General features: G+C 42.9%; 6 protein-coding genes across 6 annotated transcripts in view; all 6 read right to left on the minus strand.

The window, feature by feature from the left end:
* Positions 1-1,220: 1,220 nt before the first annotated feature.
* Positions 1,221-4,427, minus strand: LOC149982686 (L-rhamnose-binding lectin CSL3-like). The gene is made up of 9 exons (XM_090242340.1): positions 4,344-4,427; positions 4,016-4,051; positions 3,894-3,938; positions 3,631-3,766; positions 3,396-3,514; positions 2,124-2,168; positions 1,888-2,023; positions 1,703-1,810; positions 1,221-1,454 (listed from the first exon to the last, which is right to left on the minus strand). The coding sequence occupies exons 1-8, from the start codon at positions 4,372-4,374 to the stop codon at positions 1,705-1,707; spliced, it is 654 nt and encodes a 217-aa protein (XP_090098466.1). The 5' UTR covers positions 4,375-4,427; the 3' UTR covers positions 1,221-1,454; positions 1,703-1,704.
* A 10,341-nt stretch (positions 4,428-14,768) lies between these two features.
* stl3 (rhamnose binding lectin STL3) lies at positions 14,769-17,945 on the minus strand. The gene is given in 9 exon segments (NM_001124197.1): positions 14,769-15,001; positions 15,235-15,342; positions 15,420-15,555; positions 15,656-15,700; positions 16,941-17,059; positions 17,186-17,321; positions 17,462-17,506; positions 17,587-17,622; positions 17,915-17,945. Coding segments are annotated over 8 exon segments (654 nt in total). The 3' UTR covers positions 14,769-15,001; positions 15,235-15,236.
* A 10,121-nt stretch (positions 17,946-28,066) lies between these two features.
* Positions 28,067-31,264, minus strand: LOC149982687 (L-rhamnose-binding lectin CSL3-like). The gene is made up of 9 exons (XM_090242339.1): positions 31,181-31,264; positions 30,853-30,888; positions 30,731-30,775; positions 30,468-30,603; positions 30,233-30,351; positions 28,970-29,014; positions 28,734-28,869; positions 28,549-28,656; positions 28,067-28,300 (listed from the first exon to the last, which is right to left on the minus strand). The coding sequence occupies exons 1-8, from the start codon at positions 31,209-31,211 to the stop codon at positions 28,551-28,553; spliced, it is 654 nt and encodes a 217-aa protein (XP_090098465.1). The 5' UTR covers positions 31,212-31,264; the 3' UTR covers positions 28,067-28,300; positions 28,549-28,550.
* A 10,351-nt stretch (positions 31,265-41,615) lies between these two features.
* On the minus strand, positions 41,616-49,901 carry LOC149982688 (L-rhamnose-binding lectin CSL3-like). The gene is made up of 7 exons (XM_090242238.1): positions 49,870-49,901; positions 44,038-44,187; positions 43,796-43,914; positions 42,511-42,555; positions 42,275-42,410; positions 42,090-42,197; positions 41,616-41,856 (listed from the first exon to the last, which is right to left on the minus strand). Exons 1-6 carry the CDS (start codon positions 49,899-49,901, stop codon positions 42,092-42,094), a joined length of 588 nt encoding a protein of 195 aa, XP_090098364.1. The 3' UTR covers positions 41,616-41,856; positions 42,090-42,091.
* Positions 49,902-54,286: 4,385 nt separating this feature from the next.
* Positions 54,287-58,345, minus strand: LOC149982689 (L-rhamnose-binding lectin CSL3-like). Its single transcript, XM_090242343.1, has 9 exons — positions 58,270-58,345; positions 57,948-57,983; positions 57,823-57,867; positions 57,547-57,682; positions 57,363-57,481; positions 55,100-55,144; positions 54,864-54,999; positions 54,681-54,788; positions 54,287-54,439 (listed from the first exon to the last, which is right to left on the minus strand). The coding sequence occupies exons 1-8, from the start codon at positions 58,298-58,300 to the stop codon at positions 54,683-54,685; spliced, it is 654 nt and encodes a 217-aa protein (XP_090098469.1). The 5' UTR covers positions 58,301-58,345; the 3' UTR covers positions 54,287-54,439; positions 54,681-54,682.
* A 12,422-nt stretch (positions 58,346-70,767) lies between these two features.
* LOC110528627 (rhamnose-binding lectin) overlaps positions 70,768-71,267 on the minus strand; it is a 16,629-nt gene continuing 16,129 nt past the window's right edge. Inside the window, 2 exon segments of the mRNA XM_090242239.1 lie at positions 70,768-70,875; positions 71,117-71,224. Of these exon segments, the coding sequence (XP_090098365.1) occupies positions 71,119-71,224 (106 nt within the window). The 3' untranslated portion in view covers positions 70,768-70,875; positions 71,117-71,118.

Below are 71,267 nucleotides of genomic sequence, written 5' to 3' on the forward strand. Positions count from 1 at the left end.
TTGACTTGTCTTTCATGGAGTTATCAGAATTATTTGGAAAGGTCTACTCAGTCCAAGATTATAACCAATTGATTACAGCATTACCCCAAAAATGGAGGCAGGTGGTAGCAGGAGGTAGGGAAGTGGTCTGTCTGCCCAATATAGATTATCAGAACTTGCAGAGGAATAACAATAGCATAAGTAGGAAAGTATACCAGTTTCATTTGAGGACTAGGATGTTGATATGTGTCATTTAGATTGCAAAATAGTTGGGAAGCGATATTTGATGTACCGATGGCATGCTTCCATGGGACAGGGTGTATGAGTTGATTCAAGACTTGTGCTTTTCAGCTAATGCATATTTTGTGAGAATACAGAACCAATTGACCATTTATTTTAGTATTGCCCTCAAGTAGCTTCAGGAATGGTTGAAAATGCAAAACATTGATCTAAAATGGACACTAAACATCCTTGGAGATCTGGAGACCAGGTCAATTACTAATATACTTGTTTCTCATCTCAATATGTGTCTATTCAATAGAAATTGTATGTTAATCACAGCATAGTTTAAATATATATGCTGCGTAGAAATCCAAAGTGTGTGGCCAGCAGAGACAGGTGGGATGGGCTAAGGGAAGCTGAGGTTTGGGATGTGGAATTGGAGATAAGGGGGAGTGGAGTTGCTGGGCAAAGGATAGAATGACAGATGTAAAATTAATTCCAACAGAAACTTTTGATTGACACCGAGGGTCTTTGTTGATACAGTTGAGGCTGATGCCATGCAGGTGTTTAACAAATGCACATGATTCCAAACATTGTTGGCCTGGATGTTTTTCTTGTTCATTGGTGGTGCATGGGGCAGGGATTGGAATTCAATGTATTTCTCAGGGTGGAATCTGATGCTTGAGGGGCAGCTCTTGGAGGTCTGTATTGGTCAGGTCCCCATTTGACAGTGGGAGATCTGTCGACGTGCCGTTGACCCTTTGTCTCTGGCTAAGAGGCTGTTAGATGACTAATGTGATTGGGCAGCTTCCCTGCAAGTATGTTTATTACCAGATGAAAGAGTCAAACTGAATCTACACAGCAAGGGAACATTTGGTTTATGAGCCAACCACTTAACGATCAAGGTTTGTAGGGTCTACACATTGTATTAAAATGTTTACCCATCCAGGCCTGCTTTGTGACCAGATTAGCTGTTGATGCATAACAATTAGTACCAGTTAGAGAGAAAAGGACACATGTTCAGTAATATTGGTGTGACATTTATTAATGTACAAGAGGCAACTAGTATCGTCTTCCTGCCGCTTCGTTTAATTCAGACCAACAACCACAGTTCAGAAATGGTTTATGAAATGCTTCAGCACAAAGTACACAGGTTTACAGAGGTCATTGAAGTTGATTTAGAGGAAAACAGCACGACCTGATGAAGATTTCCCAGAAGCATTGCACATCTTCAGGTTCCCCAGGAAGATATCCTGCAAGACAAAATCGTCAGCAGGGTAGCCTAGTGGTTAGAGAGTTGGACTAGTAACCGAAAGGTTGCAAGTACAAATCACGAGCTGACAATGTACAAATATTTTGTTCTGCCCCTGAACAGGCAGTCAACCCACTGTTCCTAGGCAGTCATTGAAAATAAGAATTTGTTCTTAACTGCCTTGCTAAATAAAGGTAAAATAAAATACAAATTCTAGTTCCCAGTCATGTGCACATATACAAAACTCACATTCAGTCACAGGTGTAAGCCACATCCAAGTACTTATAGGTTCCGACACAGGGGTCACCGAACACAGAGTTGGATACCTTGACGATACACTGGCGCTTTCCATCACACCTGTGTGTCAACAGGTAGAGGTTAACACCACAGCCAATGACTTCCTACAGCTAAATGCACACTGAAGGTTTCAGTACCTTTCTGCCATTTTGCTGGTGGTGGATTGGCTGAGGCAGTTGGTGTTTTTGAGTTGTTGATGTGGGCGCCCAATGGAACACACATCGTGTTGACGACGACCATAGTTGGCAAGCCGAATACGGATCTCACCTCGATCTGAGGAAGAGAAAGGACAAACCTGGGTGTTGGTGTGGGCTAGTAACTAATATACACGTCACCACATGATTAAACTGTACAGTAGCGTTTACCAGCTTACCACATAGTAGTTGAGAATCAGAGCCTTCACATATGATGCTGCTTACTGCAAAGACACAGGAGTTACACCACTGGTCAGACAAGACATACATTAGCCTGGTGAAGGTGATGGGCACTAACAGGGAATGTTGATTTCAGGTGCATTTTTTAAAAGTCATTATAAACTCGTTAGCATGAACTAAACAACAAGTTAGGCACGTCATCTGCCACCGTTACCTTTTAGTTTCACTTCCTTATGAGCAGTTCTCAAAATGCTAACATGTTAAGCAAACTGGCTGGCTAGACCTGAACTGGTGAAAAAATAAAGTTGACCTGCTACACCTAATCTGTCAGATTGGCTATAAACCCTACAAAACTGTGGGAGTTGCACTAGCTAGTTACCGTTCACTGAAATATGGTAAACCAGATTAAGTGCACAAGCATCAAATAAACTTGAGACACTTCCCTTCCATGTTCTTGCTGGCTAATTGAGCTAGATATGTAAATATAACAAGGAACAGCAGCAGCATATGAGACAAGTCAAAAAAGTAACTGCATAAAGGTTCAATGCAGATAGTCAGGTAGTCATTCAGCAGTTATGGCTTGGGGAAGTAGAAGCCGTTCAGGGTCCTGTTGGTTCCAGACTTGGTGCATCCGTACCATTTGTTATGGGGTAGCAGAGACCAGTATAACTTGGGTGGCGCGAGTCAATGACAATGTAGGGCCTGCCGACACACGTGGTGTCGAAATCCTGATGCAGGGAGCGCGGCCTCTGATGTACTGGGCCGTACGCGATACCCTCTGTAGCACCTTGTGGTCAGATGCCATACCTAGTGGTGATGCAGCCAGTCAAAAAGCGCTCAATGGTGTAGAATTCATGATCGGAGGGCTGATACCAATCCTTTTAGCCTCCTGGCAGGGAAGGGCTCGGCCCTCCGTTTCCTGTAGTCCACTACCAGTTCCTTTGGCATCTTGGCACCACACTGCCAGGTCTCTGACCTCCCTATAGGCTACTCAAACTAAACAAGCTGCATATCCACAGCTTGCTAGGGTTAGTTAGCAGGTGAGGGTGGTTTACACTTGGAGAAACAAAAGCAAACAAGTTGGTACCATAGGGGAACCAACCCATTAAATTCCTTTTCTAGCAATCAGCTGAGCTTACTTTTTTACAAGATTAAAAGTGGGTAGGATTATTAAACAGTATCCCAACATGCCACAGTCATAGCGACAATAAATCGAATCCAAATATCGGTGCCCACCACTAAATATTATTAGCACACATTCAGAGACTGACTTGTTTCATGCTGTTGGACACAGGAGTATTTGGTGTCCAGGTACTTATAAGTCCCGACACAGGGGTCTCCAAAAACGAAATTGGATGCAGGGACAATACACTCGCTCTTCCCACCGCATCTGTGTGTTTCAAAGACAGGTTGAGGTCATGAGTTCATACAGGTAAACACAACAAGTTCCAGCCATCTTGCTGGTGGTTGTTTACACTACAGCCAAGGAGTTACAGGTTCTAGTACCTTTCTGCCATCTTGCTGGTGGAGGATTGGCTGAGGCAGTTGGTGTCGGTGAGTTGGTGATCAGGGCGCCCAATAGAACACACATCGTGTTGACGACGACCGTAGTTCGCACGCTTGATATGGATCTTACCTCCATCTGAGGGAGATGGAGAACAGTGAGGCACGAAGGAGAGCCAAGTATGGGTCTCTATGATGTGGGCTAGTGACGCTAATCTACAGTATAAACGATCATAGGTGGTCGGTGAGTATACTGTTCAGCTTACCACATTGCAGTAAAGCATCAGAGCCTTCACACGTGATGCTGATTGCTGCCAGGACAAATAAACAGGAATTACACACCACTCACATTAACTTGGTTACGTAGTATCATTATTACATACAGTACCTCCATCTGTTAGTGTGCAGCAAGCTGTAGCCAGCACTGAAACAACATCACACAGCTAGTTCAGCAACATTCAACATCATATGCACTTGGACCATGAAGCTAAAACTCAGCATTGGTCTCCATACTTGTGTATTTCAGTTATACTAAGTGTATTATAGTCAAGTTCAGCATTTGGTCTCATATTCCATGCTTTGAATACCTTTTTGCCCAAAAGGAACTGAATGTCCCTCAAATCATACTACATGTACTTCTTTTTACTCACAAATACAAACATTGTAATATATATTTAAATTCTAATCTGCATCAGATACAGATTTTGTATACTCACATGTGACCACCGTCAGTCTCAAAATGCACATGATGCCAGGTACAGGAGTGGTACTGACAGAGAAAATGCAACTGATGATAACAAGATCCAATACACCCGGTATTTATGTTATGTGACATGTCTTAATTTACCCAGGTGTATCTATTTGTCTCCAGGTGCACCTCATTCAAATTAGGGGCCAGCGTTTGCCGGTCAAAACCTGGCTATTGAGTCAGTCTCATGGAGTTAGATAGAGGACTCTATATGGATGGAATCCATGTAGGCATGAACATTGCCACTGAGGGCTTCCAGCAAAGTAGCCATCTAGGTGGAGCTGCATCATTAAGGAAGAATTACACGGCCACGTTCAGTCGCAAAACCTTTGAGCATTGCAGATATACATTTCATGAATAGAGACAACGTATTTCCTTAATAATCTCCATGTCGGGGAGACATATTTGTTCAATATAGCATATTTTTATCTGAACCTTCCATAAGGTTGCATCCTGGCTAACGCTCCCCATTATTCAATCCGAGTAATCAGGAGGGATCAGCCAATTAATTATACTCTTGAGCAAACACTGCATAACTGTAGGTGGCATTAAATTGCCAACTTTGGCTTCATACAGTACCTTTTCAAACAACACACTCTGTGATGGTGTGCAGCCTTCAAATTTGTTTACCAACTCATAGAAATTATAGAAGACAATGGACTACTTTAATAACATGTAATTACATTTGTTATTTGATTTGAATGGAGCTGCCCTTGCGCTCACGTACTCCATAATGGGACACATATAAAGATGATATACTGTGACTATCATTCTCTATGGTCCGATCCCTACGATGTGTTGTTCTGGTGGCTGAGTGTGTGTCCGTCCTCTTCCTCTCAACCGTCCATTCTCAGGGCTGCTGGACAGGTGCCTTGCCCGTCAACGTTGCAGCCCTTTGGGTGTTGCACTTGTCAGGCTTCACCGCCATGGACCAGAAAGGCTGGTCCTAGTCATTTTGTGCATTTATATGTTCCCAGTTGCCACTCCTGTGAAGGGAGACCGCTGCGCTTGAAGGCAGTTTGGTGACCACAGAACCCAGTACAGGTACTCTATTGTAAACATTATTAAAGTGAACCGTGTTGAATGACTATGTACATATGGCAGCAGTCTCTATGGTACAGGGTAGAGTACCAAGTGGTATCAACCCTGTACCCTGCTTTTATTAGTGACTAAGTTTGGGCAGGGTGCTTGGAGGAGGTCGGCTAGAGGAGACGATTTTAACGTTCGATGGACTGGAGTAAGAAACTTCTATCTCTTGGTCACAGCTTTGATGCTCCTGTACTATCACCTCCTTCTGGATGGTAGCAGGGTGAACAGGCCATGGCTCGAGTGGCTGAGGTCCTTGATGATCTTCTTGGCCTATCTGTGACACCGAGCGCTGTAGGTGTCCTGGAGGGCAGGCAGTGTGCTCCCGGTGATGCGTTGGGCTGACCGCACCACCATTTGGGGAGCCCTTTGGTTGCAATTGCCGTACTAGGCGTTGACACAGCCCTACAGCAACCTCTCAATGGTGCACCTGTAGAAGTTCATGAGGTTCTTACAGGACAAGCCAACTTTCTTCAGCCTCCTGATGTTGAGTAGGCGCTGTTGCGCCTTCATCACATTGTCTCTGTGAATGCATAATTTCAGGTTGATTGTGATGTGCACGCCGAGTAACTTGAAGCTTTTCGTCCTCTCCAGTGCGACCCTGTAGAATTTGATGGGGACTAGCTCTCTCTGCTGTCTACTGTAATCCACAATCATCTCCATTGTTTTGTTGACATTGAGGGAGAGGTTATTTTCCTGGCACCATTCCGTCAGGGTCCTCACATCCTCCCTGTATGCCGTCTTGTCGTTGTTGGATATCAGGCCTACCACTGTTGTCAGCAAACTTGATGATTGAGTTGCCACTCAGTCATGGGTGAACAGGGAGTACAAGAGGAGGTTGAGCACACACCCTTTTTGTTCCACAGTCTTGAGGATCAGCAGGTGTTGTTGCCTACCTTCACACCCGAGGTCAGTATGTCTGCCCAGCTGCAAAGGGCGGGGTTGAGACCAATTGTCCAAGCTTGGTGATGTGGTATGATTCTGCTATTTTCTTTACATTTGATCCGGAACCCCTAACAGAAGCTAGCCAGCTAACTAGCTACTAGCTAGTAGTCAGCTTGCCACTGCTAGTGGTCATCAGCTACCTTTAGCCAAGGACATCTCTCGCCAGTCTGCACAGCCCGACTCAAACCAGAGCTAATCGGGCTTCTTTTTCTCCATATCTCTGGATTCTTACCTCAAGCTCAGAACCTTTTCAACTATGTCATCGTAGCTAGCTAGCTGCTATCCGATTGGCTTCTCCTGGCTAACGTCTCTGTCCCGAAGCAACCACCAATTAGCCTGGAGCTAGCCTATGCTAGGCCCATCTCCCAGCTAGCTGAAGAGGTCAATCAGCCACTCCTTAAGCTACAATACCTATTTTGCCAATTGGCCTGGACCCCTTTAATTGCCGATATGGAGCCCTGCCGATCCATCACGACTGGACAACTGACGTATTCCGCCCGAGGGGGTTTCAACTGGCTCCCCCGTCGCGACGTCCCCTGAATGCCCATCTGCTAGCCTGCAATCCGCGGCTCGCTAGCTGTCCAGAGCACACCGGACTGTCAGCTGAAGAAGTCCATCAGACAAGTTTTGGGGGGCTACTGTACATATTTTGAAAATTGGCCTGGACCCTTTTACTGCACAGAGTCCTGCTGATCCATGTCTCAATTGTCTCAAGGCTTAAAAATCCTTGTTTAACCAATCACCTACCCTTCATGTACACTGATTGAAGTGGATTTTACAAGGGACATCAATAAGGGATCAAAGCTTCCACCTGGATTCACCTGGTCAGTCTATGTAATGTTTTGTATACTCAGTGTATATATATATACTGTATATATATTTATTTTTCATTCATATTTTTGTTTACCCTGACATTGCTCATTCTGATATTTCTTAATTGCTTTATTAACATTTTTGGGGATTTGTGTTAATTGTTTTGTAATGTTAGGTATTACTGCACTTTAACTAAAGCTTGTAACATGCACATTTTGCTGCACCTGCAATAACATGTGCAAAATATCTGTAGTCAGTAGTCTGATGGATTGTAGAAAGAAACGGTCTCTAAGCCAGTTGGAATCAGATTGCATGCACCAATATAGGTCTGCCCGACGATAAGGGAGAGAAGAATTTGTGGTTGATTTGTGTGGGGTCCTTGATAATGCTGCATGCCTTCCTCAGGCAGATGTCCTGGATGGGTGAGGGCACGGTCCCAGTGATGTACTTCACAACCCGCTGGAGTGCCTTGCAGTTGTGGACGGAGGAATTGCCATTCCAGGCCATGATGCATCCCCTCAGGACGGTGGTGCAGTAGTAGTATTTAGAGAGGAGGCAGCATGCCAAATTTCGTCAGCCACCTTAGGAAGTAGAGACGCTGTTGTCATGTTGGTCCATGACGAGTCCGCAGTGATGTGGATCAGGGTATGTTCCATCCTCTGCTTCCAGAAGTCAACAATCAAATCCTTTGAAGCACCTGGTCATTCAGAGCAGCAAGAGTTCTCCTTGATGACTTGGTATTGTCTACCTCGGAGCGAACATAGAATAAGTTAAGCTCGTCTGAGAGGGAGGTTTTGGTGGGCATCGCACAGCAGGATTGCCTTTTTCAGTCTGTGATAGTCTGAAGTTCTTGCCACGCGACGCAAGTTTGAGTTGTCGGACATCAATTAAAGTTTCAGTCTTGTCTTTTTGTATCCTAATTTATTTTTGGAGCTCGTACCTGCTAGGCATTGCACACCACCAGGTCATCATGTTCGTTCTGCTGACATCGAATGCTACAGTATGGAATATCTCCGTTCATCCAGGGTTTTTGGTTTAGACCTGTAGGGATTTTTATTGTGGGCACATCATCATCAACACATTTCCTAATAAGGACTGTGACTGATGATGTAGGTTCTTCAATGTTGATGAATGAGTCCTGGGTGGACTGTCTTTTTTTACCCCCTTTTTCTCCAATTCAATGGCCCAGACAAGAGACGTATATGTGGCAGGGTCCACAGGCAATTACGTACTACAAATGTATTCATAAAATGTCTGGATGTTTACAATTTCAGTGATTCTCTTAGAAATGGGTAAAAGTACTGTATAGCAACCCCAGGTGTATAATAGTAAATAGCAGCTACTTCTCAGAGAGTTTTGAATTGTCAAGAAGAGTTAAACGGGGGGGTCCGCTGTCACCATATCTATTCATTATGGCTCTCGAAATGCTAGCTATTAATTCATTTCAAATAACAACATTAGAGGATTATAAATCCAAGGCTTAAAAACAAAGGTGTCCATGTATGCCGATGACTCAAGTTTTATATTTAATCTGCTAGCTAGATCCCTGCAATGTCTCATTGAAGATCTAGCTAACTTTTCTGGACTCTCTGGACTAAAACCTAATTATGATGTGTACAATATTACGTATTGGATCTTTAAAAAAATACAACTTTTACATTACTATGCAGTTCATATTTAAAAAATGGGCTGACGGTGAAGCAGAAATGCTTGGTATTCATTAAAAAAAATATTAAATGAGTCCTACACAATGAATTTCATTAGAAAACAGACAAGATCCTGCAACCATGTAGAGGTAATACTTGTCTATTCACGGAACATTTTCCCTGATTAACTCCTTAGTCATATCTCAGTTTACTCACTTACTTATGGCGCTGCCTACTCCTGATGATTTGTTTTTCAAATCGTATGAGCAAAACATACTTAGCTTTATCTGGGATTCTAAACCAGACAAGATACAGTGTGAATATCTATATTTATACATTTGTATATTTTTATTTAAATAGGTAAGTTGTCTGAGAACCCATACTCATTTACAGCAACAACCTGGGGAATAGTTACAGGGTAGAAGAGGGGGGATGAGTGAGCCAATTATAAAACAGGGATGATTAAGTGGCCATGATGGTATGAAGGACAGATTGGGAATTTAGCCAGGACATTGTGGTTAACACCCCTACTCTTGCGATCAGTGCCATGGGATATTTAGTGACCACAGAGAGTCAGGACACCCATTTAACGTCACATCCAAAAGATGGCCTTTGGTCATTAGGATATGTTTTAGACAAGAGGAAAGGGTGCCTCCTAATGACCCTCCAACACCACTTCCAGAAGCATCTGTTCTCCCACCCAGGGACTTACCAGGACCAACTCTGCTTAGCTAAGCTTCAGAAGCAAACCAACAGTGGGATTTTTTATTTTACCTTTATTTAACTAGGCAAGTCAGTTAAGAACAAATTCTTATTTTCAATGACGGCCTAGGAACAGTGGGTTAACTGCCTGTTCAGGGGCAGAACGACAGATTGTCAGCTCAGGGATTTGAACTTGCAACCTTTCAGTTACTAGTCCAACACTCTAACCACTAGGCTACCCTGGCTATATAAGGAATATGATTTGAGTGTTGTGAGATTATTAAATATAAAAGCACTAAACATCTCTTGAATCTTCACTTATTCAAAAGTTGTATTTGAACCCTAAATGGTTCTCAAGTAAACTACTAAGAAAAGCTAATCCACTGTTTAAATAGCCTTTTGCCTGTGTACAGATTTCATTGTCTCATTTTTGATTGACTGCAAATGATACCTTTTTCAAAGTCTCTCTCTTTCTCAAACAAGAATTGTAGAGCTGGCTACAATTTCAAATTCATCCCCCTGAAAAGATAGAACAAATATTATGGCTGAATATAAATGTGCTGGGTGATGAAAGACCTGTATTTATGGGAAACCAGTTTGAAAAGGCTATTTTGTTTTTAAATTATATTGTAAATTGGAACGGTTGAGTTGTCTTTCATGGAGTTATCAGAATTATCTGGAAAGGTCTGCTCAGTCCAAGATTATAACCAATTGACTACAGCATTACCCCAAAAATGGAGGCTTGTGGCAGCAGAAGGAGGTAGGGAAGTGGTCTGTCTGCCAAATATAAATGATCAGAACTTGGAGGAATAAAAATATCATAAATAGGAATGTATACCAGTTTCATTTGAGGACCAGGATGTTGATATCAGTGTCATTTAGATTGCAAAATAGTTGGGAAGATCTATTTGATTTAACCGATTCCATGGTACAGGGTGTATTCAAGACTTGTGCTTTTCAGCTAATGCAGATTTGTGAGAATACAGAATCAATTGACCATTTCTTTTAGTATTACCCTCAAGTAGCTTCTCAGGAATGGTTGAAAATGCAAAACATTGATCTAAAATTGACCCTATATATAGTACTATTGGAGATCTGTTTCTCAACTCAATCTGTAGTCTATTCAATAGAAATTGTATGTTAATCACAGCATAGTTGAAATATATATGCTGCGTAGAAATCCAAAGTGTGTGGCCAGCAGAGACAGGTGGGATGGGCTAAGGGAAGCTGAGGTTTGGGATGTGGAATTGGAGATAAGGGGGAGTGGAGTTGCTGGGCAAAGGATAGAATGACAGATGTAAAATAAACTCAAAATTAAACAAATACATTTGAATGACACTGAGGGGCTTTGTTGATATAGTTGAGGCTAATGCCATGCAGGTGTTTGTACAAATGCATACACATTAAAATGCTCATAGATGGACATAATTCCATACATCGTTGGCCTTGCTGTTACATTGGCCTGGATGTTTCTTGTTCATTGGTGGTGCATGGGGCAGGGAATTGGAATTAAATGTATTTCTCCTCAGGGTGGAATCTGATGTATGAGGGGCAGCTCTTAGAGGGCTGTATCGGTCAGGTCCCCATTTGATATTGTGGGAGATCTGTCGATGTGCCCTTGACCCTTTGTGTCTCTGGATAAGAGGCTGTTAGTAAGTAAGTTTATTACGAGATGAAATCATCTCTGGCTGAATTCACACGTCACGGTAACATTCAGTTCAGGAAGGCAACTCCTATGACTAACTGGGAATGGGACGCAAGCGTAGGATTGATCACCCTGTCACTGGCCGCCTTTGGGGAGGGTGTATAGTGTGAAACGCCGAAACACCCTAGGAACCAAAGGTACACTACTGACGATGCACTCCCCACATTTCACCAGGCTCACTGTTCATGAACTCTTGGAAGTGCTTGCACAAAGGATAGTAATATCCCATCCTGTGTTCTTGGAATCTGAATATCTGGACTTGTCCAGTGACTGCTGAGAAAGATCAGCTGACAACAGGGGAAAGTCCTTGTGGCGGCACGGAGAGACGGCTGACAGGAGGGAATAGACCCCACTGGGACAGTCATGGGGTAGCTTCCCATGCATGTTGGAAACACCCGCTTTAGCTACAGAAAGTCAACATACGAGAATACCCCTAGAGTCTGCGGGGGCGGAAGATGACTCATCGGCTGACAACATGGTAACGACTGGACCGGAAACAACTACAAGTAATGAGAGCACAGCACAAGAGAACACTACAGCAACTGTCACAAGTTCCGCTGCAACAGCGGGCCACAAACAGATGCAGGTATGTGTCTGTAGTTGGAGGAAAGTTACATCACACCATGGGTTGAGGATCCACCAGGGGAAGAAGGGGTGTTGGGTAAAGAGAGACAGAGGCCTCGCATTGATTACTTTCTTCGAAAGCGATCAAATCAGTCGAATGATGCACAGCAACTGGACGCAAGCCATAGTTTGCAGTGCATCAGTACCACTGTCATGGAGGACATAAACTCAAGCACCGAAGTAACAACTGAGGTGGAACAAACAACAGGAGTGGAACTCACCGAGCCTCCCAGACCTGCAGTCGAGAGGAGACTACCAGGGCACAGACCGTATGTGAAGTGGCCTGGCGCCAGTAACAAGAAGTTGTGGGAAACAATGAATACTGACTTTATCTTGACCCTCGAAACTTCGAGGCACAGTGGAGAAGAAGTTGGAGAGGATGGGGGACATCTATGAGTACGGGGCAGAAAGCTTTGGAGTGCAAGAGGCAAAAGGCAGGAGAAAGGTTCCAACCCCACCAGTTTCCAGGCGGCAACAAGAAATCAAGCGCCTCGTTCAAGAAAGGAGACAGCTTAAGAAACAGTGGAAGAAGGCCTCGGAAGTGGAAAAGGAGGGCATAGAGGCACTTCAGGCTGACATCAAAACCCGGTTGGCATCCCTTCGTAGAGCAGAGAACCTACAGAAACGCAGAAGGAAGAAAGAACAAACTAGAACTCGATTCTATAAAGATCCCTCCAAGTTCCTTAAAAGTCTCTTCACGAAAGAAAAAAGTGGAGCTCTAAAAACAACAAAGAAAGACCTAGAGGAGCACAAACTTTGACTCAAAGCGACATGAACATCTGGCCATCCCATCAGATATCCCACCCATTGAACCCCCGGAACATCATATTGAGACCAGCCCTCCGACATGGAAAGAGGTGGAAAACACAGTTCGACAGGCAAGAACAGCATCAGCCCCGGGGCCAAATGGAGTCCCGTACAAAGTGTATAAGAACGCACCAGACGTCCTGAGGTTCCTCTGGAGGCTTATGAGAACAGCTTGGCAAAATAAGATAATACCCAAAGTGTGGCATAGGGTAGGCGGGGTCTTGATCCCTAAGGAGAAGGATGCAGTGAACATCAGCCAATTCCGCCCAATCTCCTTACTGAATGTCGAGGGTAAAATCTTCTTTAGGGTCATTGCCCAGAGGATGGCCGAGTACCCGCAAAGGAATGCGTACGTCGATACATCTGTACAGAAGGCAGGAATATCTGGGTTCTCTGGCTGCTTGGAACATTCCAACATGATCTGGCACCAGATCCAAATGGCCAAGGTGGAGAAAAGGGACCTCCATGTAGTCTTCCTCGACCTCGCCAATGCATTTGGCTCTGTGCCCCATGAACTCCTGTGGTCTGCCTTCAGATTTTTCAACATACCGGACACCATCACAACCCTGGTGAAGTCCCATTTCCAGGATCTGCAGTTCTGCTACACAACCTCATGGCAGTGCCTGAATGTAGGTATAATGGCGGGATGTACCATTTCTCCGTTGGCATTCATAATGGCAATGGAGGTTATCAGATCCTCAAAATGGGTTGCTGGTGGACAGTGAGTCGACTGGTTTCCGCCTCCCGCCACTCAGAGCCTACATTACAACATTGACCACCAGTCCCATGCACCAGGAGAATGCTCAGAAAACTTGAAGATCAGCTGGGCCCGTATGAAGATTAAACCATCCAAGTCACGCAGCATCTCAATTGTGAAGGGAGAACTCTGACCTGAAATTCATCGGAGATGACCAACTCCCAACAGTGTCTGAGCAGCCGGTAAAAAGCCTTGGAATGTGTTATGATGCAAGCCTGAAGGACAAAGACCAGGTGCAACAGCTGTGCAAAGACATTAGTAGCCTACAGTACATCGACAACACCAAGCTACCTGGAAAGTTAAAGGCCTGGTGTCTGCAGTTTGGTCTCCTACAACGGGTGTTGTGGCCCCTAGCAGAGTATGAGGTGCCAATAACAGTGGAGAAGATGGAAAGAGGAGTCACAGGCTACTTAAAGTGGCTCGGAGTTCCACGATGCCTTACCACCATAGGCCTCTATGGAGATGGTGTCCTCAAGCTGCCCCTCACAAGTCTATCAGAGGAATTCAAGTGTGCAAAAAACCAGGCTCCAGATGACACTGAATGAATCTCGAGACCCAGTAGTGAGCATCAACACGCCGACCTTGGCAACTGGGCGCAAATGGAGGCCAGGAAAAGCAGTCCAGGAGGCAACAGCAGCCCTCAGACATGACATTGTGGGTCATTGTGGGGGACACCCCTGCCATGCATAGTCCCATGGGATGTTGGCTAACAAGGCAACTCCTATGACTAATTGGGAATGGGGACGCAAGCGTAGGATTGATCATTCTGTTGCTGGCCGCCATTGGGGAGGGTGTATAGTGCGAAAGGCCGTAACACGCTAGGAACCAAAGGTACACTGACGGTGCGCTCCCCAAATTTCACCAGGCTCACTGTTCATGAACTCTTGGAAGTACTTGCACCAAAGGATAGTAACATCTCATCCTGTGTTCTTGGAATCAGGAGCCTACCACTTAGCAATCAAGGTTTGTAAGGACTACACATTGTATAAAAATGTCTTACCCAGCCTGCTTTGTGACCAGATTAGCTGGTGATGCATACAAATTAGGACCATTAAGGCTGCTGATGTCATAAGTACTACCTGTCAGTGAGTTGAGACCCGGGTACAATTGATTTAAAAATAGTTTGACCATCCAGATCATACCGCCTGAGGTGGTCAGGAAAGTGATCACAATGAGTATTTAACTTGCCTACAACTGCCTAAAGGTGGGCACAGATTACAGACATCAAGACAAAGGCACGTTAGCCCCAGGTACAAATGAGTCCGGTGAAAAGCTTGTAAGAGAGAATAAAGGACACATGTTCAGTAATATTGGTGTGACATTTATTAATGTACAAGAGGCAACTAGTATCGTCTTCCTGCCGCTTCATTTAATTCAGACCAACAACCACAGTTCAGAAATGGTGTTGAAGCATTTCTTAAACAATCTACACAGGTTTACAATGGTCATTGAAGTTGATTTGGAGGTTGGAGGAAAACAGCACAACCTGATGAAGATATCCCTGAAGCCTTGTACATCTTCAGGCTCCCCAGGAAGATATCCTGAAAGACAAATCGTCAGCAGGGTAGTCTAGTGGTTAGAGAGTTGGACTAGTAACCGAAAGGTTGCAAGTACAAATCACGAGCTGACAATGTACCAATCTGTCGTTCTGCCACTGAACAGTGGGTTGTCATTGAAAATAAGAATTTGTTCTTAACTGACTTGTCTAGTTAGATAAAGGTAAAATAAAATACAAATTCTAGTTCCCAGTCATGTGCACATATACAAAACTCACATTCAGTCACAGGTGTAAGCCACATCCAAGTACTTATAGGTTCCGACACAGGGGTCACCGAACACAGAGTTGGATACCTTGACGATACACTGGCGCTTTCCATCACACCTGTGTGTCAACAGGTAGAGGTTAACACCACAGCCAATGACTTCCTACAGCTAAATGCACGCTGAAGGTTTCCGTACCTTTCTGCCATTATGCTGGTGGTGGATTGGCTGAGGCAGTTGGTGTTTTTGAGTTGTTTATGTGGGCGCCCAATGGAACACACATCGTGTTGACGACGACCATAGTTGGCACGCTGAATACGGATCTCACCTCGATCTGAGGAAGAGAAAGGACAAACCTGGGTGTTGGTGTGGGCTAGTGACTAATATACACGGCGCCACATGATTAAATTGTACGGTAGTGTTGACCAGCTTACCACATAGTAGTTGAGAATCAGAGCCTTCACATATGATGCTGCTTACTGCAAAGACAACACAGGAGTTACACCACTGGCCAGACACATTAAGACATACATTAGCCTGGTGAAGTGTTAGTGATGGGCACTAAAAGGGAATGTTGATTTCAGGTGCATTTTTTAAAAGTCATTATAAACTCGTTAGCATGAACCAAAGTACAAAAAGTTAGGCGCGTCATCTTCCACCGTTACCTTTTAGTTTCACTTCCTTATGAGCAGTTCTCAAAATGCTAACATGTTAAGCAAACTGGCTGGCTAGACCTAAACTGGTGAAAAAATAAAGTTGACCTGCTACACCTAATCTGTATTTCTACGCAGTTTGTGCCAGCTGTCAGATTGGCTATAAACCCTACAAAACTGTGGGAGTTGCACTAGCAAGTTACCGTTCACTGAAACATGGTAAACCAGATTAACCCTTCCATGTTCTTGCTGGCTAATTGAGCTAGATATGTCAATTTAAAGGAACAGCAGCAGCATATGAGACAAGTCAAAAGTTACTGCAAGAAGGGTCAATGCAGAGAGTCGGGTAGTAACTCAGCAGTTATGGCTTGGTGGAAGTAGAAGCCGTTCAGGGTCCTGTTGGTTCCAGACTTGGTACATCCGTACCATTTGTTATGGAGTAACAGAGACCAGTATAACTTGGGTTGCGCGAGTTATTGACAATGTATGGCCTGCTGACACACGTGGTGTCGAAATCCTGATGCAGGGAGCGCGGCCTCCGACGTACTGGGCCGTAAGCGATACCCTCTGTAGAACCTTGTGGTCAGATGCCATACCTAGTGGTGATGCAGCCAGTCAAGAAGCTTTCAATGGTGTAGAATTCAGGATCGGAGGGCTGATACCAATCCTTTTAGCCTCCTGGCAGGGACGGGCTCAGCCCTCAGTTTCCTGTAGTCCACTACCAGTTCCTTTGGCATCTTGGCACCACACTGCCAGGTCTCTGACCTCCCTATAGGCTACTCAAACTAAACAAGCTGCATATCCACAGCTTGCTAGGGTTAGTTAGCAGGTGAGGGTGGTTTACACTTGGAGAAACAAAAGTTAATAAGCTGGTACCATAGGGGAACCAACCCATTATATTCATTTCCTAGCAATCAGCTGAGCTTACTTTTTCATAAGATTAAAAGTGGGTAGGAGAATTAAACAGTATCCCAACATGCCACAGTCATACCGACAATACATCGAATCCAAATTAGGATATCGGTGCCCACCACTAAATATTATTAGCACACATTCAGAGACTGACTTGTTTCTTGCTGTTGGACACAGGAGTATTTGGTGTCCAGGTACTTATAAGTCCCGACACAGGGGTCTCCAAAAACTAAATTGGATGCAGGGACAATACACTCGCTCTTCCCACCGCATCTGTGTGTTTCAAAGACAGGTTGAGGTCATGAGTTCATACAGGTAAACACAACAAGTTCCAGCACATTTCTGCCCTCTTGCTGGTGGTTGTTTACACTACAGCCAAGGAGTTACAGGTTCTAGTACCTTTCTGCCATCTTGCTGGTGGAGGATTGGCTGAGGCAGTTGGTGTCGGTGAGTTGGTGATCAGGGCGCCCAATAGAACACACATCGTGTTGACGACGACCGTAGTTCGCACGCTTGATATGGATCTTACCTCCATCTGAGGGAGATGGAGAACAGTGAGGCACGAAGGAGAGCCAAGTATGGGTCTCTATGGTGTGGGCTAGTGACGCTAATCTACAGTATAAACGATCATAGGTGGTCGGTGAGTACACTGTTCATCAGTGTGGACTAGCTTACCACATTGCAGTAAAGCATCAGAGCCTTCACATGTGATGCTGATTGCTGCTAGGACAAATAAACAGGAATTACACACCACTCACATTTGCTTGGTTAAGTAGTATCATCATTATTACATACAGTACCTCCATCTGTTAGTGTGCAGCAAGCTGTAGCCAGCACTGAAACAAAATCACACAGCTACTTCAGTAACATTCAACGTCATATGCACTTGGACCATGAAGCTACAACTCAGCATTGGCCTCTACACTCAAGCATTTCAGTTATACTAAGTGTATTATAGTCAAGTTCAGCATTTGGTCTCATGTTCCATGCTTTGAATACCTTTTTGACCAAAAGGAACTGAAAGTCCCTCAAATCTTATTACATGTACTTCTTTTTACTCACAAACACAAACATTGTAATATATATTTAAATTCTAATCTGCATCAGATACAGATTTTGTATACTCACATGTGACCACCGTCAGTCTCAAAATGCACATGATGCCAGGTACAGGAGTGGTACTGACAGAGAAAATGCAACTGATGATAACAAGATCCAATACACCTGGTATTTGTGTTATGTGACATGTCTTAATTTACCCAGGTGTATCTATTTGTCTCCAGGTGCACCTCATTGCAATTAGGGGCCGGCGTTTGCCGGTCAAAACCTGGCTATTAAGTCAGTCTCATGGAATTAGATTAGATTAGAGGACTCTAGATGGATGAAATCCATTTTGGCATGAACATTGCCATTGAGGTCTTCCAACATTTTAAAGTAGCCATCTATGGCAATCAGGCCTATCACTGTTGTCAACAAACTTGATTATTGAGTTGCCACAGTCATGGGTGAAAAGGGAGGACAGGAGGAGGCTTAGATCACACCCTTGTTGTTCCACAGTCTTGAGGATCAGCGTGGCGGATGTGTTGTTGCCTACCTTCACACCCGAGGTCGGCCCGTCTGTGGGCTACTATACATTTTTTGACAATTGGCCTGGACCCTTTTACTACACGGAGTCCTGTTGATCCATCATGACTGATCTGCCGACGTAACCGCACGAAGGGGCTACAAATGACGTTGTCCATCGTAAAGTCCCTCTAAGGCCCTTCTGCTAGCCTGCAAGCCCAGGCCCGCAAGCTGTCTGAATCGCTGTGCCTCCAGCTCGCCCAGCTACTCAATGGACCCAATGATCACTCGGCTACGCATGCCTCTCCCTAATGTCAATATGCCTTGTCCAGTGCTGTTTTGATTGGTAATTATTGCCTTGTTTCATTGTAGAGCCCTGCTCAATATGCCTTAGCGAAACCTTTAGTTCCACCTCCCACACATGCGGCGACCTCAACTGGTTTAAATGATGTTTCTATAGACAATATCTCTCTCATTGTCACTCAATGCATAGGTTTACCTCCACTGTATTCACATATTGCTATACTTTTGTACATTATGCCTTGAATCAAATCTACCGTGCTCAGAAACCCGCTCCTTTTACTCTCTGTTCCGAACGTACTAGACAACCAGTTCTTATAGCACTTTTCCGTACCCTTATCCTACTCCTCCTCTGTTCCTCTGGTGATGTAGAGTTTAACCCAGGCCCTGCTGTGGCTAGCTCCACTCCCATTCCCCAGTTGCTCTCATTTCTTGACTTCTGTAACCGTTAAAGCCTCGGTTTCATGCATGTTAACATTAGAAGCCTCCTCCATTAGTTTGTTTTATTCACTGCTTTAGCACACTCTCTCAACCCGGATGTCCTAGCCAGGTCTGTGCCCAAATAATTTGAGCTCCTACTTTTAAAAATCCACATTTCCAGAAACAAGTCTATCACCGTTGCCACTTGCTACAGACCACCTTCTGTCCCCAGCTGTGCCCTTGACACCATATATGAATTGATTGCCCCATCTATCTTCAGAGCTCGTGCTGTTAGGTTACCTAAACTGGGACATGGTTAAAACCTCTTACAGCTCCCCCCCCCTACTTTGTGCAATTTCTGCCTGAAGACATACCCAAATCTAACAAACTGTAGCTCAGGCACAGAACCAAGGATATGCATATTCTTGGTACCATTTGAAAGAAAACACTCTGAACACTTTGTGTACATGTGAATTGAATGTAGGAGAATATAACACAATAGATCTGGTTTAGATATTTTTATTTTTGTATCATCATCTTTAAAATGAACAAGATAAAACAAACATTCAGATAGGATGATGGGGACAATTTCAGTGAAAAATATAAGAGGGCAACAGTACTTGTGCAAAGTTTCAGAATGGTGTCCCACACAAGTAGCCCACATGTACCAAAGTGGCCAAATTGGTGAAGGTATACATACCTTCCACTTACCAGAGAGATGTTTTTTTCTGTCGGCACGACGCATGAAGAAACCCGATGGCTGTATCGACTCTGACAACATATCCCGAGTGAGCAATGTTTCCGTAAAACATAAAATGTTACAATGTCTGATGTCTCTCTGGAAGGAAACTCGTGCCCTAATTTCATCCACAAATTACTGCATAATAATAAGGACTTGAAGTGAGGCGACAGTCTCTGTCTGCGCCATCTTTTGATCATTTAGCTTCCTTCTTTAGAATATAAAATGGAGAATTCCAGATACGTTTCTTTGTAGAGAACATTAGATGCTCTAGAAAAAAGTTAATCCATTTATTTTTGTTTTTCCTCTAATTTATTTTGTATCTCTGTAGTTTTTTTTTTGTTGCTTCCTGTACGATTAGAGAATGTATTTCCCTTGTTAGTCCTGTCTCTAGCCAGAAGCTGCTTTATTGTCGTTGAAAATTGAATTGAATGACCTCTGAAGGTACATTTATAGTTATCCCAAACGATAAGGGGATTTGCTGAACTTGTTGTACTGGAAAAATTTTACTATAAATGATTGTCTAAATTAAACATTGTCAACCAGTAAACTTTGATACCATTTCCAATATCCCCATCCACGTGGACATTCCGTAAAAGTTATGTGAAGGCCAATTAGATGATCCGAACGCATTTGGTCTCCTATTGTCCATTGGTTTGATATGGGATGAGCAGAGCAGTACCACAACGACAGTCCCACAGGACATATTAATGGCATAATAAAAAAACTGGATCACGCCGCCATTTCCTGATATTCTGGTTCGCCTAATTTCAGTTTGACAAAAGTATAGTGTCGCATCATTGTACCATCTAAACTGCAGTGAAATATATATATAAAATAATATTTTCAGACCAAAAAGACTATTTTCAGCTGTTGGACACTGGTGTACAAAAATCTAACTCAGCATTGAAATTACGCACTACTGATCTACCACTTGATTTTAATGTGGGACAGATCAATTTTGGTGCATTGCCAAAATATGTGGGACAGTGCCAGAGATACCTTTGAGGAGATGGGGAAACTCCCTTGGCATTGTATTAATGCCCATGTTGTATGTTGCCCATACGTTGTAAATGGGCTGCGCAGTGCATTCTGGACTATTCTGGAACAAGGAGAGCTTTTCAACGAGTGAATGGGAATTAATTGGGCGCCAGCTCAAAAACCCAACTTTAGCATGAATTCCGTGAACACATGCAAAATTGCAACTGTAGTCGGAGATGTTTGATAATATTGTATTGCTCTGGAATAGGGACATGATCTACTTTTGAGGAAAACAGGCAGGTTTTTCGACTTTGAGAAGGCATTGCGTGATGATTAGCTTAGCAACCGTGTGACGCTTTATGACAACCAATGTGATTCGTCAAAAGTTTGTGGGGCGTTATACGTTTCTCCATTCATTGTCCAATGGGAGTTTATCTCCTACTGTTCTCTAAAAATCGAAAGCAGCCTTAGCAGGTTTTCACAAAATATCACCAACGTGTATCCTGCTTCACAAGAGGATCCAGCCTGCTTGACCATGCACAAGCAAACCATCCGTGATAAGTACAAAGCCATCCCCACCCCGCTTCTGCGAATCGTAGAACATCTCTGTTCCTAATCTCCGCCTACAATCAGCAACTTAAGAGGGAGCCAGCAACACAGAGAATAGTGAAGAACTGGACATTGGAGGCAGATTTAATACAGCAGGACTGTTTTGAGAATACTGATTGGAATATGTTCAAAGATTCATTCACAGTGGCCTCCCGAGTCGTGCAGCGGCCTAAGGCACTGCATCTCAGTGCTAGAGACGTTACTACAGACCCAGGATCAGCCGATGGGGCTTTACTTGACCCAAGTCACCAGTTGAATGGCGTTTCCTCCGACACATTGATACATCTGGCTTCCAGGTTAAGCTGGCGTGAGTTAAGGAGCGCGGTTAGGCGGGTCATGTTTCGGAGGACGCATGAATCAACCCTCACCTCTCACTAGCACATTGGGGGGTTGCAGCGATTAGACAAGATTTAGGGGTAAAAAAAGACAGTCTACTCATTCATCAACATTGAAGAATCTGCATCATCAATCACAGTATTCTTTAGGAAATGTGTTGGTGATGATGTGCCCACAATAAAAATTCCTACAGGTCTAAACCAACAACCCTGGATGAACGGAGATATTCCATACTGCAGCATTCGATGTCAGAAGAACGGACATGATGACCTGGTGGTGTGCAATGCCTAGCAGGTACGAGCTCCAAAAATTATTTAGGATGCAAAAAGACAAGACTGAAACTTTAATTGATGTTCGACAACTCAAACTTGCGTCGCGTGGCAAGGACTTCAGACTATCACAGACTGAAAAAGGCAATCCTGCTGTGCGATGCCCACCAAAGCCTCCTTCTCAGACGAGCTTAACTCATTCTATGTTCGCTCCGAGGTAGACAATATCAAGTCATCAAGGATAACTCTTGTTGCTCTGAATGACCGGGTGCTTCAAAGGATTTGATTGTTGACTTCTGGAAGCAGAGGATGGAACATACCCTGATTCACATCAACGGGACTGCAGTAGAGAGAGTCACAAGTTTTAAGTTTCTCAGCAACCACATCACTGCGGACTCGTCATGGACCAACATGACAACAGCGTCTCTACTTCCTAAGGTGGCTGATGAAATTTGGCGTGCTGCCTCTTCTCTAAATACTACTACTGCACCATTGAGAGCTTCCTGAGTGGATGCATCATGGCCTGGTATGGCAATTACTCCGTCCACAACTGCAAGGCACTCCAGCGGGTTGTGAAGTACATCACTGGGACCGTGCCCTCACCCATCCAGGACATCTGCCTGAGAAAGGCATGCAGCATTATCAAGGACCCCACACAAATCAACCACAAACTCTTCTCTCCCTTATCGTCGGGCAGACCACATTGGTGTATGCAATCTGATTCCAACTGGCTTAGAGACCGTTTCTTTCTACAATCCATCAGACTGCTACCTACAGATATTTTGCACATGTTATTGCAGGTGCAGCAAAATGCGCATGTTACAAGCTTTAGTTAAAGTGCAGTAATACCTAACAATACAAAAGAATAAACACAAATCCCCAAAATGTTAATAAAGGAATTAAGAAATATCAGAATGAGCAATGTCAGGGTAAACAAAAATATGAATAAAAAATAAATATATATACAGTATATGTACACTGAGTATACAAAACATTACATAGACTGACCAGGTGAATCCAGGTGAAAGCTTTGATCCCTTATTGATGTCCCTTTTAAAATCGTGGTCGCTGGGAAACTTAAAACTTGTGACTCTCTCTACTGGTTGTCATGACACCACAATGCCAGTTCACACACCTGCTCCATAAAGGTTGACTCGTCGTTGTTGGTTATCAGGCCTACTGGTTATCAGGCCTACAACCGTGGTGTTGTGCAAAGCCACGCAGTCATGGGTGAACATGGACTGAGGACACACCCCTGGGGGTCACCTGTGTTGAGTCAGTGTCTCCTTAACTTTTTATGGTATAGGGGACGGTTGCGTCCCACTTGGGCAAAAAACAGTGAAAATGCAGTGCGGCAAATTGAAAAAAATTATATAAAAATCAAACATTCATTAAATCACACATGTAAGATACTCAATTAAAGCTACACTCGTTGTGAATCCAGCCGACGTGTCAGATTTTAAAAAGGCTTTTCGGCGAAAGCATAAGAAGCTATTATCTGATGATAGCCCAATAGTAAACAAAGAGAGTAGCATATTTCAATCTTGCAGGCGCTACACAAAACGCAGAAATAAAATATAAAACATGCATTACATTTGACAAGCTTCTTTTGTTGGCACTCCAATATGTGCCATAAACATCACAATTGGTCCTTTTGTTCGATTAATTCCGTCCATAGATATCCAAATGTCCATTTATTTGACGCGTTTAACAGCTTCCAAAAAACGCAACGTCACTACAAAATATTTCAAAAGTTGCCTATAAACTTTGCCAAAATATTTCAAACTACTTTTGTAATACAAGTTTAGGTATTTTTAAACGTTAATAATCAATCAAATTGTAGACTGGTCTATCTGTGTTCAATACCTGAAGATAACAAACCCTGCTACTTTTCACGTCTTGCTCAACTCTCAACAGTGTTACCCAGTTCCCAGATGGCCTACTTCTTCATTGCACAAATGAATAACCTCAGCCAAATTCCAAAGACTGGTGATATCCAGTGGAAGCGGTAGGAACTGAAAACAGGTTCCTAAGAATAAAATAATAATCTGAACGGTTAGTCCTTGGGGTTTTGCCTGCTACATACATTCTGTTATACTCACAGACAAGATTCAAACCGTTTAGAAACTTCAGAGTGTTTTCTATCCAAATCTACTAATACTATGCATATCTTATATTCCTGGCATGAGTAGCAGGAAGTTGAAATTGGGCACGCTATTTATCCAAATGCTGCCCCCTTAATCTACCCATCGTGTCCGATTTTTAAAATGTTTAAAATGTTTTATGTTTTATGTTTTACAGTGAAAACACAACATATATTTATGTTAGATCACCACCAAATCCAAAAAAACACACAGCCATTTTTCCCAGCCAAAGATAGAGTCACAAAAGCAGAATTAGAGATAAAATGTATCACTAACCTTTGATAATCTTCATCAGATGACACTCATATGACATCATGTTACACAATACATTTATGTTTTGTTCGATAATATGCATATTTATATCCACAAATCTCAGTTTACATTGACGCCATGTTCAGAAATGCCTCCAAAATATCCGGAGTAATTACAGAGAGCTAGGCCAGATAACAGAAATACTCATCATAAACTTTGACGAAAGATACATGTTTTACATATAATTAAAGATACACTGGTTCTTAACGCAACCGCTGTATCAGATTTTTTTTAAACGTTACGAAAAAAGCATACCATGCAATAATCTAAAACGGCGCTAAGACGTAAATATATTTCTCCGCCATGTTGGAGTCAAGAGAAATACGAAATTACATCATAAATAGTCCCTTACCTTTGATGATCTTTCATCAGAATGCAGTGCAAGGAGTCCTAGTTCCACAATAAATCGTTGTTTTGTTCCATAATGTCCATTACTAAAATTATATTTTAAAGGAGGAAGCTAAATGATCAAAAGATGGCGCAGACAGAGACGGTCGCCTCGCTTCAAGTCATTTGGAAATGATGCAGTAATTGGTGGACGAAATTAGGGCACGAGATTCCTTCCAGAGAGACATCAGACATTGTAACATTCTATGTTTTACGGAAACATTGCTCACTCGGGATATGTTGTCAGACGATACAGCCATCGGGTTTCTTCATGTGTCGCGCCCACAGAAAAAAACATCTCTCTGGTAAGTCGAAGGGCAGGGGTTTATGAGCATACAGTAACTCAAGTCCTTTTGTTCACCTGACCTAGAAATCCTTAAAATCAAATGCCGACCGCATTATCTCCCAAGACAATTCTCTTTGATTATAGTCACAGCTGTGTATACCCCCCCCCCCCCCCCCCCTTCCCCAGGAAACCAGATATCCTCAGGCTGCATTTATCTAATCCAACCAAGACTCTGTTTTTCTCAAACCGCCCTATTGGCAGAAACTCAAGCAGGATCTACCCGTGACTAAAACCATTCAACACTGGTCTGACCCATCGTAATCCACACTTCAAGATTGTTTTGTTCACGTGGACTGGAAAATGTTCCGGGAAGCCTCAGACAATAAAATCTATTTATAAAAGTACTAAATAGCAACCCCAGGTGTAAAATAGTAAATAGCAGCTACTTCTCAGAGAGTTTTGAATTGTCAAGAAGAGTTAAACAAGGGTGTTCGCTGTCACCATATCTATTCATTATGGCCATCCAAATGCTAGCTATTAAATCATATCAAATGACATTAGGGGATTATAAATCCCTGCAATGTCTCATTGAAGATCTAGATAACTTTTCTGTACTCTCTGGACTAAAACCTAATTATGATAAGTGTACAATATTACGTACTGGATCTTTAAAAAAATACAACTTTTACATTACTATGCAGTTCATATTTAAAATGGGCGGACGGTGAAGTAGAAATGCTTGGTATTCATTTAACCTGTCTAAAACACAGGTTCCCCTAACAGTCCGCTGAAAAGGCAGCACGGGAAATGCAAAAAAATATTTTTTAAATATTTAACTTTCACACATTAACAAGTCCAATACAGCAAATGAAATATACACATATTGTGAATCTACCCATCATTTTCCGATTATTAAAATGTTTTACAGCGAAAACACATTTATGTTAGATTACCACCAAATCCCCAAAAACACACAGCCATTTTTCCCAGCCAAAGATAGTCACAAAAGCAGAATTAGAGATCAATTTAATCACTAACCTTTGATAATCAGATGACAATCATATGACATCATGTTACACAATACATTTGTTTTGTTCGATAATACGCATATTTATATCCACAAATCTCGGTTTAACGCCATTTAACATCCCATCCAAAAGACGGCACCCTACTGCCATTGGTCATTGGGATATGTTTTAGACAAGAAGAAAGGGTGCCTCCTACTGACCCTCCAACACCACTTCCAGAAGCATCTGTTCTCCCATCCAGGGACTTACCAGGACCTGCTTAGCTTAAGAAGCAAACCAGCAGTGGGATGGGTGGTATGCAGGCCTGGCTGGCTTTATAATGAATAGGGTGTTGTGAGATTCAATATAAAAGCACTAAACATCTCTAGAATCTTCACTTATTCAAAAGTTTTGCTTGAACCCTAAATGGTTCTCAAGTAAACTACAAAGAAAAGCTAATCCACTGTTTAAAATAGCCTTTTGCCTGTGTACAGATTTCGATGTCTCATTTTTGATTGACTGCAAATCATACCTTTTCAAACAAGCATTGCAGAGCTGGCTACAATTTACATTTCATCCCCTGAAAAGAGAACAAATATTATGGCTGAATATAAATGTGCTGGTTGATGAAAGACCTGTATTTATTGGTTAACACGTTTGAAAAAGGGTATTTTGTATTTAAATGGTATTGTAAATTGGAATGATTGACTTGTCTTTCATGGAGTTATCAGAATTATTTGGAAAGGTCTACTCAGTCCAAGATTATAACCAATTGATTACAGCATTACCCCAAAAATGGAGGCAGGTGGTAGCAGGAGGTAGGGAAGTGGTCTGTCTGCCCAATATAGATTATCAGAACTTGCAGAGGAATAACAATAGCATAAGTAGGAAAGTATACCAGTTTCATTTGAGGACTAGGATGTTGATATGTGTCATTTAGATTGCAAAATAGTTGGGAAGCGATATTTGATGTACCGATGGCATGCTTCCATGGGACAGGGTGTATGAGTTGATTCAAGACTTGTGCTTTTCAGCTAATGCATATTTTGTGAGAATACAGAACCAATTGACCATTTATTTTAGTATTGCCCTCAAGTAGCTTCAGGAATGGTTGAAAATGCAAAACATTGATCTAAAATGGACACTAAACATCCTTGGAGATCTGGAGACCAGGTCAATTACTAATATAATACTTGTTTCTCATCTCAATATGTGTCTATTCAATAGAAATTGTATGTTAATCACAGCATAGTTTAAATATATATGCTGCGTAGAAATCCAAAGTGTGTGGCCAGCAGAGACAGGTGGGATGGGCTAAGGGAAGCTGAGGTTTGGGATGTGGAATTGGAGATAAGGGGGAGTGGAGTTGCTGGGCAAAGGATAGAATGACAGATGTAAAATTAATTCCAACAGAAACTTTTGATTGACACCGAGGGTCTTTGTTGATACAGTTGAGGCTGATGCCATGCAGGTGTTTAACAAATGCACATGATTCCAAACATTGTTGGCCTGGATGTTTTTCTTGTTCATTGGTGGTGCATGGGGCAGGGATTGGAATTCAATGTATTTCTCAGGGTGGAATCTGATGCTTGAGGGGCAGCTCTTGGAGGTCTGTATTGGTCAGGTCCCCATTTGACAGTGGGAGATCTGTCGACGTGCCGTTGACCCTTTGTCTCTGGCTAAGAGGCTGTTAGATGACTAATGTGATTGGGCAGCTTCCCTGCAAGTATGTTTATTACCAGATGAAAGAGTCAAACTGAATCTACACAGCAAGGGAACATTTGGTTTATGAGCCAACCACTTAACGATCAAGGTTTGTAGGGTCTACACATTGTATTAAAATGTTTACCCATCCAGGCCTGCTTTGTGACCAGATTAGCTGTTGATGCATAACAATTAGTACCAGTTAGAGAGAAAAGGACACATGTTCAGTAATATTGGTGTGACATTTATTAATGTACAAGAGGCAACTAGTATCGTCTTCCTGCCGCTTCGTTTAATTCAGACCAACAACCACAGTTCAGAAATGGTTTATGAAATGCTTCAGCACAAAGTACACAGGTTTACAGAGGTCATTGAAGTTGATTTAGAGGAAAACAGCACGACCTGATGAAGATTTCCCAGAAGCATTGCACATCTTCAGGTTCCCCAGGAAGATATCCTGCAAGACAAAATCGTCAGCAGGGTAGCCTAGTGGTTAGAGAGTTGGACTAGTAACCGAAAGGTTGCAAGTACAAATCACGAGCTGACAATGTACAAATATTTTGTTCTGCCCCTGAACAGGCAGTCAACCCACTGTTCCTAGGCAGTCATTGAAAATAAGAATTTGTTCTTAACTGCCTTGCTAAATAAAGGTAAAATAAAATACAAATTCTAGTTCCCAGTCATGTGCACATATACAAAACTCACATTCAGTCACAGGTGTAAGCCACATCCAAGTACTTATAGGTTCCGACACAGGGGTCACCGAACACAGAGTTGGATACCTTGACGATACACTGGCGCTTTCCATCACACCTGTGTGTCAACAGGTAGAGGTTAACACCACAGCCAATGACTTCCTACAGCTAAATGCACACTGAAGGTTTCAGTACCTTTCTGCCATTTTGCTGGTGGTGGATTGGCTGAGGCAGTTGGTGTTTTTGAGTTGTTGATGTGGGCGCCCAATGGAACACACATCGTGTTGACGACGACCATAGTTGGCAAGCCGAATACGGATCTCACCTCGATCTGAGGAAGAGAAAGGACAAACCTGGGTGTTGGTGTGGGCTAGTAACTAATATACACGTCACCACATGATTAAACTGTACAGTAGCGTTTACCAGCTTACCACATAGTAGTTGAGAATCAGAGCCTTCACATATGATGCTGCTTACTGCAAAGACACAGGAGTTACACCACTGGTCAGACAAGACATACATTAGCCTGGTGAAGGTGATGGGCACTAACAGGGAATGTTGATTTCAGGTGCATTTTTTAAAAGTCATTATAAACTCGTTAGCATGAACTAAACAACAAGTTAGGCACGTCATCTGCCACCGTTACCTTTTAGTTTCACTTCCTTATGAGCAGTTCTCAAAATGCTAACATGTTAAGCAAACTGGCTGGCTAGACCTGAACTGGTGAAAAAATAAAGTTGACCTGCTACACCTAATCTGTCAGATTGGCTATAAACCCTACAAAACTGTGGGAGTTGCACTAGCTAGTTACCGTTCACTGAAATATGGTAAACCAGATTAAGTGCACAAGCATCAAATAAACTTGAGACACTTCCCTTCCATGTTCTTGCTGGCTAATTGAGCTAGATATGTAAATATAACAAGGAACAGCAGCAGCATATGAGACAAGTCAAAAAAGTAACTGCATAAAGGTTCAATGCAGATAGTCAGGTAGTCATTCAGCAGTTATGGCTTGGGGAAGTAGAAGCCGTTCAGGGTCCTGTTGGTTCCAGACTTGGTGCATCCGTACCATTTGTTATGGGGTAGCAGAGACCAGTATAACTTGGGTGGCGCGAGTCAATGACAATGTAGGGCCTGCCGACACACGTGGTGTCGAAATCCTGATGCAGGGAGCGCGGCCTCTGATGTACTGGGCCGTACGCGATACCCTCTGTAGCACCTTGTGGTCAGATGCCATACCTAGTGGTGATGCAGCCAGTCAAAAAGCGCTCAATGGTGTAGAATTCATGATCGGAGGGCTGATACCAATCCTTTTAGCCTCCTGGCAGGGAAGGGCTCGGCCCTCCGTTTCCTGTAGTCCACTACCAGTTCCTTTGGCATCTTGGCACCACACTGCCAGGTCTCTGACCTCCCTATAGGCTACTCAAACTAAACAAGCTGCATATCCACAGCTTGCTAGGGTTAGTTAGCAGGTGATTTACACTTGGAGAAACAAAAGCAAACAAGTTGGTACCATAGGGGAACCAACCCATTAAATTCCTTTTCTAGCAATCAGCTGAGCTTACTTTTTTACAAGATTAAAAGTGGGTAGGATTATTAAACAGTATCCCAACATGCCACAGTCATACCGACAAATCGAATCCAAATATCGGTGCCCACCACTAAATATTATTAGCACACATTCAGAGACTGACTTGTTTCATGCTGTTGGACACAGGAGTATTTGGTGTCCAGGTACTTATAAGTCCCGACACAGGGGTCTCCAAAAACGAAATTGGATGCAGGGACAATACACTCGCTCTTCCCACCGCATCTGTGTGTTTCAAAGACAGGTTGAGGTCATGAGTTCATACAGGTAAACACAACAAGTTCCAGCCATCTTGCTGGTGGTTGTTTACACTACAGCCAAGGAGTTACAGGTTCTAGTACCTTTCTGCCATCTTGCTGGTGGAGGATTGGCTGAGGCAGTTGGTGTCGGTGAGTTGGTGATCAGGGCGCCCAATAGAACACACATCGTGTTGACGACGACCGTAGTTCGCACGCTTGATATGGATCTTACCTCCATCTGAGGGAGATGGAGAACAGTGAGGCACGAAGGAGAGCCAAGTATGGGTCTCTATGATGTGGGCTAGTGACGCTAATCTACAGTATAAACGATCATAGGTGGTCGGTGAGTATACTGTTCAGCTTACCACATTGCAGTAAAGCATCAGAGCCTTCACACGTGATGCTGATTGCTGCCAGGACAAATAAACAGGAATTACACACCACTCACATTAACTTGGTTACGTAGTATCATTATTACATACAGTACCTCCATCTGTTAGTGTGCAGCAAGCTGTAGCCAGCACTGAAACAACATCACACAGCTAGTTCAGCAACATTCAACATCATATGCACTTGGACCATGAAGCTAAAACTCAGCATTGGTCTCCATACTTGTGTATTTCAGTTATACTAAGTGTATTATAGTCAAGTTCAGCATTTGGTCTCATATTCCATGCTTTGAATACCTTTTTGCCCAAAAGGAACTGAATGTCCCTCAAATCATACTACATGTACTTCTTTTTACTCACAAATACAAACATTGTAATATATATTTAAATTCTAATCTGCATCAGATACAGATTTTGTATACTCACATGTGACCACCGTCAGTCTCAAAATGCACATGATGCCAGGTACAGGAGTGGTACTGACAGAGAAAATGCAACTGATGATAACAAGATCCAATACACCCGGTATTTATGTTATGTGACATGTCTTAATTTACCCAGGTGTATCTATTTGTCTCCAGGTGCACCTCATTCAAATTAGGGGCCAGCGTTTGCCGGTCAAAACCTGGCTATTGAGTCAGTCTCATGGAGTTAGATAGAGGACTCTATATGGATGGAATCCATGTAGGCATGAACATTGCCACTGAGGGCTTCCAGCAAAGTAGCCATCTAGGTGGAGCTGCATCATTAAGGAAGAATTACACGGCCACGTTCAGTCGCAAAACCTTTGAGCATTGCAGATATACATTTCATGAATAGAGACAACGTATTTCCTTAATAATCTCCATGTCGGGGAGACATATTTGTTCAATATAGCATATTTTTATCTGAACCTTCCATAAGGTTGCATCCTGGCTAACGCTCCCCATTATTCAATCCGAGTAATCAGGAGGGATCAGCCAATTAATTATACTCTTGAGCAAACACTGCATAACTGTAGGTGGCATTAAATTGCCAACTTTGGCTTCATACAGTACCTTTTCAAACAACACACTCTGTGATGGTGTGCAGCCTTCAAATTTGTTTACCAACTCATAGAAATTATAGAAGACAATGGACTACTTTAATAACATGTAATTACATTTGTTATTTGATTTGAATGGAGCTGCCCTTGCGCTCACGTACTCCATAATGGGACACATATAAAGATGATATACTGTGACTATCATTCTCTATGGTCCGATCCCTACGATGTGTTGTTCTGGTGGCTGAGTGTGTGTCCGTCCTCTTCCTCTCAACCGTCCATTCTCAGGGCTGCTGGACAGGTGCCTTGCCCGTCAACGTTGCAGCCCTTTGGGTGTTGCACTTGTCAGGCTTCACCGCCATGGACCAGAAAGGCTGGTCCTAGTCATTTTGTGCATTTATATGTTCCCAGTTGCCACTCCTGTGAAGGGAGACCGCTGCGCTTGAAGGCAGTTTGGTGACCACAGAACCCAGTACAGGTACTCTATTGTAAACATTATTAAAGTGAACCGTGTTGAATGACTATGTACATATGGCAGCAGTCTCTATGGTACAGGGTAGAGTACCAAGTGGTATCAACCCTGTACCCTGCTTTTATTAGTGACTAAGTTTGGGCAGGGTGCTTGGAGGAGGTCGGCTAGAGGAGACGATTTTAACGTTCGATGGACTGGAGTAAGAAACTTCTATCTCTTGGTCACAGCTTTGATGCTCCTGTACTATCACCTCCTTCTGGATGGTAGCAGGGTGAACAGGCCATGGCTCGAGTGGCTGAGGTCCTTGATGATCTTCTTGGCCTATCTGTGACACCGAGCGCTGTAGGTGTCCTGGAGGGCAGGCAGTGTGCTCCCGGTGATGCGTTGGGCTGACCGCACCACCATTTGGGGAGCCCTTTGGTTGCAATTGCCGTACTAGGCGTTGACACAGCCCTACAGCAACCTCTCAATGGTGCACCTGTAGAAGTTCATGAGGTTCTTACAGGACAAGCCAACTTTCTTCAGCCTCCTGATGTTGAGTAGGCGCTGTTGCGCCTTCATCACATTGTCTCTGTGAATGCATAATTTCAGGTTGATTGTGATGTGCACGCCGAGTAACTTGAAGCTTTTCGTCCTCTCCAGTGCGACCCTGTAGAATTTGATGGGGACTAGCTCTCTCTGCTGTCTACTGTAATCCACAATCATCTCCATTGTTTTGTTGACATTGAGGGAGAGGTTATTTTCCTGGCACCATTCCGTCAGGGTCCTCACATCCTCCCTGTATGCCGTCTTGTCGTTGTTGGATATCAGGCCTACCACTGTTGTCAGCAAACTTGATGATTGAGTTGCCACTCAGTCATGGGTGAACAGGGAGTACAAGAGGAGGTTGAGCACACACCCTTTTTGTTCCACAGTCTTGAGGATCAGCGTTGCGAAGGTGTTATTGCCTACCTTCACACCCGAGGTCAGTATGTCTGCCCAGCTGCAAAGGGCGGGGTTGAGACCAATTGTCCAAGCTTGGTGATGTGGTATGATTCTGCTATTTTCTTTACATTTGATCCGGAACCCCTAACAGAAGCTAGCCAGCTAACTAGCTACTAGCTAGTAGTCAGCTTGCCACTGCTAGTGGTCATCAGCTACCTTTAGCCAAGGACATCTCTCGCCAGTCTGCACAGCCCGACTCAAACCAGAGCTAATCGAGCTTCTTTTTCTCCATATCTCTGGATTCCTACCTCAAGCTCTGAACCTTTTCAACTATGTCATCGTAGCTAGCTAGCTGCTATCCGATTGGCTTCTCCTGGCTAACGTCTCTGTCCCGAAGCAACCACCAATTAGCCTGGAGCTAGCCTATGCTAGGCCCATCTCCCAGCTAGCTGAAGAGGTCAATCAGCCACTCCTTAAGCTACAATACCTATTTTGCCAATTGGCCTGGACCCCTTTAATTGCCGATATGGAGCCCTGCCGATCCATCACGACTGGACAACTGACGTATTCCGCCCGAGGGGGTTTCAACTGGCTCCCCCGTCGCGACGTCCCCTGAATGCCCATCTGCTAGCCTGCAATCCGCGGCTCGCTAGCTGTCCAGAGCACACCGGACTGTCAGCTGAAGAAGTCCATCAGACAAGTTTTGGGGGGCTACTGTACATATTTTGAAAATTGGCCTGGACCCTTTTACTGCACAGAGTCCTGCTGATCCATGTCTCAATTGTCTCAAGGCTTAAAAATCCTTGTTTAACCAATCACCTACCCTTCATGTACACTGATTGAAGTGGATTTTACAAGGGACATCAATAAGGGATCAAAGCTTCCACCTGGATTCACCTGGTCAGTCTATGTAATGTTTTGTATACTCAGTGTATATATATATACTGTATATATATTTATTTTTCATTCATATTTTTGTTTACCCTGACATTGCTCATTCTGATATTTCTTAATTGCTTTATTAACATTTTTGGGGATTTGTGTTAATTGTTTTGTAATGTTAGGTATTACTGCACTTTAACTAAAGCTTGTAACATGCACATTTTGCTGCACCTGCAATAACATGTGCAAAATATCTGTAGTCAGTAGTCTGATGGATTGTAGAAAGAAACGGTCTCTAAGCCAGTTGGAATCAGATTGCATGCACCAATATAGGTCTGCCCGACGATAAGGGAGAGAAGAATTTGTGGTTGATTTGTGTGGGGTCCTTGATAATGCTGCATGCCTTCCTCAGGCAGATGTCCTGGATGGGTGAGGGCACGGTCCCAGTGATGTACTTCACAACCCGCTGGAGTGCCTTGCAGTTGTGGACGGAGGAATTGCCATTCCAGGCCATGATGCATCCCCTCAGGACGGTGGTGCAGTAGTAGTATTTAGAGAGGAGGCAGCATGCCAAATTTCGTCAGCCACCTTAGGAAGTAGAGACGCTTTTGTCATGTTGGTCCATGACGAGTCCGCAGTGATGTGGATCAGGGTATGTTCCATCCTCTGCTTCCAGAAGTCAACAATCAAATCCTTTGAAGCACCTGGTCATTCAGAGCAGCAAGAGTTCTCCTTGATGACTTGGTATTGTCTACCTCGGAGCGAACATAGAATAAGTTAAGCTCGTCTGAGAGGGAGGTTTTGGTGGGCATCGCACAGCAGGATTGCCTTTTTCAGTCTGTGATAGTCTGAAGTCCTTGCCACGCGACGCAAGTTTGAGTTGTCGGACATCAATTAAAGTTTCAGTCTTGTCTTTTTGTATCCTAATTTATTTTTGGAGCTCGTACCTGCTAGGCATTGCACACCACCAGGTCATCATGTTCGTTCTGCTGACATTGAATGCTACAGTATGGAATATCTCCGTTCATCCAGGGTTTTTGGTTTAGACCTGTAGGGATTTTTATTGTGGGCACATCATCATCAACACATTTCCTAATAAGGACTGTGACTGATGATGTAGGTTCTTCAATGTTGATGAATGAGTCCTGGGTGGACTGTCTTTTTTTACCCCCTTTTTCTCCAATTCAATGGCCCAGACAAGAGACGTATATGTGGCAGGGTCCACAGGCAATTACGTACTACAAATGTATTCATAAAATGTCTAGATGTTTACAATTTCAGTGATTCTCTTAGAAATGGGTAAAAGTACTGTATAGCAACCCCAGGTGTATAATAGTAAATAGCAGCTACTTCTCAGAGAGTTTTGAATTGTCAAGAAGAGTTAAACAGGGGGGTCCGCTGTCACCATATCTATTCATTATGGCTCTCGAAATGCTAGCTATTAATTCATTTCAAATAACAACATTAGAGGATTATAAATCCAAGGCTTAAAAACAAAGGTGTCCATGTATGCCGATGACTCAAGTTTTATATTTAATCTGCTAGCTAGATCCCTGCAATGTCTCATTGAAGATCTAGCTAACTTTTCTGGACTCTCTGGACTAAAACCTAATTATGATGTGTACAATATTACGTATTGGATCTTTAAAAAAATACAACTTTTACATTACTATGCAGTTCATATTTAAAAAATGGGCTGACGGTGAAGCAGAAATGCTTGGTATTCATTAAAAAAAATATTAAATGAGTCCTACACAATGAATTTCATTAGAAAACAGACAAGATCCTGCAACCATGTAGAGGTAATACTTGTCTATTCACGGAACATTTTCCCTGATTAACTCCTTAGTCATATCTCAGTTTACTCACTTACTTATGGCGCTGCCTACTCCTGATGATTTGTTTTTCAAATCGTATGAGCAAAACATACTTAGCTTTATCTGGGATTCTAAACCAGACAAGATACAGTGTGAATATCTATATTTATACATTTGTATATTTTTATTTAAATAGGTAAGTTGTCTGAGAACCCATACTCATTTACAGCAACAACCTGGGGAATAGTTACAGGGTAGAAGAGGGGGGATGAGTGAGCCAATTATAAAACAGGGATGATTAAGTGGCCATGATGGTATGAAGGACAGATTGGGAATTTAGCCAGGACATTGTGGTTAACACCCCTACTCTTGCGATCAGTGCCATGGGATCTTTAGTGACCACAGAGAGTCAGGACACCCATTTAACGTCACATCCAAAAGACGGCCTTTGGTCATTAGGATATGTTTTAGACAAGAGGAAAGGGTGCCTCCTACTGACCCTCCAACACCACTTCCAGAAGCATCTGTTCTCCCATCCAGGGACTTACCAGGACCAACTCTGCTTAGCTAAGCTTCAGAAGCAAACCAACAGTGGGATTTTTTATTTTACCTTTATTTAACTAGGCAAGTCAGTTAAGAACAAATTCTTATTTTCAATGACGGCCTAGGAACAGTGGGTTAACTGCCTGTTCAGGGGCAGAACGACAGATTGTCAGCTCAGGGATTTGAACTTGCAACCTTTCAGTTACTAGTCCAACACTCTAACCACTAGGCTACCCTGGCTATATAAGGAATATGATTTGAGTGTTGTGAGATTATTAAATATAAAAGCACTAAACATCTCTTGAATCTTCACTTATTCAAAAGTTGTATTTGAACCCTAAATGGTTCTCAAGTAAACTACTAAGAAAAGCTAATCCACTGTTTAAATAGCCTTTTGCCTGTGTACAGATTTCATTGTCTCATTTTTGATTGACTGCAAATGATACCTTTTTCAAAGTCTCTCTCTTTCTCAAACAAGAATTGTAGAGCTGGCTACAATTTCAAATTCATCCCCCTGAAAAGATAGAACAAATATTATGGCTGAATATAAATGTGCTGGGTGATGAAAGACCTGTATTTATGGGAAACCAGTTTGAAAAGGCTATTTTGTTTTTAAATTATATTGTAAATTGGAACGGTTGAGTTGTCTTTCATGGAGTTATCAGAATTATCTGGAAAGGTCTGCTCAGTCCAAGATTATAACCAATTGACTACAGCATTACCCCAAAAATGGAGGCTTGTGGCAGCAGAAGGAGGTAGGGAAGTGGTCTGTCTGCCAAATATAAATGATCAGAACTTGGAGGAATAAAAATATCATAAATAGGAATGTATACCAGTTTCATTTGAGGACCAGGATGTTGATATCAGTGTCATTTAGATTGCAAAATAGTTGGGAAGATCTATTTGATTTAACCGATTCCATGGTACAGGGTGTATTCAAGACTTGTGCTTTTCAGCTAATGCAGATTTGTGAGAATACAGAATCAATTGACCATTTCTTTTAGTATTACCCTCAAGTAGCTTCTCAGGAATGGTTGAAAATGCAAAACATTGATCTAAAATTGACCCTATATATAGTACTATTGGAGATCTGTTTCTCAACTCAATCTGTAGTCTATTCAATAGAAATTGTATGTTAATCACAGCATAGTTGAAATATATATGCTGCGTAGAAATCCAAAGTGTGTGGCCAGCAGAGACAGGTGGGATGGGCTAAGGGAAGCTGAGGTTTGGGATGTGGAATTGGAGATAAGGGGGAGTGGAGTTGCTGGGCAAAGGATAGAATGACAGATGTAAAATAAACTCAAAATTAAACAAATACATTTGAATGACACTGAGGGGCTTTGTTGATATAGTTGAGGCTAATGCCATGCAGGTGTTTGTACAAATGCATACACATTAAAATGCTCATAGATGGACATAATTCCATACATCGTTGGCCTTGCTGTTACATTGGCCTGGATGTTTCTTGTTCATTGGTGGTGCATGGGGCAGGGAATTGGAATTAAATGTATTTCTCCTCAGGGTGGAATCTGATGTATGAGGGGCAGCTCTTAGAGGGCTGTATCGGTCAGGTCCCCATTTGATATTGTGGGAGATCTGTCGATGTGCCCTTGACCCTTTGTGTCTCTGGATAAGAGGCTGTTAGTAAGTAAGTTTATTACGAGATGAAATCATCTCTGGCTGAATTCACACGTCACGGTAACATTCAGTTCAGGAAGGCAACTCCTATGACTAACTGGGAATGGGACGCAAGCGTAGGATTGATCACCCTGTCACTGGCCGCCTTTGGGGAGGGTGTATAGTGTGAAACGCCGAAACACCCTAGGAACCAAAGGTACACTACTGACGATGCACTCCCCACATTTCACCAGGCTCACTGTTCATGAACTCTTGGAAGTGCTTGCACAAAGGATAGTAATATCCCATCCTGTGTTCTTGGAATCTGAATATCTGGACTTGTCCAGTGACTGCTGAGAAAGATCAGCTGACAACAGGGGAAAGTCCTTGTGGCGGCACGGAGAGACGGCTGACAGGAGGGAATAGACCCCACTGGGACAGTCATGGGGTAGCTTCCCATGCATGTTGGAAACACCCGCTTTAGCTACAGAAAGTCAACATACGAGAATACCCCTAGAGTCTGCGGGGGCGGAAGATGACTCATCGGCTGACAACATGGTAACGACTGGACCGGAAACAACTACGAGTAATGAGAGCACAGCACAAGAGAACACTACAGCAACTGTCACAAGTTCCGCTGCAACAGCGGGCCACAAGCAGATGCAGGTATGTGTCTGTAGTTGGAGGAAAGTTACATCACACCATGGGTTGAGGATCCACCAGGGGAAGAAGGGGTGTTGGGTAAAGAGAGACAGAGGCCTCGCATTGATTACTTTCTTCGAAAGCGATCAAATCAGTCGAATGATGCACAGCAACTGGACGCAAGCCATAGTTTGCAGTGCATCGGTACCACTGTCATGGAGGACGTAAACTCAAGCACCGAAGTAACAACTGAGGTGGAACCAACAACAGGAGTGGAACTCACCGAGCCTCCCAGACCTGCAGTCGAGAGGAGACTACCAGGGCACAGACCGTATGTGAAGTGGCCTGGCGCCAGTAACAAGAAGTTGTGGGAAACAGTGAATACTGACTTTATCTTGACCCTCGAAACTTCGAGGCACAGTGGAGAAGAAGTTGGAGAGGATGGGGGACATCTATGAGTACGGGGCAGAAAGCTTTGGAGTGCAAGAGGCAAAAGGCAGGAGAAAGGTTCCAACCCCACCAGTTTCCAGGAGGCAACAAGAAATCAAGCGCCTCGTTCAAGAAAGGAGACAGCTTAAGAAACAGTGGAAGAAGGCCTCGGAAGTGGAAAAGGAGGGCATAGAGGCACTTCAGGCTGACATCAAAACCCGGTTGGCATCCCTTCGTAGAGCAGAGAACCTACAGAAACGCAGAAGGAAGAAAGAACAAACTAGAACTCGATTCTATAAAGATCCCTCCAAGTTCCTTAAAAGTCTCTTCACGAAAGAAAAAAGTGGAGCTCTAAAAACAACAAAGAAAGACCTAGAGGAGCACAAACTTTGACTCAAAGCGACATGAACATCTGGCCATCCCATCAGATATCCCACCCATTGAACCCCCGGAACATCATATTGAGACCAGCCCTCCGACATGGAAATAGGTGGAAAACACAGTTCGACAGGCAAGAACAGCATCAGCCACGGGGCCAAATGGAGTCCCGTACAAAGTGTATAAGAACGCACCAGACGTCCTGAGGTTCCTCTGGAGGCTTATGAGAACAGCTTGGCAAAATAAGATAATACCCAAAGTGTGGCATAGGGTAGGCGGGGTCTTGATCCCTAAGGAGAAGGATGCAGTGAACATCAGCCAATTCCGCCCAATCTCCTTACTGAATGTCGAGGGTAAAATCTTCTTTAGGGTCATTGCCCAGAGGATGGCCGAGTACCCGCAAAGGAATGCGTACGTCGATACATCTGTACAGAAGGCAGGAATATCTGGGTTCTCTGGCTGCTTGGAACATTCCAGCATGATCTGGCACCAGATCCAAATGGCCAAGGTGGAGAAAAGGGACCTCCATGTAGTCTTCCTCGACCTCGCCAATGCATTTGGCTCTGTGCCCCATGAACTCCTGTGGTCTGCCTTCAGATTTTTCAACATACCGGACACCATCACAACCCTGGTGAAGTCCCACTTCCAGGATCTGCAGTTCTGCTACACAACCTCATGGCAGTGCCTGAATGTAGGTATAATGGCGGGATGTACCATTTCTCCGTTGGCATTCATAATGGCAATGGAGGTTATCAGATCCTCAAAATGGGTTGCTGGTGGACAGTGAGTCGACTGGTTTCCGCCTCCCGCCACTCAGAGCCTACATTACAACATTGACCACCAGTCCCATGCACCAGGAGAATGCTCAGAAAACTTGAAGAACATCAGCTGGGCCCGTATGAAGATTAAACCATCCAAGTCACGCAGCATCTCAATTGTGAAGGGAGAACTCTCTGACCTGAAATTCATCGGAGATGACCAACTCCCAACAGTGTCTGAGCAGCCGCTAAAAAGCCTTGGAATGTGTTATGATGCAAGCCTGAAGGACAAAGACCAGGTGCAACAGCTGTGCAAAGACATTAGTAGCCTACAGTACATCGACAACACCCAGCTACCTGGAAAGTTAAAGGCCTGGTGTCTGCAGTTTGGTCTCCTACAACGGGTGTTGTGGCCCCTAGCAGAGTATGAGGTGCCAATCTCAACAGTGGAGAAGATGGAAAGAGGAGTCACAGGCTACTTAAAGTGGCTCGGAGTTCCACGATGCCTTACCACCATAGGCCTCTATGGAGATGGTGTCCTCAAGCTGCCCCTCACAAGTCTATCAGAGGAATTCAAGTGTGCAAAAAACCAGGCTCCAGATGACACTGAATGAATCTCGAGACCTAGTAGTGAGCATCAACACGCCGACCTTGGCAACTGGGCGCAAATGGAGGCCAGGAAAAGCAGTCCAGGAGGCAACAGCAGCCCTCAGACATGACATTGTGGGTCATTGTGGGGGACACCCCTGCCATGCATAGTCCCATGGGATGTTGGCTAACAACAAGGCAACTCCTATGACTAATTGGGAATGGGGACGCAAGCGTAGGATTGATCATTCTGTCGCTGGCCGCCATTGGGGAGGGTGTATAGTGCGAAAGGCCGTAACACGCTAGGAACCAAAGGTACACTGACGGTGCGCTCCCCAAATTTCACCAGGCTCACTGTTCATGAACTCTTGGAAGTGCTTGCACCAAAGGATAGTAACATCTCATCCTGTGTTCTTGGAATCAGGAGCCTACCACTTAGCAATCGAGGTTTGTAAGGACTACACATTGTATAAAAATGTCTTACCCAGCCTGCTTTGTGACCAGATTAGCTGGTGATGCATACAAATTAGGACCATTAAGGCTGCTGATGTCATAAGTACTACCTGTCAGTGAGTTGAGACCCGGGTACAATTGATTTAAAAATAGTTTGACCATCCAGATCATACCGCCTGAGGTGGTCAGGAAAGTGATCACAATGAGTATTTAACTTGCCTACAACTGCCTAAAGGTGGGCACAGATTACAGACATCAAGACAAAGGCACGTTAGCCCCAGGTACAAATGAGTCCGGTGAAAAGCTTGTAAGAGAGAATAAAGGACACATGTTCAGTAATATTGGTGTGACATTTATTAATGTACAAGAGGCAACTAGTATCGTCTTCCTGCCGCTTCATTTAATTCAGACCAACAACCACAGTTCAGAAATGGTGTTGAAGCATTTCTTAAACAATCTACACAGGTTTACAATGGTCATTGAAGTTGATTTGGAGGTTGGAGGAAAACAGCACAACCTGATGAAGATATCCCTGAAGCCTTGTACATCTTCAGGCTCCCCAGGAAGATATCCTGAAAGACAAATCGTCAGCAGGGTAGTCTAGTGGTTAGAGAGTTGGACTAGTAACCGAAAGGTTGCAAGTACAAATCACGAGCTGACAATGTACCAATCTGTCGTTCTGCCACTGAACAGTGGGTTGTCATTGAAAATAAGAATTTCTTCTTAACTGACTTGTCTAGTTAGATAAAGGTAAAATAAAATACAAATTCTAGTTCCCAGTCATGTGCACATATACAAAACTCACATTCAGTCACAGGTGTAAGCCACATCCAAGTACTTATAGGTTCCGACACAGGGGTCACCGAACACAGAGTTGGATACCTTGACGATACACTGGCGCTTTCCATCACACCTGTGTGTCAACAGGTAGAGGTTAACACCACAGCCAATGACTTCCTACAGCTAAATGCACGCTGAAGGTTTCCGTACCTTTCTGCCATTATGCTGGTGGTGGATTGGCTGAGGCAGTTGGTGTTTTTGAGTTGTTTATGTGGGCGCCCAATGGAACACACATCGTGTTGACGACGACCATAGTTGGCACGCTGAATACGGATCTCACATCGATCTGAGGAAGAGAAAGGACAAACCTGGGTGTTGGTGTGGGCTAGTGACTAATATACACGGCACCACATGATTAAACTGTACGGTAGTGTTGACCAGCTTACCACATAGTAGTTGAGAATCAGAGCCTTCACATATGATGCTGCTTACTGCAAAGACAACACAGGAGTTACACCACTGGCCAGACACATTAAGACATACATTAGCCTGGTGAAGTGTTAGTGATGGGCACTAAAAGGGAATGTTGATTTCAGGTGCATTTTTTAAAAGTCATTATAAACTCGTTAGCATGAACCAAAGTACAAAACGTTAGGCGCGTCATCTTCCACCGTTACCTTTTAGTTTCACTTCCTTATGAGCAGTTCTCAAAATGCTAACATGTTAAGCAAACTGGCTGGCTAGACCTAAACTGGTGAAAAAATAAAGTTGACCTGCTACACCTAATCTGTATTTCTACGCAGTTTGTGCCAGCTGTCAGATTGGCTATAAACCCTACAAAACTGTGGGAGTTGCACTAGCAAGTTACCGTTCACTGAAACATGGTAAACCAGATTAACCCTTCCATGTTCTTGCTGGCTAATTGAGCTAGATATGTCAATTTAAAGGAACAGCAGCAGCATATGAGACAAGTCAAAAGTTACTGCAAGAAGGGTCAATGCAGAGAGTCGGGTAGTAACTCAGCAGTTATGGCTTGGTGGAAGTAGAAGCCGTTCAGGGTCCTGTTGGTTCCAGACTTGGTACATCCGTACCATTTGTTATGGAGTAACAGAGACCAGTATAACTTGGGTTGCGCGAGTTATTGACAATGTAGGGCCTGCTGACACACGTGGTGTCGAAATCCTGATGCAGGGAGCGCGGCCTCCGACGTACTGGGCCGTAAGCGATACCCTCTGTAGAACCTTGTGGTCAGATGCCATACCTAGTGGTGATGCAGCCAGTCAAGAAGCTTTCAATGGTGTAGAATTCAGGATCGGAGGGCTGATACCAATCCTTTTAGCCTCCTGGCAGGGACGGGCTCAGCCCTCAGTTTCCTGTAGTCCACTACCAGTTCCTTTGGCATCTTGGCACCACACTGCCAGGTCTCTGACCTCCCTATAGGCTACTCAAACTAAACAAGCTGCATATCCACAGCTTGCTAGGGTTAGTTAGCAGGTGAGGGTGGTTTACACTTGGAGAAACAAAAGTTAACAAGCTGGTACCATAGGGGAACCAACCCATTAAATTCCTTTTCTAGCAATCAGCTGAGCTTAGTTTTTTACAAGATTAACAGTGGGTAGGAGAATTAAACAGTATCCCAACATGCCACAGTCATACCGACAATACATTGAATCCAAATTAGGATATCGGTGCCCACCACTAAATATTATTAGCACACATTCAGAGACTGACTTGTTTCTTGCTGTTGGACACAGGAGTATTTGGTGTCCAGGTACTTATAAGTCCCGACACAGGGGTCTCCAAAAACAAAATTGGATGCAGGGACAATACACTCGCTCTTCCCACCGCATCTGTGTGTTTCAAAGACAGGTTGAGGACATGAGTTCATACCGTTAAACACAAGTTCCAGCACATTTCTGCCTTCTTGCTGGTGGTTGTTTACACTACAGCCAAGGAGTTACAGGTTCTAGTACCTTTCTGCCATCTTGCTGGTGGAGGATTGGCTGAGGCAGTTGGTGTCGGTGAGTTGGTGATCAGGGCGCCCAATAGAACACACATCGTGTTGACGACGACCGTAGTTTGCACGCTTGATATGGATCTTACCTCCATCTTCAAATCGGTTTCTTACAGTCAATACGTCCCGCGAAATTGCCCATCAGGTTTGATTGTGTTACAAACAAACCAGTTGATTGCAGTGAAACCAAACATGACTGGAAAAGTCACGTTCTGTGTGGGTTATTTACCTGGAATGTGTGGTCGAAAATGGAATGAGACGGAATTCACGACACAAGCGGTTCACAAAATGTTTTGTGTTAGGCTATAAAAACAGATTTTATCAAACAAAAGATCATTCATTGTGTAACAATGAGCATTGGAATTGCAAACAGACGAAGATCGTCAAAGGTAAACGGTTTATTTTAATGCAGTTTGTGATTATGTTACGCCTGTGCTGGTTAAAAAAATATAATTATTATGGGGCTCCATGCTCAGATAATTGCATCGTATTCTTTCGCAGTAAATCCTTTTTTAAATCTGACAACGCAGTTGGATTAGCAAGATTCTACGCTTTCGATACATGTCAGACAATTGTATTTTCATGAATGTTTAATATGACTATTTATGTAGCGATCACCGTATGTTGTGGAATTTCAGCCCGCTAGTGGTTTCCGTGCGCAGAAAGGTTAACACCCCGGCCATCCTACAATCTAAGCTTGATGCCCTCAATCTCATACAAATGATCAATGAACCTACCAGGTACAACCCCAAATTCATAAACACGGTACCCTCATAGATATCATCCTAACCAACCTGCCCTCCAAATGCACCTCTGCTGTCTTCAACCAGGATCTCAGCGATCACTGTCTCATTGCCTGCGTCCGTAATGGGTCTGTGGTCAATCGACCACCCCTCATCACTGTCAAACGCTCCCGAAAACACTTCAGCGTGCAGGCCTTTTTAACCTGTTGCGACGAGCAAACCCGGATCCGGGATCCTATTTATAGCTCATTACTCAACGTTAACTATTCATGAAAATCGCAAATTAAATGAAATAAATATATTAGCTCTCAAGCTTAGCCTTTTTATTAACAACACTGTCATCTCAGATTTTCAAAATATGCTTTTGAACCATAGCATACCATTAAGCCTAGCATTCAGCATGCAACATTTTCACAAAAACAAGAAAAGCATTCAAATAAAATAATTTACCTTTGAAGAACTTCAGATGTTTTCAATGAGGAGACTCTCAGTTAGATAGCAAATGTTCAGTTTTTCCAAAAAGATTATTTGTGTAGGACAAATCGCTCCGTTTTGTTCATCACTTTTGGCTACGAAAAAAACGTGTATCCAGGAGTGTAATTATCCCTGCAAGCTCATTAGCATAACGCAACGTTAACTATTCATGAAAATCGCAAATGAAATAAATATATTGGCTCTCAAGCTTAGCCTTTTGTTAATTATCAACACTGTCATCTCAGATTTTCAAAATATGCTTTTGAACCATAGCTAAACAAGCATTTGTGTAAGAGTATTGATAGCCTAGCATACCATTAAGCCTGGCATTCAGCATGCAACATTTTCACAAAAACAAGAAAAGCATTCAAATAAAATAATTTACCTTTGAAGAACTTCAGATGTTTTCAATGAGGAGACTCTCAGTTAGATAGCACATGTTCAGTTTTTCCAAAAATATGATTTGTGTAGGAGAAATCGCTCCGTTTTGTTCTTCACGTTTGGCTGAGAAAAAAAACCTGAAAATTCAGTCATAACAACTCACATTTTTTCCAAATTAACTCCATAATATCGACAGAAACATGGCAAACGTTGTTTAGAATCAATCCTCAAGGTGTTTTTCACATATCTCTTCGATGATATATCGTTCATGGAAGTCTGGATTCACCTCTGAATCACATGGAAGAATGCTTGCAGCTGGAGATTGCGCACCAATTTCGACGCAGGACACCAGGCGAACACTTGGAAAATGTAGTCTCTTATGGTCAATCTTCCAATGATATGCCTACAAATACGTCACAATGCTGCCGACACCTTGGGGAAACGGCAGAAAGTGTAGGCTCGTTCCTGTCGCATTCACAGCCATATAAGGAGACAATGAAAAACAGCGCCTCAAAAATTTTGCTCACTTCCTGTTTGAAGTTTCATCTTGCTTTCGCCTGTAGCATCAGTTCTGGGGCACTCACAGACTATATCTTTGCAGATTAGGAAACGTCAGAGTGTTTTCTTTCCAAAGCTGTCAATTATATGCATAGTCGAGCATCTTTACATGACAAAATATTGCGCTTAAAACGGGAACGTTTTTTTATCCAAAAATGAAATACTGCCCCCAGAGGTTCAAGAGGTTAATTGACCTGACCCGGAAATCCTGGAAGGATATTGACCTCATTTCAACAGTAGAGAATGCCTGGTTATTTTTCTATCCTATTCTATCCTATCTATCCTCACCATCTTAAATAAGCATCCCCCACTCAAAAAATGTAGAACCAGGAACATATACAGCCCTTGCTTCACTCCAGACCTGACTGCCTTTGACCATCACAAAAATATCCTGTGGCGTACTGCATTAGCATCAGATAGCCCCCGCGATATGCAAATATTCAAGGAAGTTAGGAACCAAAATATACAGGCAGTTAGGAAAGCTAATGCTAGCTTTTCAAACAGAAATTTGCATCCATGTAGCACAAACTCCAAAAAGTTCTGTGACAATGTTAAATCCATCGATAATGAGAGCACCCCCTCCCAGCTGCCCATTGCACCCAGGCAAGGAAACACTGTCACAACCGATAAATATATGATAATTGAGCATTTTTCTACAGCTGGCCTTGCTTTCCACCTGGCTACCCCTACATCGGTCAACACCCCCCAGATCAACTTGCCCAAGCCTCCCCCATTTCTCTTTCACCCAAATCCAGATAGCTGATGTACTGAATGAACTGTAAAATCTGGACCCCTACAAATCAACTGGGCTTGACAATCTGGACCCTCTCTTTCTAAAATTATCTGCAGAAATTGTTGCAACAACTATGACTAGCCTGTTCAAGCTCTATTTCGTATCACCAGAGATCCACAAAGATTGGAAAGCAGCCGCGGTCATCCCTCTGTTCAAATGGGAGACACTCAAGACCCAAATTGCTACAGACCTAAAAATCCAATCCGGAAGTGAATCATCTTTTGAAAGCTCTGCGTTCCAATGCGTCCCAATTGAGCAGTGAATGGGCTATCAACCAGATTACCTTTTCTCCATATTCCCCAAGGTGTCTACAGCATTGTCACATAGTTTTACGCATTTATGTTGAAGAATACCCGTAAGCGGGTACATTGCGCAACTGGTCACCTGATGGCTCCCAGAGTGATTCTCGCGTAAAATACAGGGTAGCCATTATTCCAATCGGTCCTACTGAAAATCCAATTGTCCCGGTGGATATATTATCGAATAGATATTTGAAAAACACCTTAAGGATTGATTATAAACAACGTTTGCCATGTTTCTGTCGATATTATGGAGCTAATTTGGAATATTTTTCGGTGTTTTCGTGACTGCAATTTCCGGGCGATTTCTCAGCCAAACGTGAAGAACAAACGGAGCTATTTCGCCTACAAAAATAATATTTTTGGAAAAAGGGAACATTGGCTCTCTAACTGGGAGTCTCGTGAGTGAAAACATCCGAAGCTCATCAAAGGTAAACGATTTAATTTGATTGCTTTTCTGATTTCCGTGACCAAGTTACCTGCTGCTAGCTGGACAAAATGCTGTGCTAGGCTATCGATAAACTTGCACAAATGCTTGTCTAGTTTTGGCTGTAAAGCATATTTTGAAAATCTGAGATGGCAGGGTGATTAACAAAAGGCTAAGTTGTTTCTCAATATATTTCACTTGTGATTTTCATGAATATGAATATTTTCTAGGAATATTTATGTCCGTTGCGTTATGCTAATTAGTGTCAGTCGATGATTACGCTACCCCACCTGGGACGGGGAGTCACTAGAGGTTAAGCTCGTCTGAGAAGGAGGCTTTGGTGGGGATCGCACAGCATGATTGCCTTTTTCAGTCTGTGATAGTCTGAAGTCCTTGCCACTCAACGCAAATTTGAGTTGTCGAACATCAATTAAAGTTTCAGTCTTGTCTTTTTGCATCCTAAATAATTTTTGGAGCTCGTACCTGCTAGGCATTGCACACCACCAGGTCATCATGTTCGTTCTTCTGACATCGAATGCTGCAGTATGGAATATCTCCGTTTATCCAGGGTTGTTGGTTTAGACCTGTAGGGATTTTTATTGTGGGCACATCATCACCAACACATTTCCTAAAGAATACTGTGATTGATGATGAAGATTATTCAATGTTGATGAATGAGTCCTGGGTGGACTGTCTTTTTTTACCCCTAAATCTTGTCTAATCGCTGCAACCCCCCAATGTGCTAGTGAGAGGTGAGGGTTGATTCATGCATCCTCCGAAACATGACCCGCCTAACCGCGCTCCTTAACTCACGCCAGCTTAACCTGGAAGCCAGATGTATCAATGTGTCGGAGGAAACGCCATTCAACTGGTGACTTGGGTCAAGTAAAGCCCCACCGGCTGATCCTGGGTCAGTAGTAACGTCTCTAGCACTGAGATGCAGTGCCTTAGACCGCTGCACGACTCGGGAGGCCACCGTGGATGAATCTTTGAACATATTCCAATCAGTATTCTCAAAACAGTCCTGCAGTATTAAATCTGCCTCCAATGTCCAGTTCTTCACTATTCTCTGTGTTGCTGGCTCCCTCTTAAGTTGCTGATTGTAGGCAGAGATTAGGAACAGAGACGTTCTACGATTCGCCGAAGCGGGGTGGGGATGGCTTTGTCCTTATCACGGATGGTTTGCTTGTGCATGGTCAAGCAGGCTGGATCCTCTTGTGAAGCAGGATACACGTTGGTGATATTTTGTGAAAACCTGCTAAGGCTGCTTTCGATTTTTGGAGAACAGTAGGAGATAAACTCCCATTGGACAATGAATGGAGAAACGTATAACGCCCCACAAACTTTTGACGAATCACATTGTTTGTCATAAAGCGGCACACGGTTGCTAATCTAATCATCACTTCTCAAAGTCGAGAAACCTGCCTGTTTTCCTCAAAAGTAGATCATGTCCCTATTCCAGAGCAATACAATAATATCAAACATCTCGGATTACAGTTGCAATTTTGCACATGTTCACGGAATTCATGCTAAAGTTGGGTTTTTGAGCTGGCGCCCAATTAATTCCCATTCACTCCTTGAAGAGCTCTCCTTGTTCCAGAATAGTCCAGAATGCACTGTGCAGCCCATTGACAACGTATGGGCAACATACAACATGGGCATTAATACGATGCCAAGGGAGTTTCCCCATCCCCTCAAAGTTATCTCTGGCACTGTCCCATATAATTTGGCAATGCACCAAAATTGATCGGTCCCACATTAAAATCATGTGGTAGATAAGTAGTGCACTATTTTAATGCTGAGTTACATTTTTGTACACCAGTGTCCAACAGCTGAAAATAGTATTTTTGGTCTGAAAATATGTTTCACTGCAGTTTAGATGGTACAATGATGCGACACTATACTTTTGTCAAACTGAAATTAGGCGAACCAGAATATCAGGAAATGGCGGCGTGATCCACATAGTTCATTTTTTTATTTATATTATGCCATCATTAATATGTCCTGTGGGACTGTCGTTGTGGTACTGCTCTGCTCATCCCATATCAAACCAATGGACAATAGGAGACCGAATGCGATCGGATCATCATCTAATTGGCCTTCACATAACTCTTACGGAATGTCCACGTGGATGGGGTTATTGGACATGGTATCAAAGTTTACTGGGTGACACTGTATGTTTAATTTAGACCAAATAATTTATAATTGAATTTTTCCAGTACAACAGAAGTTCAGCAAATCCCCTTATTGTTTGGGATAACTTTAAATGTACCTTCAGAGGTCATTCAATTCAATTTTCAACAACAATAAAAAAGCAGTTTCTGGCTAAAGAGACAGGACTAACAAGGGAAATGCATTCTCTAATCGTGCAGGAAGCAAAAAAAAAAAACAACTACAGAGATACAAAATAAATTAGAGGAAAAACAAAAATATATGGATGAACTTTTTTCTAGAGCATCTAATGTTCTCTATTACAAACAAACTTATCTGTGATTCTCCATTTTATATTTTAAAGGAGGAAGCTAAATGATCAAAAGATGGCGCAGAGAGAGACGGTCGCCTCGCTTCAAGTCCTTATTATTATGCAGTAATTTGTGGACGAAATTAGGGCATCAGTTTCCTTCCAGAGAAACATCAGACATTGTAACATTCTATGTTTTACGGAAACATTGCTCACTCTGGATATGTTGTCAGAGTCGATACAGCCATCGGGTTGCTTCATGCGTCGTGTCGACAGAAAAAAAACATCTCTCTGGTAAATGGAAGGGCGGGGGTTTATGAACATACAGTATCTCAAGTCATTTTGTTCACCTGACCTAGAAATCCTTACAATCAAATGCCGACCGCTTTATCTTCCAAGACAATTCTCTTTGATTATAGTCACAGCTGTGTATAACCCCCCCCCCCCCCCCCCCCCCACCCCTTCCCCAGGAAACCAGATATTATCAGGCTGCATTTATCAAATCCAAACCAAGACTCCATTTTTATCATACCGCCCTATAGGCAGAAACTCAAGCAGGATGTACCCGTGACTAAAACCATTCAACACTGGTCTGACCCATCGGAATCCACGCTTCAGATTGTTTTGATCACGTGGACTGGAAAATGTTCCGGTAAGCCTCAGAGAATAAAATCAATTTATACGCCGACTCTGTGAGTGAATTTATTAGGATGTGCATTGGAGAGGTTGTACCCACTGTGACTATTAAAACCTACCCCAACCAGAAACTGTGGATAGAAGGCAGCATTCGCGCAAAACTGAAAGCGCTAACCACCGCATTCAACCATGGAAAGAGGTCGGGAATATAGCTGAATATATACAGTATAGTTATTCCCTCCGCAAGGCAATCAAACAAGCAGAATGTCAGTATAGGGACAAAATGGGGTCGCAATTCAATGGCCCAGACAAGCGACGTATGTGGCAGGGTCTACAGGTAATTACGGACTACAAATATATTCATAAAATGACTGCATGTTTACACTTTCGGTGATTCCCTTAGAAATGGGTAAAAGTACTGTATAGCAACCCCAGGTGTAAAATAGTAAATAGCAGGTACTTCTCGGAGTGTTTTGAATTGTCAAGGAGAGGTAAACAGGGGGGTCCGCTGTCACCATATCTATTCATTATGGCCATTGAAATGCTAGCTATTAAATCATTTCAAATAACAACATTAAATGATTATAAATCCAAGGCTTAAAAACAAAGGTGTCCATGTATGCTGATGACTGAAGTTTTATATTTTATCTGCTAGCTAGATCCCTGCAATCTCTCATTGAAGATATAGATAACCTTTTTGTACTCTCTGGACTAAAACCTAATTATGACAAGTGTACGAGATTACATATTGGGTCTTTAAAAAATACAACTTGTACATTACTATGCAGTTCATATTTAAAATGGGCTGACGGTGTTTTTTTTTTAAAATATTTAACTTTCACACATTAAAAAGTCCAATACAGCAAATGAAATATACACATCTTGTTAATCTACCCATCGTGTCCGATTTTAAAAAGTTTTTCAGCGAAAACACAACATATATTTATGTTAGATCACCACCAAATCCAAAAAAACACACAGCCATTTTTCCCAGCCAAAGATAGCTACAAAAGCATAATTAGAGATAAAATTATTCACTAAACTTTGATAATCTTCATCAGATAACAATCATAGGACATCATGTTACACAATACATTTATGTTTTGTTCGATAATATTTATATTTATATCCACAAATCTCAGTTTACATTGGCGCCATGTTCAGAAATGCCTCCAAAATATCCGAAGTAATTACAGAGAGCTACGTCAGATAACAGAAATACTCATCGTAAACTTTGACGAAAGGAATTTAGCCAGGACACTGTGGTTAACAAACCTACTCTTGCGATCAGTGCCATGGGATCTTTATTGACCACCGAGAGTCAGGACACCCATTTAACGTCCCATCCAAAAGACTGCACCCTACTGCCTTTGGTCATTGGGATATGTTTTAGACAAGAGGAAAGGGTGCCTCCTACTGACCCTCCAACACCACTTCCAGAAGCATCTGTTCTCCCATCCAGGGACTTACCAGGACCAACTCTGCTTAGCTTAGCTTCAGAAGGAAACCAGCAGTGGGATGATGGGTGTTATGCAGGACTAGCTGGCTATATAATGAATATGAATTGGGTGTTGTGAGATTATTCAATATAAAAGCACTAAACATCTCTAGAATCTTCACTTATTCAAAAGTTTTACTTGAAACCTAAATGGTTTTCAGGTAGACTACTGAGAAAAGCTAATCCACTGTTTAAATAACTTTTTATCTGTGTACAGATTTCAATGCCTCATTTTTGATTGACTGCAAATTATACCTTTTTCAAAGTATCTCTTTTTCAAACAAGCATTGCAGAGCTGGCTACAATTTCAAATTCATCCCCCTGAGAAGATAGAACAAATATTATGGCTGAATATAAATGTGCTGGGTGATGAAAGACCTGTATTTATGGGAAACAAGTTTGAAAAGGGTATTTTGTTTTTAAATTATATTGTGAATATAACGGTTGAGTTGTCTTTCATGGAGTTATCAGAATATGGAAAGGTCTGCTCATTCCAAGATTATAACCAATTGACTACAGCATTACCCCAAAAATGGTGGCAGGTGGCAGCAGAACGAGGTAGGGAAGTGGACTGTCTGCCCAATATAAATTATCAGAACTTGGAGGAATAAAAATATCATAAATAGGAATGTATACCAGTTTCATTTGAGGACCAGGATGTTGATATCAGTGTCATTTAGATTGCAAAATAGTTGGGAGATTTAATTTAGTGATTCCATGGTACATGGTGTATGAGTTGATTCAAGACTTGTGCTTTTCAGCTAATGCAGATTTGTGAGAATACAGAATCAATTGACCATTTTAGTATTACCCTCAAGGAGCTTCTCAGGAATGGTTGAAAATACAAAACATTGATCTAAAATTGACCCTAGATATGTTGGAGATCTTCTTCTCAACCGGTAGAGTCTATTCAATAGAAATTGTATGTTAATCACAGCATAGTTGAAATATATATGCTGCGTAGAAATCCAAAGTGTGTGGCCAGCAGAGACAGGTTGGATGGGCTAAGGGAAGCTGAGGTTTGGGATGTGGAATTGGCGATAAGGGGGAGTGGAGTTGCTGGGCGAAGGATAGAATGACAGATGTAAAATAACCTCCAAATAAAACAAATACATTTGAATGACACTGAGGGTCTTTGTTGATAGTTGAGGCTGATGCCATGCAAGTGTTTGTACAAATGCACACTCATTCCAATGCTCATAGATGGACATGGTTCCATACATCGTTGGCCTGGATGTTTTGCTTGTTCATTGGTGGTGCATGGGGCAGGGAATGGAATTCAAATGTATTTCTCAGGGTGGAATCTGATGTATGAGGGGCAGCTCTTGGAGGGCTGTATCGGTCAGGTCCCCATTTGACAGTGGGAGATCTGTCGACGCGCCATTGACCCTTTGTGTCTCTGGCTAAGAGGCTGTTAGATGACTAATGTGATGGAGTTAACCAGCTTCCCTGCAAGTATATTTTTATTACGAGATGAAAGTCTGGCTGAATTTACACATCACGTTAACATTTGGTTCATGAGCCAGCCACTTAACGATCAAGGTTTGTAGGGACTACAAACTGTATAAAAATGTCTTACCCATCCTGCTTTGTGACCAGATTAGCTGGTGATGCAAACGAATTAGGACCATTAAGGCTGCTGGTGTCATAAGTACTACCTGTCAGTGAGTTGAGACACGGGTACAATTGATTTAGAAATAGTTTGACTATCCAGATCATACCGCCTGAGGTGGTCAGGAAAGTGATCACAATGAGTATTTAACTTGTCAACCACTGCCTAAAAGGTGGGCACAGATTACAAACATCAAGACAAAGTTACATTAGTCTCTAGGTACAAACGAAGCCGGTGAAAAGCTTGAGAGAAAAGGACACATGTTCAGTAATATTGGTGTGACATTTATTAATGTAGAAGAGGCAACTAGTATAGTCTTCCTGCCGCTTCGTTTAAGTCAGACAACAACCACAATTCAGAAATTGTTTACAGGTTTACAATGGTCATTGAAGTTGATTTAGAGGTGGGAGGAAAACAGCACGACCTGATGAAGACATTCCAGAAGCCTTGTACATCTTCACGTTCACCGGGAAGATATCCTGCAAGACAAAAGCGTCAGCAGGATAGCCTAGTGGTTAGAGAGTTGGACTAGTAACCGAAAGGTTGCAAGTACAAATCACGAGCTGACAATGAACAAATATTTCATTCTGCCACTGAACAGGCAGTCACTGTTCCTAGGCAGTCATTTAAAATAAGGATGTTCTTAACTGACTTGCTAAATAAAGGTAAAATAAAATACAAATTCTAGTTCCCAGTCATGTGCACATATACAAAACTCACATTCAGTCACAGGTGTAAGCCACATCCAAGTACTTATAGGTTCCGACACAGGGGTCACCGAACACAGAGTTGGATACCTTGACGATACACTGGCGCTTTCCATCACACCTGTGTCAACAGGTAGAGGTTAACACCACAGCCAATGACTTCCTACAGGTACTGAAACCGTCAGTGTGCATTTACTTTTCTGCCATTGTGCTGGTGGTGGATTGGCTGAGGCAGTTGGTGTTTTTGAGTTGTTTATGTCGGCGCCCAATGGAACACACATCGTGTTGACGACGACCATAGTTGGCACGCTGAATACGGATCTCACCTCGATCTGAGGAAGAGAAAGGACAAACCTGGGTGTTGGTGTGGGCTAGTGACTAATATACACAGCACCACATGATTGAACTGTACGGTGGTGTTGACTAGCTTACCACATAGTAGTTGAGAATCAGAGCCTTCACATATGATGCTGCTTACTGCAAAGAGAACACAGGAGTTACACCACCGGCCAGACAAATTAAGACATACATTAGCCTGGTGAAGTGTTAGTGATGGGCACTAAAAAGGGAATGTTGATTTCAGGTGCATTTATAAGTCATTATAAACTTGTTAGCATGAACCAAAGTACAAAAAGTTAGGCGCGTCATCTTCCACCGTTACCTTTTAGTTTCACTTCCTTATGAGCGGTTCTCAAAATGCTAACCTGTTGGAACTAGCCCTCCCGGATCCAGGAGAATTATTAACTGACACTAATTAGCATAACGCAACGGACAAAAAAATATGACAATATTCATTTTCATGAAATCACAAGTGAAAGTGAAACACAGCTTAGCCTTTTGTTAATCACCCTGTCATCTCAGATTTTGAAATTATGCTTTACAGCCAAAGCAAGACAAGCATTTGTGTAAGTTTATTGATATTCTAGCATAGCCTTATGTCCAGCTAGCAGCAGGCAACTTGGTCACGAAATTCAGAAAAGCAATCAAATTAAATTGTTTACCTTTGATGAGCTTCGGATGTTTTCAAACACGAGACTCAGTTAACAGCAAATGTTCATTTTGTTCCATAAAGATTTATAGCCGAAATACCTCAGTTTGTTCTTCGCAACGCCGAAAAAAATATTCCAAATTAGATCCATAGACAGAAAAATGCAAACGTTTATTATAATCAAGCCTCAAGGTGTTTTTCAAATATCAAGTCGATAATATATCAACCGGGACAGTTGGCTTCTTAGTAGGAGCGAGAGAAACAATGGCCGCATTTGTCTATTAAGCACAAATCACTGAGAGCCACCAGCTGACCACTGACGCAATGTTGTCGTTCACGCTCATTTTTCAAAATAAAAGCCTGAAACTCTTGTGACACTAGACATTAGGGAAGCCATAGAAAAAGGAAACTGGTTGATATCCCTCCCTGCTCAATAGGGACGCAGAGGTTTCTAAATAAGAGTCACTTCATGATTGGATTTCTCAGGCTTTCGCCTGCAATATCAGTTCTGTTATACACAGACAATATTTTTACAGTTTTGGAAACTAGTGTTTTCTATCCTAAGCTGTCAATTATATAAATATTCTATTATCCGGTCCTGAAAAATAGCCTGCTTACTTTGGGAACGTTGTTTTTCCAAAAATGAGAATAGTGCCCCCTAGTTTCAAGAAGTTAAGCAAACTGGCTGGCTAGACCTAAACTGGTGAAAAAATAAAGTCAACCCACTACACCTAATCTGTATTTCTATGTAGTTTGTGCCAGCTGTCAGATTGTCAATAAACCCTACAAAACTGTGGGAGTTGCGCTAGCTAGTTACCTTTCACTGAAACATGGTAAACCAGATTAAGTGCACAAGCATCAAATAAGCTTGAGACACTTCCCTTACATGTTCTTGCTGGCTAATTGAGCTAGATATGTCAATTTAAAGGAACAGCAGCGGCATGTGAGACAAGTCAAAAAAAGTTACTGCAAAAAGGGTCAATGCAGAGAGTCAGGTAGTCATTCAGCAGTTATGGCTTGGGGAAAGTAGAAGCCGTTCAGGGTCCTGTTGGTTCCAGACTTGGTGCAGCCGTACCATTTGTTATGGAGTAACAGAGACCAGTATAAGTTGGGTTGCGCGAGTCATTGACAATGTAGGGCCTGCCGACACACGTGGTGTCGAAATCCTGATGCAGGGAGCGCGGCCTCTGATGTACTGGGCCGTACGCGATACCCTCTGTAGCACCTTGTGGTCAGATGCCATACCTTGTGGTGATGCAGCCAGTCAAAAAGCTCTCAATGGTGTAGAATTCAGGATCGGAGGGCTGATACCAATCCTTTTAGCCTCCTGGCAGGGAGGGGCTCGGCCATCCATTTCCTGTAGTCCACTACCAGTTCCTTTGGCATCACACTGCCAGGTCTCTGACCTCCCTATAGGCTACTCAAACTAAACAAGTTGCATATCCACAGCTTGCCAGGGTTAGTTAGCAGGTGAGGGTGGTTTACACTTGGAGAAACAAACATTAACATGCTGGTACCATAGGGGAACCAACTCATTATATTCCTTTTCTAGCAATCAGCTGAGCTTACTTTTTTGCAAAATTAAAAGTGGGTAGGAGAATTAAACAATATCCCAACATGCCACAGTCATGCCGACACTACGTCGAATCCAAATATGGATATCGGTGCCCACCACTAAATATTATTAGCACACATTCAGAGACGGACTTGTTTCTTGCTGTTGGACACAGGAGTATTTGGTGTCCAGGTACTTATAAGTCCCGACACAGGGGTCTCCAAAAACGAAATTGGATGCAGGGACAATACACTCGCTCTTCCCACCGCATCTGTGTGTTTCAAAGACAGGTTGAGGTCATGAGTTCATACAGGTAAACACAACAAGTTCCAGCACATTTCTGCCATCTTGCTGGTGGAGGATTGGCTGAGGCAGTTGGTGTCGGTGAGTTGGTTATCAGGGCGCCCAATAGAACACACATCGTGTTGACGACGACCGTAGTTCGCACGCTTGATATGGATCTTACCTCCATCTGAGGGAGATGGAGAACAGTGAGGCACGAAGGAGAGACAAGTATGGGTCTCTATGGTGTGGGCTAGTGACGCAAATCTACAGTATAAACGATCATAGGTGGTCGGTGAGTATACTGTTCAGCAGTGTGGACTAGCTTACCACATTGCAGTAAAGCATCAGAGCCTTCACATGTGATGCTGATTGCTGCCAGGACAAATAAACAGGAATTACACACCACTCACATTAGCTTGGTTAAGTAGTATCATCATTATTACATACAGTACCTCCATCTGTTAGTGTGCAGCAAGCTGTAGCCAGCACTGAAACAACATCACACAGCTAGTTCAGTAACATTCAACATCATATGCACTTGGACCATGAAGCTACAACTCAGCATTGGGCTCTATACTCAAGCATTTCAGTTATACTAAGTGTATTATATTCAAGTTCAGCATTTGGTCTCATATTCCATGCTTTGAATACCTTTTTGCCCAAAAGGAACTGAATGTCCCTCAAATCATATTACATGTACTTATTTTTACTCACAAATACTGGCATATATATTTAAATTCTAATCTGCATCAGATACAGATTTTGTACACTCACATGTGACCACCGTCAGTCTCAAAATGCACATGATGCCAGGTACAGGAGTGGTACTAACAGAGAAAATGCAACTGATGATAACAAGCTCCAATACACCTGGTATTTATGTTATGTGACATGTCTTAATTTACCCAGGTGTATCTATTTGTCTCCAGGTGCACCTCATTGCAATTAGGGGCCAGCGTTTGCCGGTCAAAACCTGGCTATTGAGTCAGTCTCATGGAGTTAGATAGAGGACTCTAGGTGGATGAAATCCATGTTGGCATGAACATTGCCACTGAGGGCTTCCAACATGGTAGCCATCTAGGTGGAGCTTCTTCGTTAAGGAAGAATTACACGGACCACTTTCAGTCGCAAAACCTTTGAGCATTGCAGATATACATTTCATGAATAGAGACAACGTATTTCCTTAATCTCCATGTCGGGGAGACATATTTGTTCAATATAGCATATTTTTATCTGAACCTTCCAAAAGGTTGCATCCTGCCTAACGCTCCCCATTATTCAATCCGGGTTATCAGGAGGGATCAGCCAATTAATTATACTCTTGAGCAAACACTGCATAACTGTAGGTAGCATTAAATTGCCAACTTTGGCTTCTTACAGTACCTTTTCAAACAACACACTCTGTGATGGTGTGCAGCCTTTAAGTTTGTTTGCCAACTCATAGAAATTATAGAAGACAATGGACTACTTTAATAAAATGTATTTACATTTGTTATTTGTTTTGAATGGAGCTGCCCTTGCGCTCACGTAAGCCATAATGGGACACATATAAAGATGATATACTGTGACTATCATTCTCTATGGTCCTATCCCTACGATGTGTTGTTCTGGTGGCTGAGTGTGTGTCCTCTTCCTCTCAACTGTCCATTCTCAGGGCTGCTGGACAGGTGCCTTGCCCGTCAACGTTGCAGCCCTTTGGGTGTTTTACTTATCAGGCTTCACCGCCATGGACCAGAAAGGCTGGTCCTAGTCATTTTGTGCATTTATATGTTCCCAGTTGCCACTCCTGTGAAGGCAGTTTGGAGACCACAGAACCCCAGTACAGGTACTCTATTGTAAACCTTATTAAAGTGAACCGTGTTGAATGACTATGTACATATGGCAGCAGTCTCTATGGTACATGGTAGAGTACCAGGTGGTATCAAGCCAGTACCCTGCTTTTAACAGTGACTAAGTTTGGGCAGGGTGCTGGGAGGAGGCCGGCTAAAGGAGACTATTTCAACGTCCAATGGACTGGAGTAAGAAACTTCTATCTCCAGTTTCTCAGTCTCTTGGTCACAGCTTTGATGCTCCTGTACTATCACCTCCTTCTGGATGGTAGCAGGGTGACCAGGCCATGGCTCGAGTGGCTGAGGTCCTTGATGATCTTCTTGACCTATCTGTGACACCGAGTGGTGTAGGTGTCCTGGAGGGCAGGCAGTGTGCTCCCGGTGATGCATTGGGCTGACCGCACCACCATTTGCGGAGCCCTTTGGTTGCAATTGCCGTACTAGGCGTTGACACAGCCCTACAGGATCCTCTCAATGGTGCACCTGTAGAAGTTCATGAGGTTCTTACAGGACAAGCCAAATTTCTTCAGCCTCCTGAGGTTGAGTAGGCGCTGTTGCGCCTTCATCACATTGTCTCTGTGAATGCATAATTTCAGGTTGATTGTGATGTGCACGCCGAGTAACTTGAAGCTTTCCAAATCAAATCAAATCAAATTTATTTATATAGCCCTTCGTACATCAGCTGATATCTCAAAGTGCTGTACAGAAACCCAGCCTAAAACCCCAAACAGCAAGCAATGCAGGTGTAGAAGCACGGTGGCTAGGAAAAACTCCCTAGAAAGGCCAAAACCTAGGAAGAAACCTAGAGAGGAACCAGGCTATGTGGGGTGGCCAGTCCTCTTCTGGCTGTGCCGGGTGGAGATTATAACAAAACATGGTCAAGATGTTCAAATGTTCATAAATGACCAGCATGGTCGAATAATAATAAGGCAGAACAGTTGAAACTGGAGCAGCAGCACAGCCAGGTGGACTGGGGACAGCAAGGAGTCATCATGTCAGGTAGTCCTGGGGCATGGTCCTAGGGCTCAGGTCCTCCGAGAGAGAGAAAGAGAGAAGGAGAGAATTAGAGAACGCACACTTAGATTCACACAGGACACCAAATAGGACAGGAGAAGTACTCCAGATATAACAAACTGACCCTAGCCCCCCGACACATAAACTACTGTAGCATAAATACTGGAGGCTGAGACAGGAGGGGTCAGGAGACACTGTGGCCCACTCCGAGGACACCCCCGGACAGGGCCAAACAGGAAGGATATAACCCCACCCACTTTGCCAAAGCACAGCCCCCACACCACTAGAGGGATATCTTCAACCACCAACTTACCATCCTGAGACAAGGCTGAGTATAGCCCACAAAGACCTCCGCCACGGCACAACCCAAGGGGGGGGGGGGGGGGGCGCCAACCCAGACAGGATGACCACATCAGTGACTCAACCCACTCAGGTGACGCACCCCCTCCAGGGACGGCATGAGAGAGCCCCAGTAAAGCCAGTGACTCAGCCCCTGTAATAGGGTTAGAGGCAGAGAATCCCAGTGGAAAGAGGGGAACCGGCCAGGCAAAGACAGCAAGGGCGGTTCGTTGCTCCAGAGCCTTTCCGTTCACCCTCCCACTCCTGGGCCAGACTACACTCAATCATATGACCCACTGAAGAGATGAGTCTTCAGTAGAGACTTAAAGGTTGAGACCGAGTTTGCGTCTCTGACATGGGTAGGAAGACCGTTCCATAAAAATGGAGCTCTATAGGAGAAAGCCCTGCCTCCAGCTGCTTAAAAATTCTAGGAACAATTAGGAGGCCTGCGTCTTGTGACCGTAGCGTACGTGTAGGTATGTACGGCAGGACCAAATCAGAGAGATAGGTAGGAGCAAGCCCATGTAATGCTTTGTAGGTTAGCAGTAAAACCTTGAAATCAGCCCTTGCTTTGACAGGAAGCCAGTGTAGGGAGGCTAGCACTGGAGTAATATGATCAAATTTTTTGGTTCTAGTCAGGATTCTAGCAGCCGTATTTAGCACTAACTGAAGTTTATTTAGTGCTTTATCCGGGTAGCCGGAAAGTAGAGCATTGCAGTAGTCTAACCTAGAAGTGACAAAAGCATGGATAAATTTTTCTGCATCATTTTTGGACAGAAAGTTTCTGATTTTTGCAATGTTACGTAGATGGAAAAAAGCTGTCCTTGAAATGGTCTTGATATGTTCTTCAAAAGAGAGAACAGGGTCCGGAGTAACGCCGAGGTCCTTCACAGTTTTATTTGAGACGACTGTACAACCATTAAGATTAATTGTCAGATTCAACAGAAGATCTCTTTGTTTCTTGGGAGCTAGAACAAGCATCTCTGTTTTGTCCGAGTTTAAAAGTAGAAAGTTTGCAGCCATCCACTTCCTTATGTCTGAAACACATTCTTCTAGCAAGGGCAATTTTGGGGCTTCACCATGTTTAATTGAGATGTACAGCTGTGCGTCATCCGCATAGCAGTGAAAGTTAACATTATGTTTTCGAATAACATCCCCAAGAGGTAAAATATATAGTGAAAACAATAGTGGTCCTAAAACGGAACCTTGAGGAACACCGAAATGTACATTTGATTTGTCAGAGGACAAACCATTCACAGAGACAAACTGATATCTTTCCGACAGATAAGATCTAAACCAGGCCAGAACTTGTCCGTATAGACCAATTTGGGTTTCCAATCTCTCCAAAAGAATGTGGTGATCGATGGTATCAAAAGCAGCACTAAGGTCTAGGAGCACGAGGACAGATGCAGAGCCTCGGTCCGATGCCATTAAAATGTCATTTACCACCTTCACAAGTGCCGTCTCAGTGCTATGATGGGGTCTAAAACCAGACTGAAGCGTTTCGTATACATTGTTTGTCTTCAGGAAGGCAGTGAGTTGTTGCACAACAGCCTTTTCTAAAATTTTTGAGAGGAACGGAAGATTCGATATAGGCCGATAGTTTTTTATATTTTCTGGGTCAAGGTTTGGCTTTTTCAAGAGAGGCTTTATTACTGCCACTTTTAGTGAGTTTGGTACACATCCGGTGGATAGAGAGCTGTTTATTATGTTCAACATAGGAGGGCCAAGCACAGGAAGCAGCTCTTTCAGTAGTTTAGTTGGAATAGGGTCCAGTATGCAGCTTGAAGGTTTAGAGGCCATGATTATTTTCATCATTGTGTCAAGAGATATAGTACTAAAACACTTGAGCGTCTCTCTTGATCCTAGGTCCTGGCAGAGTTGTGCAGACTCAGGACAACTGAGCTTTGAAGGAATACGCAGATTTAAGGAGGAGTCCGTAATTTGCTTTCTAATAATCATAATCTTTTCCTCAAAGAAGTTCATGAATTTATCACTGCTAAAGTGAAAGTCATCCTCTCTTGGGGAATGCTGCTTTTTAGTTAGCTTTGCGACAGTATCAAAAAGGAATTTCGGATTGTTCTTATTTTCCTCAATTAAGTTAGAAAAATAGGATGATCGAGCAGCAGTAAGGGCTCTTCGGTACTGCACAGTACTGTCTTTCCAAGCTAGTCGGAAGACTTCCAGTTTGGTGTGGCGCCATTTCCGTTCCAATTTTCTGGAAGCTTGCTTCAGAGCTCGGGTATTTTCTGTGTACCAGGGAGCTAGTTTCTTATGAGAAATGTTTTTAGTTTTTAGGGGTGCAACTGCATCTAGGGTATTGCGCAAGGTTAAGTTGAGTTCCTCAGATAGGTGGTTAACTGATTTTTGTCCTCTGGCGTCCTTGGGTAGACAGAGGGAATCTGGAAGGACATCAAGGAATCTTTGTGTTGTCTGTGAATTTATAGCACGACTTTTGATGATCCTTGGTTGGGGTCTGAGCAGATTATTTGTTGCAATTGCAAACGTAATAAAATGGTGGTCCGATAGTCCAGGATTATGAGGAAAAACATTAAGATCCACAACATTTATTCCATGGGACAAAACAAGGTCCAGCGTATGACTGTGACAGTGAGTGGGTCCAGAGACATGTTGGACAAAACCCACTGAGTCGATGATGGCTCCGAAAGCCTTTTGGAGTGGGTCTGTGGACTTTTCCATGTGAATATTAAAGTCACCAAAGATTAGAATATTATCCGCTATGACTACAAGGTCCGATAGGAATTCAGGGAACTCAGTGAGGAACGCTGTATATGGCCCAGGAGGCCTGTAAACAGTAGCTATAAAAAGTGATTGAGTAGGCTGCAGAGATTTCATGACTAGAAGCTCAAAAGACGAAAACGTCATTTTTTTTTTTTTGTAAATTGAAATTTGCTATCGTAAATGTTAGCAACACCTCCGCCTTTGCGGGATGCACGGGGGATATGGTCACTAGTGTAGCCAGGAGGTGAGGCCTCATTTAACACAGTAAATTCATCAGGCTTAAGCCATGTTTCAGTCAGGCCAATCACATCAAGACATTGACATTGAGGACATTTCCGTCCTCTCCAGTGCGACTCTGTAGAAGTGGATGGGGACTAGCTCTCCCTGCTGTCTACTGTAATCCACAATCATCTCCATTGTTTTGTTGACATTGTGCGAGAGGTTATTTTCCTGGTACCATTTCGTCAGGGTCCTCACATCCTCCCTGTATGCCGTCTTGTCGTTGTTGGCAGTCAGGCCTACCACTGCTGTCAGCAAACTTGATGATTGAGATGCCACTCAGTCATGGGCGAACAGGGAGTACAGGAGGAGGTTGAACACACACCCTTGTTGTTCTACAGTCTTGAGGATCAGCGTGGCGAAGGTGTTGTTGCCTACCTTCACACCCGAGGTCAGTATGTCTGCCCAGCTGCAAAGGGCGGGGTTGAGACCAATTGTCCAAGCTTGGTGATGTGGTATGATTCTGCTATTTTCTTTACATTTGATCCGGAACCCCCAACAGAAGCTAGCCAGCTAACTAGCTACTAGCTAGTAGTTAGCTTGCCACTGCTAGTGGTCATCAGCTACCTTTAGCAAGGACATATCTCGCCAGTCGGCACAGCACGACTCAAACGAGAGCAAATTGGGCTTATTTTTCTCCATATCTCTGGATTCCTACCTCAAGCTCTGAACCTTTTCACCAAGGTCATCGCAGCTAGCTAGCTGCTATCCGATTGGCTTCTCCTGGCTAACGTCTCTGTCCCGAAGCAACCCCCAATTAGGCTGGAGCTAGCCTATGCTAGGCCCATCTCCCGGCTAGCTGAAGAGGCCAATCAGCCACTCCTTAAGCTACAATACCTATTTTGCCAATTGGCCTGGACCCCTTTAATTGCCGATATGGAGCCCTGCCGATCCATCACGACTGGGCAACTGACGTAATACGCCAGAGGGGGTTTCAACTGGCTCCCCCGTCGCGATTTCCCCTGAATGCCCATCTGCTAGCCTGCAGTCCGCGGCTCGCTAGCTGTCCAGAGCACACCGGACTGTTAGCTGAAGAAGTCCATCAGACCATTTTTTGGGGGCTACTGTACATATTTTGAAAATTGGCCTGGACCCTTTTACTACACAGAGTCCTGCTGATCCATGTCTCAATTGTCTCAAGGCTTAAACATCCTTCTTTAACCAATCACCTCCCCTTCATGTACACTGATTGAAGTGGATTTTACAAGGGACATCAATAAGGGATCAAAGCTTCCACCTGGATTCACCTGGACAGTCTATGTAATGTTTTGTATACTCAGTGTATATATACTGTAGATATATTTATTTTTTATTCATATTTTTTTTTACCCTGACATTGCTCATTCTGATATTTCTTAATTCCTTTATTAACATTTTGGGGATTTGTGTTTATTGTTTTGTATTGTTAGGTATTACTGCACTTTAACTAAAGCTTGTAACATGCGCATTTTGCTGCACCTGCAATAACATGTGCAAAATATCTGTAGGTAGCAGTCTGATGGATTGTAGAAAGAAACGGTCTCTAAGCCAGTTGGAATCAGATTGCATACACCAATACGGTCTGCCCGACGATAAGGGAGAGAAGAATTTGTGGTTGATTTGTGTGGGGTCCTTGATAATGCTGCATGCCTTCCTCAGGCAGATGTCCTGGATGGGTGAGGGCACGGTCCCAGTGATGTACTTCACAACCCGCTGGAGTGCCTTGCAGTTGTGGACGGAGTAATTGCCATACCAGGCCATGATGCATCCACTCAGGAAGCTCTCAATGGTGCAGTAGTAGTATTTAGAGAAGAGGCAGCACGCCAAATTTCATCAGCCACCTAGTAGAGACGCTGTTGTCATGTTGGTCCATGACGAGTCCTCAGTGAAGTGGTCGCTGAGAAACGTAAAACTTGTCACTCTCTCTACTGGTTGTCATGACACCACAATGCCAGTTCACACACCTGCTCCATACAGGTTGACTCGTCGTTGTTGGTTATCAGGCCTACTGGTTATCAGGCCTACAACCGTGGTGTTGTGCAAAGCCACGCAGTCATGGGTGAACATGGACTGAGGACACACCCCTGGGGGTCACCTGTGTTGAATCAGTGTCTCCTTAACTTCTTATGGTATAGGGGACGGTTGCGTCCCACTTGGGCAAAAAACAGTGAAAATGCAGTGCGGCAAATTGAAAAAAATGACATAAAAATCAAACTTTCATTAAATCACACATGTCAGATACTCAATTAAAGCTACACTCGTTGTGAATCCAGCAGACATGTCAGATTTTAAAAAGGCTTTTCGGCGAAAGCATAAGAAGCTATTATCTGATGATAGCCCAATAGTAAACAAAGAGAGTAGCATATTTCAATCTTGCAGGCGCTACACAAAACGCAGAAATAAAATATAAAACATGCATTACATTTGACGAGCTTCTTTTGTTGGCACTCCAATATGTCCCATAAACATCACAATTGATCCTTTTGTTCGATTAATTCCGTCCATATATATCCATTTATTCCATTAGTCCATTTAATTGACGCGTTTGATCCAGAAAACAACAGCTTCCAAAAAACGCAACGTCACTTCAAAATATTTCAAAAGTTGCCTATAACCTTTGCCAAAATATTTCAAACTACTTTTGTAATACAAGTTTAGGTATTTTTAAACGTTAATAATCAATCAAATTGTAGGCTGGTCTATCTGTGTTCAATACCTGAAGATAACAAACCCTGCTACTTTTCACGTCTTGCTCAACTCTCAACAGTGTTACCCAGTTCCCAAATGGCCTACTTTTTCATTGCACAAATGAATAACCTCAGCCAAATTCCAAAGACTGGTGATATCCAGTGGAAGCGGTAGGAACTGAAAACAGGTTCCTAAGAATAAAATAATAATCTGAACGGTTAGTCCTTGGGGTTTTGCCTGCTAAATAAATTATGTTATACTCACAGACAAGATTCAAACCGTTTTAGAAACTTCAGAGTGTTTTCTATCCAAATCTACTAATACTATGCATATCTTATATTCATGGCATGAGTAGCAGGAAGTTGAAATTGGGCACGCTATTTATCCAAATGCTGCCCCCTTAATCTACCCATCGTGTCCGATTTTTAAAATGTTTAAATTAAAATGTTCTATGTTTTATGTTTTACAGTGAAAACACAACATATATTTATGTTAGATCACCACCAAATCCAAAAAAACACACAGCCATTTTTCCCAGCCAAAGATAGTCACAAAAGCAGAATTAGAGATAAAATGAATCACTAACCTTTGATAATCTTCATCAGATGACACTCATATGACATCATGTTACTCAATACATTTATGTTTTGTTCGATAATATGCATATTTATATCCACAAATCTCAGTTTACATTGATGCCATGTTCAGAAATGCCTCCAAAATATCCGGAGTAATTACAGAGAGCTATGCCAGATAACAGAAATACTCATCATAAACTTTGACGAAAGATACATGTTTTACATATGATTAAAGATACACTGGTTCTTAACGCAACCGCTGTATCAGATTTTTAAAAAACGTTACGAAAAAAGCATACCATGCAATAATCTAAAACGGCGCTAAGACGTAAATATGTTTCTCCGCCATGTTGGAGTCAAGAGAAATACGAAATTACATCATAAATAGTCCCTTACCTTTGATGATCTTTCATCAGAATGCAGTGCAAGGAGTCCTAGTTCCACAATAAATCGTTGTTTTGTTCCATATTGTCCATTACTAAAATTATATTTTAAAGGAGGAAGCTAAATGATCAAAAGATGGCGCAGACAGAGACGGTCGCCTCGCTTCAAGTCATTTGGAAATGATGCAGTAATTGGTGGACGAAATTAGGGCACGAGTTTCCTTCCAGAGAGACATCAGACATTGTAACATTCTATGTTTTACGGAAACATTGCTCACTCGAGATATGTTGTCAGACGATACAGCCATCGGGTTTCTTCATGCGTCGCGCCCACAGAAAAAACATCTCTCTGGTAAGTGGAAGGGCGGGGGTTTGTGAACATACAGTAAATCAAGTCCTTTTGTTCACCTGACCTAGAAATCCTTACCATCAAATACCGACTGCATTATCTCCCAAGACAATTCTCTTTGATTATAGTCAAAGCTGTGTTTTTTTCCTACCATATGAGTTCTGTTATACTCAAAGACATCATTCAAACAGTTTTAGAAAATTCAGAATGTTTTCTATCTAATACTAATAATAATATGCATATATTAGCATCTGAGACAGAGAAGGAGGCGGTTCACTCTGGGCACGCTATTCATCCAAAAGTGAAAATCCTGCCCCCTATCCAAAAAGGTTAAACAAGGGTGTCCGCTGTCACCATATCTATTCATTATGGCCATTGAAATGCTAGCTATTAAATCATATCAAATAACAACATTAGAGGATTATAAATCCAAGGCTTAAAAACAAAGGAGGCCATGTATGCCGATGACTGAAGTTTTATATTTAATCTGCTAGCTAGATCCCTGCAATGTCTCATTGAAGATCTAGGTAACTTTTCTGGACTCTCTGGACTAAAACTGCCTACTCCTGATGATTTGTTTTTCAAATCGTATGAGCAAAAAATATTTAGCTTTATCTGGGACACTAAACCAGACAAGATACAGTGTGCCTATCTATATTTATACATTTGTATATTTTTATTTAAACTGGTAAGTTGTCTGAGAACACATACTCATTTACAGCAACAACCTGGGGAATAGTTACAGGGTAGAAGAGGGGGGATGAATGAGCCAATTATAAACCGGGGATGATTAGGTGGCCATGATGGTATGAAGGACAGATTGGGAATTTAGCCAGGACACTGTGGTTAACACCCCTACTCTTGCGATCAGTGCCATGGGATCTTTATTGACCACCGAGAGTCAGGACCCTCATTTAACGTCCCATCCAAAAGACGGCACGCTACTGCCTTTTGTCATTGGGATATGTTTTAGACAAGAGGAAAGGGTGCCTCCTACTGACCCTCCAACACCACTTCCAGAAGCATCTGTTCTCCCATCCAGGGACTTACCAGGACCAACTCTGCTTACTGTAGCTTAGCTTCAGAAGCAAACCAGCAGTGGGATGATGGGTGTTATGCAGGACTAGCTGGCTATATAAGGAATATGGTGTTGAGAGATTATTCAATATAAAAGCACTAAACATCTCTAGAATCTTCACTTATTCAAACGTTTCATTGAACACTAAATGGTTCTCAAGTAAACTACTAAAAAAAGCTAATTCACTGTTTAAGTAGCCTTTTGCCTGTGCACTGATTTCAATGTCTCATTTTTGATTGAATGCAAATGATACCTTTTTCAAAGTATCTCTTTTTCAAACAAGCATTGCAGAGCTGGCTACAATTTCATCCCCCTGAAAATATATTTGTTCTATGGCTGAATATAAATGTGCTGGGTGATGAAAGACCTGTATTTATTGTATTTATGGGAAACAAGTTTGAAAAGGGGTATTCTGTATTTAAATGATATTGTAAATTGGAATGGTTGACTTGTCTTTCAGGGAGTTATCAGAATTATTTGGAAAGGTCTACTCAGTCCAAGATTATAACCAATTGATTACAGCATTACCCCAAAAATGGAGGCTGGTGGCAGCAGGAGGTAGGGAGGTGGTCTGTCTGCCCAATAATAGCAATATAAATGATCAGAACTTGGAAGAATAGCATAAATAGGAATGTATACCAGTTTCATTTGAGGACCAGGATGTTGATATCAGTGTCATTTAGATTGCAAAATAGTTGGAAAGAGATTTTTGATTTACCGAATCCATGGTGAAATCTGTATGAGTTGATTCAAGACTTGTGCTTTTCAGCTAATGCAGATTGAGACAGAACAGAATCTGACCATTTCTTTTAGTATTGCCCTCAAGTAGCTTCTCAGGAATGGTTGAAAATCCAAAACATTGATCTAAAATTGACCCTAGATATACTGCTGGAGATCTGTTTCTCAAATCAAGCTGTCCATTCAATAGAAATGGTATGTTAATCACAGCATAGTTGAAATGTATATGCTGTGTAGAAATCCAAAGCGTGTGGCCAGCAGAGACAGGTGGGATGGGCTAAGGGAAGCTGAGGTTTGGGATGTGGAATTGGAGATAAGGGGGAGTGGAGTTGCTGGGCGAAGGACAGAATGACAGATGTAAAATAACCTCCAAATAAAACAAATACATTTGAATGACACTGAGGGTCTTTGTTGATACAGTTGAGGCTGATGCCATGCAAGTGTTTGTACAAATGCACACTCATTCCAATGCTCATAGATGGACATAATTCCATACATCGTTGGCCTTGCTGTTACATTGGCCTGGATGTTTCTTGTTCATTGGTGGTGCATGGGGCAGGGAATTGGAATTAAATGTATTTCTCCTCAGGGTGGAATCTGATGTATGAGGGGCAGCTCTTGGAGGGCTGTATCGGTCAGGTCCCCATTTGACAGTGGGAGATCTGTCGACGCGCCATTGACCCTTTGTGTCTCTGGCTAAGAGGCTGTTAGATGACTAATGTGATGGAGTTGGGCAGCTTCCCTGCAAGTATATTTTTATTACGAGATGAAAGTCTGGCTGAATTTACACATCACGGTAACATTTGGTTCATGAGCCAACCACTTAACGGTCAAGGTTTGTAGGGACTACAAACTGTATAAAAATGTCTTACCCATCCTGCTTTGTGACCAGATTAGCTGGTGATGCAAACAAATTAGGACCATTAAGGCTGCTGGTGTCATAAGTACTACCTGTCAGTGAGTTGAGACCCGGGTACAATTGATTTAGAAATAGTTTGACTATCCAGATCATACCGCCTGAGGTGGTCAGGAAAGTGATCACAATGAGTATTTAACTTGTCAACCACTGCCTAAAAGGTGGGCACAGAATACAAACATCAAGACAAAGTTACATTAGTCTCTAGGTACAAACGAAGCCGGTGAAAAGCTTGAGAGAAAAGGACACATGTTCAGTAATATTGGTGTGACATTTATTAATGTAGAAGAGGCAACTAGTATAGTCTTCCTGCCGCTTCGTTTAAGTCAGACAACAACCACAATTCAGAAATTGTTTACAGGTTTACAATGGTCATTGAAGTTGATTTAGAGGTTGGAGGAAAACAGCACGACCTGATGAAGACATTCCAGAAGCCTTGTACATCTTCACGTTCACCGGGAAGATATCCTGCAAGACAAAAGCGTCAGCAGGATAGCCTAGTGGTTAGAGAGTTGGACTAGTAACCGAAAGGTTGCAAGTACAAATCACGAGCTGACAATGAACACATATTTAATTCTGCCACTGAACAGGCAGTCACTGTTCCTAGGCAGTCATTGAAAGGAAGGATGTTCTTAACTGCCTTGCTAAATGAAGGTAAAATAAAATACAAATTCTAGTTCCCAGTCATGTGCACATATACAAAACTCACATTCAGTCACAGGTGTAAGCCACATCCAAGTACTTATAGGTTCCGACACAGGGGTCACCGAACACAGAGTTGGATACCTTGACGATACACTGGCGCTTTCCATCACACCTGTGTGTCAACAGGTAGAGGTTAACACCACAGCCAATGACTT

The sequence above is a fragment of the Oncorhynchus mykiss genome, chromosome 7 (genome assembly GCF_057628025.1).
Source record: "Oncorhynchus mykiss isolate SJ-2025 chromosome 7, ASM5762802v1, whole genome shotgun sequence".
Classification (NCBI taxonomy): Eukaryota; Metazoa; Chordata; class Actinopteri; order Salmoniformes; family Salmonidae; genus Oncorhynchus; species Oncorhynchus mykiss.

Coding starts and splice junctions, on each gene's coding strand:
- LOC149982689 (XM_090242343.1), bottom strand. CDS start 58,300: ATGTGCATTTTGAGACTGACGGTGGTCACAT. Junction 57,868..57,947: donor CTGCACACTAACAGATGGAG/GTACTGTATGTA, acceptor TTGTCCTGGCAG/CAATCAGCATCACATGTGAA. Junction 57,683..57,822: donor TGATGCTTTACTGCAATGTG/GTAAGCTAGTCC, acceptor CATCTCCCTCAG/ATGGAGGTAAGATCCATATC.
- LOC149982687 (XM_090242339.1), bottom strand. CDS start 31,211: ATGTGCATTTTGAGACTGACGGTGGTCACAT. Junction 30,604..30,730: donor TGATGCTTTACTGCAATGTG/GTAAGCTGAACA, acceptor CATCTCCCTCAG/ATGGAGGTAAGATCCATATC. Junction 28,870..28,969: donor TGATTCTCAACTACTATGTG/GTAAGCTGGTAA, acceptor TCTCTTCCTCAG/ATCGAGGTGAGATCCGTATT.
- LOC149982686 (XM_090242340.1), bottom strand. CDS start 4,374: ATGTGCATTTTGAGACTGACGGTGGTCACAT. Junction 4,052..4,343: donor GAGACTGACGGTGGTCACAT/GTGAGTATACAA, acceptor ATGTTGTTTCAG/TGCTGGCTACAGCTTGCTGC. Junction 2,169..3,395: donor TGTCCAACAGCATGAAACAA/GTCAGTCTCTGA, acceptor GTGTCTTTGCAG/TAAGCAGCATCATATGTGAA.
- LOC149982688 (XM_090242238.1), bottom strand. CDS start 49,901: ATGTCCAATAACCCCATCCACGTGGACATTCC. Junction 44,188..49,869: donor CCCATCCACGTGGACATTCC/GTAAGAGTTATG, acceptor ATTGACTGTAAG/AAACCGATTTGAAGATGGAG. Junction 42,198..42,274: donor ACCAGCATAATGGCAGAAAG/GTACGGAAACCT, acceptor GTTGACACACAG/GTGTGATGGAAAGCGCCAGT.